Genomic DNA, 61,121 nt, shown 5'->3' with positions numbered 1-61,121 from the left:
TCTTGGACTTTTTTGTAGACAAAGTTCTACAGCTTTGACCTGGGGGAAAGTCCAAGAACTTTACATCTTAAGGTAACTATGCTGAGAGACCTTGGCAATCTAGCTGTCTGTTCCTCCAAGGTCAGAGGCCCAGCATAATAGTTGGAGGACATGTGCTTGGACCTTATACTCACCCATGCCAAAGAATCAGAGCTCCCTAAGTGATTCTCAAGACAACGGAAACAAACCTTACCTGTATTACTCCAGGACCAGGGACTTAGCTTTACTAAACCCAGCTTGTGTTACCCACCTACCATTCACTATCAAGAGGGCATGGGCATCAGAGAACTCTTGTATAAACTGGTCTATGCCAGCAACTTGGGCCTGGTCACAGAGGGACAACTGTGGCCTATTGTCCATGGTGCTTACCCAGGCTTATATCCTCTAGCCTCCCGTGGGAGTCACCTGACACTGTGTTGTGACAGAAATGCAGATACCACATTGGCCAACCATGGGTATAGAAGTTTAATCCATTTCTCTTACAAGGAGGTAACAGTAAATAGTAGAGGGGTGATCATGTATTATGGCTTCAAGGGACCTCATGCACAGGGCAGCAGATGACCAGCCCCAGAACCTGCCCACCCACCCCCAAAGCTACCACAGTGGTTCCGGTGAATTGAGTGCTGAAAACAGACACCTCCCAGTAAACACTGCCAGGGTTGAGGAAAGTGAGGCGTTTTCCTGCCCATCCCGAACCAGATACAGCAATGCAAGGTGGTGAATCTCTGGAAGGAGTTTTATGTAGTTCTCTGACAACCCTACTCTGCCCTCAGGGAGGAGCATGGCTCCTGTAGTGGGTGGGCTTAACCGCTCTTTCTCACTATGCTGCTGTAGCAGAGTGGGAACCAGGCCCTACTGCAGGACTAGCAGCTGAGTCAGCCAGGGCAGAAATATCCAGACTGACCAAGTACAAGGTTTACTTGCAAAAAAAGGAAGGCTTTAGCTAGTTTCAATTCCTCATGAAGTGTTATTTCCTGTTGAAAAAGCAAAGGACTAAGCCAACCGTCTATAAAATTGCCAGTCCTTAACCAAGGCCTCAAATATGGGATAAAGGTCTCTCTTTAGTCTCCTCTTCAGGGTTCTGGGTTCTACATGACACCCACAGGGTTCTACAGGTGGCTACAGAGGCATGGCCCCATATGGATCAACCACCCAGATACTCAATTCAGCCAAGGGTAAAGGAAAAACTGTGAGCATGAAACCTGAAGAAAAGGCTCTACCCAGCAGGCCAACAAGACCACACACTGGGGTTGGCTCTAACCTACAGCTAGTGACCCGGGTATTAGCAGAACACATAGGAATACTGGCTCCATCACAGATCCCTATTCAGACCCCCAAAACTAAAGGCTTAAGTTCACTCAGTTATGTGGAGGATTCTGGGGGCTCAGCTCCACCTCCTCCCTCCTCATCCTCTGGGGATGATGATGGGTTGAAGCTGTGGGGACCATCTCTGCCCATCTGTGCTATGAACTCTGAAAGAGTTCTTCTGTAAGAAACCAAGAGGATGCCACATACTTCTTCCTTATCCAGGTCCTCAAAACCATTCCCATGGTCCTTCCCGGAAACATAGCACTTGGGATAGCTGGGACCAGCTGCTTGCAGTGCCTTGTATGGGGCACAGTCAGCCACACAAGCCACTGGTCTCACTGTGTGGAAGAATTAGTCCTTGGGGAGATTAGGGGGTGGGATCTGCAGGTCAGAGGGCTCTACACCCCAGATCTCCCGGGCATACTCAGTGATGGTCCGGTCACTGGAGAATTTGCCAGAGCAGGCTATATTTCTGATCACCTTTTTAGTCCAATCCTTGGGATTCTGTGAGGGGAAGAAGAGACTGGTTAACACTTGGCAGAGCTAAGGGATCCTAAAAGCCCAAGCTTCCAGAGCATGATGATGATGACAGAAAAGCTTTGAACCTTGGGGAAGCCTACAGTAGAAGGGACTGCAACCCTGGGCTCACCAAAAAGCCCTCACTTGGCCAAAAGACTGATACCAGATTAAGGGACCAGTTGCTTAAGACTGTTCTGTCCTCAAAAAACTACTAAGGCATGGCTCATATCATTAAACCAAGAGCACAAACTGGTAAGCAACTGTCACAGGCAGTCTTAAAGTGACGAATAAGACTTCAGCTTTATTACAGCTTCCTCTAGAACTTCGAAACTGTACCTAGACCGGAGGCCCCAGACTTGAGTGGAAGGAACCTTCTAGTAAGGTCTCAACTCTTGTGGGCCAGACAAGATATTTTCAAGTTCCTTATTCTATTCTCAGTTATCCAGAGAGGTTTTCCTCATGACACCTAATGCCAGGAGAACTCACCTAAAGGCAGGCTGGCTAACAGAGCAGCCCACCGCTCTGGTTGAGAAGTGGTCTAACCCAAACAGATCCACTCAGACCTACCCAACCACATCTAGGCCCACAGGCCTTACCCGGTATAGATGGTCCACCTGGGCCTGGCATTGGATGTAGGCTTCATAGTCTGCAAATACCTTGAATCTGAAAGGAATCGGAGGCTGGGTCAGGGAAGGATGTGCGGTGGGCAAAGAACCCAGCCTAGAATATCAATCTTCTGGTATTTCCCAGAGGACAGTTTCCTGGCCAGACCAGGAGTGGCTGGCCCAGGCCAATCCCCCTCATATCCTTCCAGCTCTGTTGGGGGCCAGCGTGGAGACTATTCTGCCTATGTGTGCTAGGCTGTACTAGGTCCACAGGCGTCTCTGGGAGTCCTTATGTTCTGGGGATGCTTTTTAGAAAGTCTGGCTTTATCCTATTTCTTTTAAGGAAATTATATCATTTCCAAAACTTGTGTTAGAACTGCACATCCCCAGAGGCAATTGCAAGCCCACAGTGCATTTTATTTTACTATCTAGTCAGAGGCATGATTCACTATTTAAAAAGTCCCTCCATTATAGGCCCCAACAGGGTCCCACTCTGTGCTGTACATCTAGTCTGACTGAAGCCAGTGGGCAGCACAGTCTTCAAAGAACCTTAAAGACAAGTTAACCAGAGCAATCAAAAGTGGACAGGTTAACACCACCCGAGACAGTTAACCAGAGCAATCAAAAGTGGACAGGTTAACACCACCCGAGACACCAGTGTCTTTGTAGACCCACCATGTACCTAGGCTGGTTATAATCATACCATATTTAATGATATGCCTCAACAAATACTGACTACACTATAAGTTTGCAATGAGGCAAACGGATTGCATTTTAACCAGGGAGTGTCCCTTGTGGACTAACACTTGTCATGGGTACACACCCTTTCTGCCATCACAGAGTACACTCCTGAACACCCTCTGCTGGTCTGCAGCAGCCCAGGGACAGAGCTCCCCCTTGTTCACACTTACGAAGTCTGGGTATTGGGTGGTGCTACTAGCCACCTCCCATGGTTCAGAGTTCCTGAGGCATTACTAGAATCACTGCAAACGTGGCTTTGGTTTGGCTGTAAGTCTGGCTGTGGTAAGGTCTGGACAGATTGTAAAAACACAGATCTTATCCTAATAACATGGAGTCATGGAGTGTTCAGCCCACCAGGTGAATCCAGCTGTCTCAAGAGTGGGGATTGCCCAAATTGGAAAGCCAAGGACTAGAGATGGGGTCTTACCTGTCATGGTACATCAGCATGTTAACCACATCCTTGAAGCAGTCTGGATCTTTGGGAGAAAAGAAGCCACTGCTGATCTGATCCACAGCCTGCCTCAGCTCAGGCAGGCGCTCGTAGAATTCTCTGGCATTGTACCTAGGGGACATGAGCTCACTTACCACCGGGCACCCCAGACAGGCAGCCTCAAAGACAGGTGGTAGGAAGTTATGCTCGACATAGCCTCTACTCTGTGGCAACCCCTCCTGGTGGAGGAGCGCATCAGCTACTGACCACATGTGGCTTCTAGGCCCTGGAGAGGCAGCTGGTTACATAAAAACCAATCCCTGCTTCCTTTACTATTTGGAGAAATGTTACTGAGATATTACACAAAAGGCTCCCTTCATCTTTCTGCTAGAGAAAGCAAAGTCCACCATCAAAATCCTGGCCAGAGCTCTGGAAAAAGAAGAGAAGCCAAAGGAGTACACTCTGAGAGACATGATGCCTGAGAGGGTCACTAGTGGGACCCTAGAATGACGGAATAAAGCCCGACAGGTTGACATAAAGCTAGCTGTGACTTGCAGAGAAATCTGGAGAGGAATGAGGGACATTCAGGTCCCAGGACACAAAGCTGAGAGAGAAACTGAGACACCACCCTACACAGACACATGAGCTCTTGGGTGGCAAGGACAGTTTGATCTCACTTTTGCCTAAGGTCTCACTGAACACCCCTCCCCTGCCCCAACCGGGAGTTCTGGAAAGCAATTAGATTGCACTGCCAGGATTCCTCGTCAGTGTCCCGGTAAGGAAAAGCAGCTGTTTTCCGATGAGAAATGGGGGCACATGACCACCGCAGCCACCAAGGGCAGGAAAGGCCAGTACAGCATGGACTTTAAGAACAATGTCACTGGGAGACTGCATACCCTCAGTAAGCTGTAAACAGTGGGAAGCAGGGCGAGTGGGAGACAGAAGCTCTCTGTACTGTGGAGATTTTCTGCATTCCAGAATGGAAAGGTCTATGGATTGTGTCTGCTTTGGCCCTGAGTGGTAATGTCCCTGTAGGAAGAGGCCTATACCAGGGCCTCAGTTAACGGGAGGAGTGCTTGTCACAGGACGTGCAGGAGCAGCCAGACTCCTTGGGAACCTCATGTTTCTTACTAATGAATGGACTCAATGGGCACTCAGTCCCTGACCCATGCCAGCTTCAGCTTCCTACCAGCCACCTTTGCAGCCCCCAATGCTGTCACAAAACTCCAACAGCAAAGGAAGGGACACGTACCCTTTCTGGTCCAAGGCCTCAACATCTTCCACCCGCATACCAAAGATGAAGAGGTTCTCCTCCCCGGCCTCCTCGGCCATCTCCACGTTGGCACCATCCATGGTGCCGATGGTGAGAGCTCCGTTGAGCATGAACTTCATGTTGCCGGTGCCCGAGGCCTCGGTGCCCGCAGTGGAGATCTGCTGTGACAGGTCGGCGGCCGGGATCACTGCAGGGAGGTAGGGACAGAGACAGAAACACGGGGTGGTAGCTTAGCCTAAGACCTGCTTCCTAGGATAGGAACCACAGTCCTGAAGCCATGGAGCTCACTGCCAAACAAGCAAGGAGACTGACCACAGAGTAGCCCCTGAATCTTCAAGACTCCTCTGGACCATGTTAGCGAAGGCAAAGGGATTAAATGGATACTCATGGGGAATCCCCAGAGTAGCACAAGATTTTTGTTCTGGAACTTTACTGTCAATTTTTAAAACTTGTTTATTGGTGTTTTCCTGCATGTACCCGTGTGTGTCTAGTACCCAAAGAATTCTGCAGAGGGCTTTGGGTCCCTAAAACTAGAGGTACAGGTGTTGTGAGCCACCACGTGGATACTGGGAACCAAACTTAGTTCCTTTGGAAGAGCAGCCAGGGGTCTTAACCACTGAGCCATCTCAATAACTTGTTCCGGGAACCATGGCAGTCAAGTACAGTGAGAGGACTGGCTCCTGCTTTACTGTCATTGCGGATACGTCTTCTTCTTGACACTGGTATCTTACTCAGTTATAACACACTCCTGATCATCCTGAGAAGGACTTAGATCTGCAGAGCCAGGTGACATGGAAGGCTGAGTCCATGTTTCCGGTTTCCGGTGTGGGAATTAATGTGCACAGGGGCACATGCAGGCAGTCAAGGACCACGCGACCTCTTCCACACTCAGGCTCTTTGTTCCTATGAGGCAGGAGGCTGAAAGTGACATATCCTTGGGGGTGGATCACTCACTGTCCCAGTCCTATCTGGGCTGGACATGTCACCTCAGCCTCTACAGCTAAAGCTGCTGAGGCTACCTCCACAAACCTGACAGCAGTCCCTCAGTGCAGCCAGGACCAGAACCTCAAAGGCAGGAAAGGCCAAAGGTCAGGATACAGAGACCTAAAACGGCATCTACAGCCCCCAAGCCCCACAATCCAGCTCATGTCTCCTAGCAAGACCAAGGAGCCAGAGAGGAAGTGAGGCAAACCCTGTCAGGAGCCAGATAGTCTCAAAAATAATGGTGAGCAGAGCTCCAGGTAGAGAAAGGGCATAAGATGCTTTGGGGATCAGTCCCGCCAGGGTCCCAGCCAACACCTGGATGAGGCCCAGTCCCTCAAGCCCACCAAGAGACCTCAAGCATCAAGTGTCCCCAGCAGAGGGAGGAGTAACATGAGCGTGATAGCAGCAGCTAGACCAAGGGCCAGAGCACAGGGTAGTGTGAGCTCAGGGAAATGAGCAGACCAGGCTCCAGAGCTACTACTGCAGTCTGGAGAGGAGCGCTATGTAGCTGGACATGTGGGCGTGTGACCTCAGTGGAGGAAAGGGAAAGGGGACGTGTAGGCTTAAGAGTCTTTGTCATCCATCTGGTTAAGAAATATATTCCCTGGGCTGGAGAGATGGCTCAGTGGTTAGGAGCACTGACTGCTCTTCCAGAGGTCCTGAGTTCAATTCCCAGCAACCACATGGTGACTCACAACCATCTGTAATGAGATCCGATGCCCTCTTCTGGTGTGTCTGAGGACAGCTACAGTGTACTTATATATAATAAATGAATAAATAAATCTTTAAAAAAAAAAAGACCTATGGAGGTCAAAGAACACCCTCATATCCTAGGAGAGGTCCCCAGTAACAGTCTAAATAGAACAGCCCCAGACCAAGCTCTCCAAACAAGCTTTGAGGTGACCTCAGAAAAGAGTGACAGTAGTGCTGGCACATGACAGCTCAGCAGCACACCTTGAAGGAAGAGGGAGTGAGGGCAGAGACGGGACGAGGAGAGACAGGGTGAGCACAAGGTTCAAGGAAGGTTCTGGGAGGTCAGAGTAGTCCCATTCTGCTACAATGAGAGCCCCAATGGCAGCAGGCAAAGCTGAGGGTGGGAGGACGAACAGTGAAATCCAGGCAGGCACGAGGAGGTCCAGAGGGCAAGAATGGCAGTGGCTCTGCCCATGGAATGCAAAGGATCTCAGACACACTCGTGACACACAGTGCTCCCCCGGCCAGACCTTGGTGTCTTAGGCAGAAGTTGACTGAAGTGGAGAACAGGCCTGATCAGCACTGCCAACCTCCTACCCAGCCCCAAGAAGAACCCAGTCAAGGAGTCTGAGGCTACCTTTCTCAGCTAAAGACACACGGTAGTTCTCCAGGAAGATCACTCTGAGCCTGTCGCCCACAACTGGATCATGATTGACAACATCTCCAATGGATGTGACCAGCTTGATGATCATCTTAGCCATGTGGTAACCAGGAGCTGCCTGGAAAGAGAAAGTTAGGGGAACATAACATCAACACCCAGGTTCAGGTTCCAAGAAGGGGCCACGGAGCACTCAGTGGTACTGCTGGCTCCTGGGCATGTGAGACAGGGAGCTGTGAGTCATGGAGACCCGTGCTAGGCTGGCCAGTAGACTGCAGACCATGGAGGTCACACTGGCAGTGACCCCGTTAGTGTTGGGGAAATGGAAGAGCCTAGATTTGCTTAACTTCTGACTCCAAATGTCACCTCACTTGTGGGATTTACCAGCCTTGAATTTAGTGTTTTGATTCTAGTCAGTGTTTTAGAAACTACAAGATGTAGCCCGGTGTAGTGGTGCACACTGTTAATCTCAGCACTCAGGAGGCAAAGGCAGGTAGGTCTTGGTGAGTTTGAGGCCAGCCTGGTTTACAGAGTGAGCTCCAGGACAGCCAGGGCTACATAGGGAGAGCCTGTCTTGAAAGACGAAACAACGACAAAAAAGAAACTACAAGAAAAAAGAAGTGAAGACTTCTAGAGCTATTAATTTACAGAAACTACAGAAAACAAGGAGATATATTAAAATGTACATGTTGGGGGTTGGGGATTTAGCTCAGTGGTAGGCAAGCGCAAGGCCCTGGGTTCGGTCCCCAGCTCCGAAAAAAAGAAAAAAGAAAAAAAAATGTACATGTTGTATTATCTGGACTCCACTTTGAAGTGGTTGAGCAGGACAGTCAGCAGTCCTTCCTACTTTCCTTGAAGTTAATACTTTGTTTTAATACTTTAAAACCCTCCTAAAAGTCCATATTGCTTTGGATTGTATCTACTAAAATACTAACAAAATAGTATGACATCCAAATTTGCTTCCAAAACACCAGATGATGGGTGTAGGCAGAGAACAAACAAGGTGAGGCAAGCGGGTGCTGAGCCTGACCCTCCGGGCCCTATCATCTGAGGAGAGATGGTCTTGCCGTCATGGCAGCACCTGTGTCTGCTTCACTCCAGCTGTGGAAGGCCAGGAACAGCAAGCAAGGCCATCTGTGGGCAGGCATGGGGGTGCCCCAGGGCAGGCTCTCAAATAAACTACAGCCCAACAGCTCATAACCTCTGACACGACCCAGCCACCACCACTTGAGTACAAGGAAGCGCCAAGCATGTCTGCCACCTCTGGAATGTATCCCAGTGAACAAAAGCAACTCTAACCAGGTTACACCTAGTGTGGTCTCGTGTGCGGCAGACAAAATAGTCATAGCCATGCCTCTAGCCACAACTGTCCTGTGAAATCCTGGAGGCAGAGAAAGGATGTGGCAAGAGTGGGGTCGGGGGTGGGTGGTGTACGCCATAAAGCCACTGGAATCCAACCCTAGGTAAAAGGTTCCTTGCCCCAACCCAGCTCCTCGGGGCCAGGTATGGCTGCCATGTGTATACTGGCACCTAATTTCTAAGTAGGCAGGCTGTCTAGTGACAGGACAGGTGCGTCTTAGGCCCAATGCCAAGGAAGGAGAAGGAAGTTACCTCACCTTGCCTCCGATCATAACAGTCCTGGGCACAAAGGTCTTGGTTGGATCCTTCTTTATTCCTGGAGGGCAAACATAAGAGGAATCTTTACCAGATGGTCCCTGCTGGGCTCCCCAGGGTACTGGTGACCCAGTGTTAGGCACATTCATCAGGCTGTATGTTTTGGCCTAGGACACAGAATTGTGGCCATCATATGCTATGGGAATCTAGAGGAACAGGGCCTCCCCTAGGTTTGCACTTGCACATCGGACTGGTGGAGGAGGCTATCCAAGGCCACATGACAAATTATGCAGTGTCCTGACCTTGGGGAAAGCCACCCATACGGTTCCAAAAAATGCCAACCCAGGAGCTGTTTGCCTGTTCTCATGAGGAGTCAAAGGCCTGTATGTGACAAGCACTGTGAACTCAAAACATTTTTCTCTTTTTGCTGCCATCATCACCATCACCACCACCACCACCACCACCACCACCACCACCACCATCATCATCATCATCATCATTGTTAATTTTTGTGTGTGATATGTGTGAGTATGGGTGTGCAGGTGCCACCATGTACATATGGAGGAGGGTGGTCCTCTTCTTCAACTAGAGATAGAATCGGGCTGTCAGGCATCCACAGAAATGTTTTCCTTGCCGGGTCCCCTCGCCCATCCTTAAAAGACGTTTTAGACCCACTGTTTTGATGGTCCTTAGAAATGAGGAGGTGACCTCAGGAGTGTGGTCTGGCACCATCAGTCCTTGAAGCGTAGAAGTCTCCTGCTGCCTGTGTTGGGCATGTGTGTACTATCACTTGGAAATACCCACAAGGCTCTCGTTCAAGGCCTAGCCGTCAGCATCCACTCCCATGAGGAAGTGGAGAGCCTAGTGGTCTCATGGTAGGAAGTTAGATCCCAAGAGGTCTGTATGCCCTTGAAGGGACACTGAGAGAGGCCTTCCGTCTCCCTGTCTCCTAGCTGTCAGGAAAGGAACAGGCCTCTCTGGTCCATGTGTTCCCACTGTGAGACACTACATCACAACTGGGCCAAGTGACCAAGCCTGAGAGTTCTGACACCTTAAAGGCTGGTGCTCAAGTAGTCTGTCGCTTCCTCTGGTGACTTCCCAGGAGAGAAGCTGGCAGCTGACGTTTCCCTGCAGAGACCTGGTCAGAGAACTGAGCCATGGTGGCCAGCTCATACTCATCCTTTTCACACATTTCAATTAGGAGTGACATCTGTAACAGTCATCCTCACAGAGCAATTCAGGAGCCATTCAGCAGCCAGAGCTGAGGGGTGAGATCACCTTCAGTTCTGTGGGAACTTCTGGAAATCAGGCAGAGTAACAAAGAAAGGGGACAGTAAAAAGGAGGCCAGGCAGGGTGGCCATACCTGTAGGCCAGTGATTTGGAAGGCTAACAAAGGATTTTTTTTTCCCCTGTTTTTTTTTTTTAGCCCAGGAGTTCAGAACCAGCCTGGTAATGACATAGCAAGACTCTTTATTTTGGTAAGAAAACAAAACAAAACCCAAACAAAAAAAAAAAACAAATAAAAACCAGCACAAATGACACCAGGCAAACTTCAGTAACTCTTATCAAGGATATCAGGTGGTGGAGGACTCCAGGGTCTCAGGAATTTCACAGGCCCTGCTCAGGATGGGCAGACTTTGGCAGACTACCCACAAGGCTTAAGGGCCATGTGCTGAGGAAATGTGGCTCTGACCTGGGAGGAGAGCTCGAAAACTGCTCTGGCACAAGCATCCTCCTGGGCATCCAGCTCATCCTGAGCTCCAGAAAGAGTGGCATGCAGGGTCAAGCACCACGACACCACAAAGAATCCATATCATCAAGAAAACCAGAGAGAAGGCTGGAGGGATAGATAGCCCAGTGGGTTACAGGCTACTCTTACAGAAGACTTGGCTTTGGTTCTGAGCACCCACACAGCGAGTCTAATAAATACAATCTTTCTAAACAAAGCAAAATCATTATAGCAATAACAAGCTTAAAAACAAACAAACAAACAAACACTAATAAGAGCATAAGACCTCGTCTGGGAACTCACAGAACCCTACTCTACCCTGAAGCTCAAGAGACTGTTCTTGGCCTCTGCAAATAACCCAAAGGCCCTGTGTTCCAGGATTGTAGATTCTCCAACCTTAGGCTCCAATAATAACTCAGAAAATCCAGCTGTGGCTCAAAAGAACTTAACATAGTACATACATACATACATACATACATACATACATGCATACATGCATGCACGCACGGGCACGCACGGGCACGCACGGGCACTTGCGCGCGCACGCGCGCGCGCACACACACACACACACACACACACACACACACACACACACACACACACACGTATGTGAAAGGCAGGGGTTGAGGACTGAGTCCTGGGCCACTCGGGGCACTGGAGGAAGGTGGAAGTTGTGCACTGGGGGTGGGAACTCACGGTTGTACAGGGTGATGATGTGTAAGCAGTTGAGCAGCTGCCGCTTGTACTCATGGATCCTCTTGACGTGCACATCAAACATGGACGCAGGGTTGATCTTCACCTTGTATTCCTTCTCTAGCTGGGCAGAGAACTTCAGCTTGTTTTCCTGGGAAACAGGAGATGGTGGCTATACCGACACAGGGGCCCTGCAAGCTCGCCCAGGCCCGCCAGCATTCCCACTATCCACCTGACCCAAGACTCTTGTCTCTCCAGGGTCAGCATGGACAACACTGGGCGCTTGGAGAGCAGAGCTGGGAACACAGACGGCATTAGGAGAGAGCGGGGAGGAGGGAAATGTGGAGTACAATGAAAAGGGGGGTTCTGGCTGTACAAATAAATGAAAAACCAGGCCCAAGTGCAAACTTGGAGCTATGCAGAGCCAGGGGAGCAAAACCAAAGGGAGCCACAGATACGACCTGCAGGCACAAAAAGCAAGTGGGGTCGGTGGGAGTGAGGCAAAGCGGAGGAGAAGAAGTTGGAGAGATTATAGTTTGGGAAACTGCACTGCATTGGGTACCCAAGATATAGCTTCCTGCTGACCCAAATGCTGAGGCCAACATCCCTGTCATATGCTACCATGGAGGGACATTTCTAGGTTTTGTTTATTGGAGGGGCCAGTGACCTGGCCAGGGTCTGTAGAGGCCATGATACCTCAGCTCTCCCAGGTGAAAAGAGAAAGTCGCTCACCCCCTAAAGACTTCCCCACTGCTGACGGGGGAGCAGAGTGAGCCAAAGGCTCACTTGGCAAAGCTGCATTTACCCACTTGTTCCATGACCCCAACGATACATGGGTCCTCTCCAGAAAGCTGACAGAGGTCCTGACCCTTGTCTCCCGGGTGCCTACCCAAGATCCAGATGCTAAGACCAAGGGAAGCCTACCTGCTTGACCTTGGCTACATCCCTGATGAAGGCCTCATCATCAACCAGTGACAGCAGCTTCTTCAGTTGGCTCAGATCAGTCAGGAAACCTTCCCCGATTCTCTGGGTTAAGAGGACACATGTCTTCTGTTCACCATGCCTCAGCCATCACAAAGCTTGTCCCTCTATCTGTCACCCTTCACCCTACTTTCCTTGGGATCTTCCTGCCCATGGGCCCTCCTATTCCCTCCTCTCAAACCCAGTCACATAGCCATTAAGACACAACAAACTCACAAGCCTTGTCAGTATCTCCTGCTTGAAACATCCTATCACGGGTGATGCCTTGGACCAGCAGAACAGTTCTTCCTCCCAACCTCATTACCATAGCAACAATCATTTCCAAAGCATCCCATTAAGGGCCTTCCTGCTATCTGCTTCCCGCAAGGGGTCTCCTTGCCTCCTCCCATGAGATATCTGGTGCTGGATAGACACTGCACAGGCTTCCAGATTCCTTGGGGGCGTGGGTCCTGCACCAGATCTGTCCCCAGAGAAGCTGATTCAAGCTTCCCTGACTTTTCCCAGAGCCTCCTCCCCAATGAAGTTCCAGGTGGACTGCATTCCCCAGCCTCAGGCCACTGTGCCCTTCAAGGGAGGCCTTAAGCATATCCAAGGCCAACCCTGCAATCCTGGCTCCAGCACAGGGTCTGACATGAAAGCACGTGACCAGGGACATAAGATGCTTGAGCCACACCCTTGTTGAGTCCTCTCAAGCTAGTGGCTGCCACTCAGCTACACCCCAGGCTTTTCTGAAGCCCAGGCTAGCTTTCGAGCTGGCACATCAGCCAGTGCTAGTCCATAATCGGGTGCTGAGAGATCTCTACTGCTCATGTCCCAGGGCCACGGCTGGACATAAATATTCCCACTAGTTCAACAGCCACTCAGAGAAAAGCTTGAGCCTCCTGGGGTTTAACGGTGCCCACTGCTTCTGACCACAAAGCAAGGCTGGGCACTCACCTCCACAATGATTTCTGCCAGCCCCGGATTGCACAAGAGCAGCCACCGTCGGGGTGTGATACCATTGGTCTTGTTCTGGAACTTCTCTGGCTCCAGCTCATAAAAGTCCTTGAAGCTACAAACACAGAAAGCAGGGACTTGTCACAAAGCTGTTTTAAACCAAGCAATCCAGAAAGCATAAGATCCTTACTGAGAGGCCCTGGAGCTCAGCTGCTTGATTTCCTGAAGCATGAAGGGCACGCACGTACCTGACTAGCACTGAATGCTGGAGAAGTGGCAGCAGGCAGGACGTGCCTGCCGCGTGTGGCTGTGGGCTTGTGTGACTATAATGTTCTGGGTGTTGGGCCTTGACTGTTTTCGGACAGATCTAGAAGGAACAGTCAAGGCCATGGGAATGGAGACTGAGCAGGCTACAGAGCTAGACCCTGGGGCTCACATCCGCCTCAGAAGTCTGGTGTGGAGAGGAATACACAGGTGCTGAGCCAAGCCCCACACAGGAGGGCTTGCACACTGCACACTGACTGGTGTGGCTAAGGAATTCTCACCCAGCGTGCTGCTTTGACTGGCAATGGTGGTGGGTACCCTGCACGCTGGTAAAAGAGTGGGAGGGAAAGCCAGGTGGTGGCACACACCTTTAATTCTCATATTCAGGAGGCAGAGGCAGGCAGATCTCTAACTTTGAGGGTAGCAAGGGCTATACGGATAAACCATGTCTCAAAAAAGGAACGGGAGAAAGAAATTCCTTAGTGGTATCATACTCCTCACTGCTGAAGGGCCCATAACACACTCAGCCCATACGGGGCACCCACAGTATCCAATCTGCAGCAGATGCACCTTGACACTTGACAAAAAAGGCAGGAGCATAAGAGAGACTCTGGCAGCCAAGAGAGATGTCTACTGTCACCCATCAAGTCACCTGTGAACATACTGGTGTGTGATACGGTGGGGGCTTTGGGCACCTTTATCATGCCCACAAGTGACTTATGGTACGGGGGGGGGTATATGCCAAACCTTGGTCATGGTATATATATATGTATGTATGTGTATATATATATATATATATATATATATATATATATATGTGGTAGATAAATCAGTGAGGCTGGGAATCAAAGAGGAGGCCCCCCAGACCTAGTGAAGAGCCCCCACTCACACAGACTGCTTCACGATCTCGGAGTGAATCCTTGCCACCCCGTTCACGGCGTGGGACCCAATCACACACAGGTGTGCCATGTTGATTCTCTTGCAGTCCCCTTCCTCAATCACAGACATCCTCCTCAAGCGGTCCACATCCCCGGGAAACAGGGCAGCCACGTGCTGAAGCCAAGAACACAGGGATGAACATCCCACAGCAAATGAGGGGTTCCCTAGTGCCTGGGGACAGCCCACTATGCGTATAGAAGGGTCCACTGCTGCCAAGCTGTGACAATCGGCCCCCAACACCAGTGCCCCTGACACCAGCCCACTCGCCCCAGTGCCCTGACCCAAATCCTAGCTCAGATATATTCATGGGGGCTCTGAATCAAATATTTTACCTATATAAGGTCCTGGGACTGTTCTGTGTGAAAAAAGTCAGGACACCAGTGGGGTGGTGGGGTGCTATTCAGTTTATGAGAAGAGAGCTAGGCCACACAGGGCCCCTGTGGACCAGATCAGCATGAGGGGGATAGCTGTTCTCCCAAGAGGTTGAATGGCTCAATGACATGGATTCACCCCTAACACTACACACATGCAAAGGCATGGCAATTACCCAAACCAGAGCTTTCTCTGATCATGTGCCACCATCCTCTCTGCAGGTCACAGAGGACAGACAGGTTCTGCTTCTGAGCTGCCTGGAGCTGTCGGGACCCCTCCAGGAAAGACACTCAGATTCACAGCCTGCTCAGATTGGACTCTTAAAGAGATCTGCACGCGTGTTTCCCGTGCACAGAGCAGGGGTCTCACAGCAACCGGCAGTTTTGCCGGGTGACACTTCAGCCCTCGCAACAGCTCTTCTGCCAGCATGATGAGGCCAGTGTGGTGGAGCTGTTACTACCCAATCCCTACCCACAACCCATGCTCACATCCAGGTGCCTCTGGTTGATGGCATAGATGATTTCCAGGTGTCGCGGCAGCAGCTTCTCAAACATAGACACGGGCCAGCGCTCCAAGGCCTCGGGCAGCACAGTGTGGTTGGTGTAGGCACAGGTCTTCTTGGTGATCTCCCAGGCCTACACATTGAGAACAGCAGGCGGCACACAGACACGCTGGAGCCATGAGGCAAGGGCCGCACCCATCCCTGCCCTCTGCTCTCCAGGTATGGGATCAGGCTAGGTTAGTCACCATGCTGTAAACACACAAATGGCCCTATTCCCTGACCCTACCCTCTAGCAATGAGTGGCCTTTTAATCCCTCCTTTGTAATCGCTCTGCTGCTGGTGGGACTATCAGACGATGCAGCAGTTTCCCGAGAATTTCCATGAAACTCCCTGACACCCACAGTGCAGAGGACACGGGTTACCATATGACCTGCCACCCCAGGGTACAGCCTCAAGGGGTGTGTATGCCATCAGGCCAGACAGGGACTCTGGTTTCTGAAGTGGAACAAGAAAACTGGCTTATGGGTTTCTGGTGATTTGGTTAAAGCCGACCAAGAAGATGCTGTACCAAACATGAGGACCAAGGAAAATGGAGCCTCCCAGCTGTCTTCAAATACAAACACTGTAGACGTCCTGACGTTTTGCTCACTATGTAGCCCAGGCTGGGTTTGTACTTGTTATTTTCCTGCTTCAACCTCCTGAGTGCTTTGCGCCATCACAGCCAAACAATAGGTTTCTGAAAGCTTAACACTTCTAGGTTGTTCTATTTCGTTGATGTTTTGAAACAGAGCATTACTACATAGCTCTGGCTGGCCTGAAACGCACTATCAGATGAGACCAGCCTCACATTCATAGAGATCCACCTGCCTTTGCCTCCTAAGTGCAGGGAGTAAAGGCCTGTGCCACCATGGCTAGCCAAACTTCGAGGGAGGAAACATGTACACTATCCATAGTCTCTAACCTTGTCTCTTCTGTCCCGTCATCCTTGCCCTCACTGTGCCTCTATCCCATAGAGCATCCAGCTCCGAGAGCCAGACACCCTCCAGGGCAGCCTTGACGCTCTCAAAGTTAATTTCCCAGACCTCCTGAGCCCTATTTCTTGGGGCCAGCTCAGCCCACCATTACTATGAGTGGCACAGGGATGCCATCACCCGACTCTGGTTCAAGGAGGACACTGTCTTCCTTTTTCACACTCACCTTATCCCAGTCTACCTTCTCCACGTCCACCAGGATCCGCATGAGCTCGGGGATGGACAGCGCGGGATGGGTGTCATTCAGCTGGATGGCTACCTAGAGTTCATGAGGGGTGCCATTTAGTTCTCTCACTCCTGGTACCTTAAGTGGTGAATCAGGGTGTGAAGGAGCCGGCCTAGCAGTGTACTCTGGAGGAGCCCAGAGGCCGAAGGGGTCAGGAGGAGGATGCTGGCTCTGCAGCCAGCTGTCCCCTCGAGTAGCTGCACTGTGTGGCCAGATGTGTCCCAAGAGCAGCTATGCTCTGAGCGGCACAGAAGGGGGTTCAGGATGTGGAACCCTCACAGGCTACTTTCCCCTCATTTCAGATGGGGATTGGTTTGTTTAGAATTGCCACATGAGCCTTTCACAATGACCTCCCCCACTCCACTTTTGACACACCAGGGCTGCACTGGTTTGGAAGAGACCCTGAGACTCGGGACACAATGCCAACTTCCTCCTACCCCTCCCCATGACAATGAGCTCACTCCCTTCACAGACCTTGTCTGGGAATGTCTCGAAACAGGTTCTCACTGGATCCCGGCAGCCAAACTTGGACGACTTGAACCTTCTAATGATGTCCTGGAGGGTGGCGGCCACCACAAAGTACTCCTGCTTCAGCCGCAGCTCCTTTCCCTCGAAGAACTGCAAGGCAGCATTGTCGTGGCACACGCTACCAACACATAACTCAGACTCTGATGGGAGGGAGGGCCCTACATTTGCTTGTCCCTACCTCCCTGGGGTCATTCTTAACCCTCCAGAGGGCCAGTTCAGGTACCCTGCTTAAGGTGGTAGGCTGTGGAGGCCTGCACGGTCAAAATAAGCCAGCCTGACAGCATGGCCTGCATGTACGCCCTCACCACAGGGTCACCTAGTTATAAGGTGTCTGGTCTATCAGTGGGAGTGACAAACCCAGGGATGAGCAGCACCACAGTTACTCAGAACCAGCTCTCAAGACGGACACCAGGAGGCACCCCACACCTGAAGTTCTGGTGTATCTAGTCTCAAGGGACAGGAGCATTTGGTTTGAGTGTCCAGCACTAATCCTTCTGCTAATATATGCATAAAAACTTTGAGAAAAGAAAAAAAAATTCACTTTAAAGAGCGCCACCAATCAAGATAGGCAAATTCTGATGTTTTTTGGTTTTGTTTGTTTTGGTGTTGGGGCCTGAGCGCAGGGCCTTGGGATGTAAAATACATCCCTTCCAGGGCTCCTCTGACAGTAACAAGCCGACAGACACCAGACACAGACAGGAGCAGAGGATTCACCTGTCACCGCCTGACATGGAACAAGCATGGGGTAACAGTTTTCTAAACATTTCCGGGCACTGCACCTGATGTGTGCTACCACCGCATGTACACACAGGCCTCCAGCTTAACATGTCTACCCTTTAAAGAGAGTCACAAGAGCCACTCACATTGTCATTGGGATACAGGACCCTGGAGATGTTCTCGGCCAAGTTCCTGTCCAGGACAGCTTCGATGTAGTCCCCAACGTTGACTACAGGGAGACAGAGCCCCATCAGTGCAGCCTCCTCCAGGCCCGACGGTCTTGTGAAGAGAGGCTACTACAGCCCCTCAGCAGTTTCTTGGAGAAGCCTGAGATGCCCTGGGGCCACTGTCCTCATCCTCAACAGAGGATCCACCTCCCTTCTCACAGTAACTCACTTCCGCTGGACACTACTAAGTCCCAACTCTCTTCTTGGAGACATGTGGTCTAAATGACTATGACCCTCGACAGCTGGCGCCTGGCATCCTGTCCATTCTAACTCTTGTTGGCACAGGAGCTGTGAGGGCCACACACTTCAGCAGAGACAGGAGTGGTGACAGCAGGGCAGGAGTGGTGAGGGCCCAGTGTTGGATCCATCTAAACAGACAAGCACGGGGACACGGTGGGAACTTACAGTCCTTCAGCTTGAAGTCATTGGGTGCCTTGGCAGACCAGAGCCTCATGGTGTTGACGGTGTTGTTCTTATACCCAGGCACTGGGGTGTCATAGGGCATGGCGAGTACCACCTGGTCATAAGAAAGGACACTTTGGACCCAGTCAGCAAAGACCCCTTTCTGCCCAGCATCATTCCCCATCAGGACAGCTCCAGTTCCCCACAGCCCGACCTCCGTGTTTCCATGTTCCCCCACTTCTCCCTTCACCTGTCACAGCTGCCAGCATGCTACCTCTTCACTCCCAGGGTACTGACCAGCCACTCTGAGCAAGGCCATCTGAGAGCGATGGCAGCCACACTCTGGCATCTTCCCCAACCACACATACGTCTCCCAGACTCATGTACTTCAGTGTTGGCATCAGCTGAACGATCTTCCCATGCTGGCCTCTGAAGGTGCCATAGCATGGGCACCTCACCTCTGCCCCATATAGCCATGTTCTCACCTTACTCACTCTGCTTGTGCAAGTCCAGGCTCTGGCTAACTCCTATTGACACCCACTTTCACTTCCCAACATCTTTGGCAACAGTCCTCTTGTTGGTTGCCTTGACTATACCCTCCGGGTACCTAAATCAGCCCAGACAGAAACACAGCCACTCTGCCATGGTCCTTTGCAAGCAGCCTTGCAAACTCAGTTATCTCTAACATCCTTAAAAGGGCCGTGTATCTGGCTCACCAGGATTTACACTGGTATCACCTTCGTCTTCCTGTTTGCTGCCAAGCCTCTCTCCTGGCCTATACATGCTCACCTTCTGGAGGACAGGCCCAACCACCCAACTTCCCTGACTATGGATTTCAGAGCTAAGGCTCTCACCACGTACGCCGACACAACTGTCATAAGTACACACATCTAGAACATGGGATCACTTCTCTGCTTGTTCAAGTTAAAAACCACTTTGTTAAAATGTGTTTGGCCTGCATAGTATGGCCTTGGCCTACTCTAGCTCCAGCTGTCCTATTTAAAACTATATTTTAATATCGAACAACCTCCCCAGCCACCAGCCCTCCATGTGTGCTCATCCCTCTACATCACAGATAACTGAGGCTCACTGTCCTTACCTTGTTCCCTGCTCTCCCCTTCTCCAGGGACCAAGGTGTGTGCTCCCAGTCCTGGAGCTGATTTGTCCTCTTGCGCTATCCCAGACCAGCACCACAGAAGGAGCCAGATGGGAAGGAGGGACACTAACCAAAGCCACTAGCACCCTGACCTGGAGCTTGGCTAGTGCTGACACTACAAAGCCATGGGTCACCAGTGGTGCCAGGGGACGGCAGTAGTCAGTACTCCATAACTAACTTGGGAGCTGTTCTCATCCTCCAGGGGCCTTCCTCCCAGTCAGGACATGTCTCACTAGCACTGTGTCATCTGGTACCACAAGAACATTCTGGGCGTGAGCATCAACCCCAATATGCAGCACTGGCTAACCTATAAGACTTCTGTGTGAGGTGCACTTACTCCATTCCAAGGAGCACCCACCAAAGGTTAAGTATGGATGTATTCGGGAGATAAACCCTTCCTTGGGTTTTACCTTAAGTTCCTCAAGGCAGACGTATGCCACCTGCCCAAGAGGAAGTCAAGGTGACAGCAAGGCTCTCAGGGCAGCTCTTTTGCTCAACAGCAGTGTGCCCCTGGGCCAGACCTCCATACCTGTGTGTCCAGCCAGAGGACACCGTTAGGGGTGTGCTCCACCCTCCCGTAGAAGTGCACAGGCAGCATGTACTCCGGCCGCGCCTTCTCCCATGGGTTTCCGTAGCGCAGCCAGTCGTCAGCTTCTTCAACCTGGAGGATAGTCAGGATGGAATTTCTCCATATGGAAGAGAGAACACCAACAAGATAACGCTGCTCTTGACCCGGGCATGCAAAATGCAGAGATTATACAGTGCCTGGCGCCAGAAACTCAGTCAAAAGTTCCAACCAAGAGAGGCCCCGTGCACTACTAAAGTCACAAAGCCCTACACAACTCAGAAAAAGACACCTAAATAAAAGGACACTAAAAATCACCCAAATGGAGGACTGATAGACTTGCACTATGGGTTCATCTTAAAGAAGACCCCCCCCATATACACACACACTGGAAAATGCAGCCATGGAGCCCACTACTTGACAAAACAGTTGCTTCAAATAAGAAAAGGACAGCCACCATACAGTTAGGCACGGTGGCACATCCCTGAAATTACTACACCTGGAGACAGAAAGATGAGAAATTCAAAGTGAGCCCCAGCTCCTAGTGAGGGAGAGGCCAGCCTGAGCTATGTGAGGCCTTGTCTTTAATTAACAGTCAGCCCTAAAGTCACAGAGCAAAACTCTGTGTGTCCCAGGGGACTGAACATGGCCTGGGAGGTATCCCATGGGAAGTCAGAGAACACATCTCTCTAGAGGATGCTGTCTAGACAAACCATACTCATCAGCCATGTCCCCAGACCTAGATCAGTGAATATGCAAAACCTACCCCATCAGGAATCTAAAAGTTTGAGTGTATCAGGTGGGATTTCCTCTGAACTACACAGTCCCAGCATGTTGCTCTGAAGGGTTTGTTTGTTTTAATTTATTTTGTTTTGAGACAGTCTCACATAATTCAGGCTGACCTCAAACTAAATCTGTAGCTGAAGGTGACCTTGAACTCCTGATCTTTCTGTCTCTTCCTCTCCAAGTTTGGGATTACAAGAGTAAGCGACCACGCCCACCTGATAAAAATGCTAGGGACTGAGCCTTGGTTATGGTAGGCAAGTACTCAACCAGTGAGTTGCATCCTCCCTGAGGAGATTTAAAAAAAAAAATGGTTCTTGCAGAGAAATAAGAAATCTCTAGAGTTTTTCAGTACCACGGTGGTGTGTCCTACAGAGTAATCCCACAGTCAGCCACAGAAGCAGTGCCTTCCCAAATGCAGGCAGCAGCAGGCCCACCTTTAGGCCAGGATCCTTAGTCCTTCCCCCAGAGAGCTCTGCAGGCCGCAGCCCACACAGGCCACAGCCTCACCTGCCACTCCTCAGAGGGTGGGAAGCAAAGGTTTAATAATTGCTTTTGTTCTAGTCTAGTCAAGGCTATTATTTTGGAAAAGGTCTTCCTATATAGGCCTAGTTGGCTTAGAATTCAAAAACAGACTATGTTCTAAACCTGTGGCCATCCTCCTGTCTCTGGCCTCTTGGGGAGGGGCCTGAATTAAGAGGCATGAGTCACCATACCCACCTTTGTTTTCTTCTCTAGTTAACAAATTGCCCCAAAAGATGAACCCCAACAGCAATACCCTCATCCCATGTACAATCAACCCTAGACACCAGCACATGGCTTGTGGTGTACTGGCCACCACTGTTGGTGGCCCTGTCTGGGGTCTTCTGAAGTTCAAATGAACCTGTGTGTCTTTCTGCATGATTTCTCTGTTACCACACAGAAGCTCTTTGCCAAGGACTCACACAGGACCAGCCTCAGCAGAGCCGACTGCTTCCTGCTCTCCTGGGCTGAGAACTATCGAGCGCTCTCCTGGAGTACAGTGCACACCCAGTTGAACTCCAAGAGTGAACTCACTTCCATGTATGAACGAGGACTGGAAAACAACGGACACATCTAAGGTCACCCACCTGCCAGCCATTGACAATCTTTTGGTTGAAAATCCCAAATTCATAGCGGATTCCATAGCCATATGCAGCTAGACCCAGCGTGGCCATCGAATCAAGGAAGCAAGCTGAAAGATCCAAGGAAAAGTTACAAACCATTAACAGAACTCAGACTGCTGGACACCAAGGTTCCACTGGGATTTGGCCAGGGAGTTGACAGGGAGCCAGGGATAACCATAGCAACCTTGGGTTTCACAAAAGCACACTCTGGAGTCCCCTTACCCAAGGGTAAAAGTGAGGACTCCCAGAGATCATGGTCAAGTCCTCCCACTGCCAGCTTCCTCTTAAATGTGCAGAGGCTTAATCTCTGTGAACTCTAAACCTACAGCTTTGACAGCAGGAGCATCTGAGCCTCTATCCATGGGAATAAGACACAGAAAGCAGGCCACTGATGTGCACTTTGTGGCTGAGCAGACTAAACACCCATGGTCCACAGTCCCATAGGGTCTGCAACAGTAGTGGAGCTCCTGTTTTGTTCCAATCGAATCCTCTTGAAGGAGACTGGAGGGGTGGTTCAGTCGAGAGTCCAGGTTAACTTCCCATCACCCACAAGATGGCTTAAACTGTCCTTAATCCCACTTCCAGGGAATCCGATGGCCTCCCTCTTCTGACCTCTGCAGTGCACACACATACATGCAATGCCAACAGAACATGCACACACACAAAGCTATTTTTCTTGAAAAATCGGTTAAAAAAAAACTGAGAAATAAGTAAAACTTCAAGTGTTTTGAATAAAAATGCAGAAAGAAGCAGTGTTAGATTTCTGACTTGGGCCAGGAATGATGCCTTTAATCCCAGCATCCAGGGGACATAGAAAGGTGGATCTTGGTGGATTTGAGGCCAGCCTGGTCTACAATAGTGAGTTCCAGGACAGCCAGTGCTGCACAGTGAGCTCCTTTCTCAAAGCAGACAACCCGAGAAAGGAAGGAGAAAGAAGCAAGAGGGGGATACGGAGGGCACCACGGGGAACACTAGCAGGTACATGTCCAATTCACCAAATGCAAACACCAGCAGGAGAGAGGAACGAGGAAGGCCTGGACATCTGTGCTAGACTCGTTCTTCTGGGGAAGACACAGACCAATCAGGCCATGCTGGACTGACACCAGGTCAGAGAAGAGGATGGCAGGGAGGAGGAGGCATCTGGGTTCAGGCCATGCAGGGCAGGTGACAAGGAAAGGGGTCTGGCATCAAGAAGAGGAAAGCACTATATAGCAGGCAGCAAGGCAGAGTGGGCCACCCCGAGATCAGAGTTGGGCCACCCCGAGATCAGAGGTGGGCTTACCAGGCTGGTACAAAACTTAGGAAAGAACAAAGGGCCTTCCATTCAGGAAGGAACACAGGCTCTGAGCCAGTAGATTAAGGACAGGCAAGGTAGTGATGGCCACGTGTCATGTTGGGCAAAGAGTAGCTGAAGAGTGGTGTCCAAGACACCATGCCTGGCCAGACCCGAATTGGGTCGGGTGGGCAGGACAAGTCATTTCTTTATGTAGACTCAAGTAAAAATTTATCTGAAAGAAACATGATGCCTTAGAAATCTCAAAGAATTTAGTTAACACTTGAAAACACACACGTACATTTTAAAGCATATCTCAGTTAATAAAATATCAACTTCCAGAAAGGTTGGGCCTGGATAATCTCTCTCCCTCACCCCACCACAAGGTTAGATTGCTATTTCAGCATCTATGTTCTTGTAAAGATTTTCTTAATAATTCTATATAAGTAGCTGTCTTCAGACACACCAGAAGAGGACATCGGATCTCATTACAGACGGTTATGAGCCACCATGTAGTTGCTGGGACTTGAACTCAGGACCTCTGGATGAGCAGGCAGAGCTCTTAACCACTAAGCCATCTCTCCAGCCCATGCATCCGTGTTCTTTACCTGGCTTGTACTACCCCCCAAAGTCTGTAAGATAGTCAAAGAAGTCAATGACACTTGGGGATGTTCTCAAATGTGGTAGCCAGGGCTGGAGAGATGGCTCAGCGGTTAAGAGCACCTGACTGCTCTTCCAGAGGTCATGAGTTCAATTCCCAGCAACCACATGGTGGCTCACAACCATCTGTAAAGAGATCTGATGCCCTCTTCTGGTGTATCTGAAGACAGCTACAGTGTACTTATATATAATAAATAAATAAAACTTAAAAAAAAAAAAAGTGGTAGCCATACAGAGCAGCATAGCCCAAAGCTTGGTCCTATTCTAACAAAAGCCATCAGCTCACTGGGTTGGAGCCACAGCCTCAGTGAGCACGGGCAATGCTCTCAAAGCACTGGCCTTTGAATCCTAAAAGTGTTGGGGGAGGGGAGCTACGGGAACCTTCTTGGTACCACTGATCCAACACTGACAAACATGGCTGCAAAAGAATTTTCCACTTTTTCTCTAATGATGGCAAAGATTTGACATAAACACCTTTGCCCATGTCTCTGAGGGAGGCCAGTTTATGGGTGTCAGAAACACATGTGACATTGGCCTTGCCCTGTGATCCCCCACCAAGCCAACAGGAAATAAGAATCAATTACCTGCCAGCCGCCCCAGGCCACCATTCCCAAGGCCAGCATCCTCCTCTATTTCCTCTAGTTCTTCCAAGTCCAACCCCAACTGCAAACGAAAGCAGAGGTGACATTTCAGCGTTATTGACTGCGGCCAACAAGCTGAAAGCATTTAAATCCCGACTCTGATTTCTTTCAGACTGAAAATTCAAGGGTACAACTTAATATTAATCGGTACACAGAAGTGAAAGTTTTCAGGTATTTCAAAACCTATTAACGGTGACCATTGAAAATTAGATGTATCTAATGGGTGTAGTGATCCTTTCTGGAATCCCAGCACTCAGGAGGCTAAAGCAGGAGGACTCCCAGTCCAACGCCAGCCGGGGCTACATATATAGTAAGATCCTTAAAGAAAAAAGAAAAAAGAGCTTAATGGTTATAAATACTTCATAATGCCAGGCTACTAACCAACTTACAATGAGCAGATTTGACACGCTGCTTAATTATGATTTTGATGAAATCCAACATACCTATTTCTTTTGCTGATTATGCTTTTTTGATGTCAAAACACTACTTACTGCCCCATACAAGGTGTGGTGCGGTGGTTTGAACAGGAGTGGCCCCCAAAGACTTATCCCGAGTTTGAACACTTGGCCCACAGGGAATGGAGGGAGTGGCACTATCAGGAGGTACGGCCTTTTGGAGTAGGAGTGGCCTTGTTGTTGGATGAAGTACATCACTTTGGGGGAATGGGCTTTGAGGTTTCACAAGAACAAGCCAGTCCACTTCTTACTGCCTGCTGATCTGGATGTAGGACTCTCAGCTCCATGACAGCCTGCATGCTGCCATGCTCCCCACCATAACCAAAACAGACTAAACCTCTGAAACCGTAAGTCCCTATTAAATGTTTTCCTGTATAAGAGTTGCCGTGGTCCTGGTGTCTCTTCACAGCAATACAGACCCTAAGTCGCAAGGTCATGAAGATTTACCACCGTATATTCCCCTGAAACACTGACAGCTTTTATTCTTACAGCTGAGTCTGTTAATCATTTTGATTATCTGTCTACTTGGTGTGTGTGTGTGTGTGTGTGTGTGTGTGTGTGTGCGCGCGCACGTGCATGTGTGTGCGTGTGTGCATCTGTGTGTGCGTGCATCTGTATGTGTGTGTGTGCATCTCGTGTGTGTGTGTGTGTGCATGTCTACATGCATGTGTGTGTGTGTGTGCATGTCTACATGCATGTGTGTGTGTGTGTGTGTGTGCATCTCCTGTGTGTGTGTGTCTACGTGCGTGTGTGTCTGTGTATGTATACGCGTGTGTCTGAGTGTGTAGGGTTGGGGAGGGAACCTTCACTGCTCTGCTGTTATCCCCGTGTCCCAGCATCGCTTACTTACAATGCCATTCTTTCTCCATCACATCACTTTGGCATCCTTTCCTTTTATTTTACTGTCATTGTCTGGCACAAGATCTTCCTCTGCAGCTCAGACTGGTCTCAAACTTGCAATTCTCCTACATTAGCCTCTGATTGCTGGAATTATGGGTGTATACACTGACATTTTTTGCCCTTTTTTTGAAGATTCGTGTGTGTGTGTGTGTGTGTGTGTGTGTGTGTGTGTGTGAGAGAGAGAGAGAGAGAGAGAGAGAGAGAGAGAGAGAGAAAGAGAGAGAGAGAGAACCGCTGTGTGTGTACAGATGCTCCCGCAAGCACTCTGAACCACTGAGCCATCATCCTCCAACTTCTAAACTTTTTGAGTCGAAGGACACTATCAACGGAGTGAAAAGGAACTTAAAGAATGGAAGAAAGTGTTTGTATTCCACACGTCTGGTAGGAGAGTAGTATCCAGAATAAACAGAGAAACCTAGAAACCGAGTCTGAGAAACAAGTAACGTGACTCCCAAGTAGGCAAACCCCCACTGAGCACAATGTACTCACTGCTACTGACTTCTGGGAAAGGGCAGATCCCAGCCACCAGGAAGCTGGAAACGCCACTCAGTGCCACAACACTTGCTTGGCACACATAGGGGTTCAAGTTCAAGGCCCAGCATCGCAAGAGAAAAATAGACAGATGCTATGGCTATGACACTTCTAGCTGTAGGCTATGAACTGCAGGCTCTGCGGGAACTATCTGTACTCTTGTGTTCACGGCACCATTATTCCTGATGTCAGAAAGCAGGAGCAGTCATGTTCATGGAAGATGCGTCAATGAAACATGGCACACACATAAGTGTATGTTAGCACACATAAGAGTATGCTCAGCCTTGACCAGCAGTGGGGGCGAGGAGAGGATCCAGGACCCAAGGAGAGCCAGAAACACTGAGATGAGATGACCGGGACAGCAGTGCCTCAGTTTCCCTGTCTTCCCTGATTCGGGTGCTGAAGGGGAGTTTGTATCTATCACTTAATAGTTACAACCTAATGTCTTTACTTTTGCAAGGGAATTAAGTTTACTCTGTGTTAGCAGCATTACCTACATAAAAATACACATAAAGTTGTTACTTTATTAAAAAAAAAAGAGAGAGAGAAAGAGCAAGGAAAGACAAACACAGTGCAACCCAGGGGGCCCTTCAGGACACTGCTCAGGATAACCTCATGAAACACCCTGAACAGACAAATGCAGAAACATGAAGGACAATGGTGGCTCCCAGGGGCTGAGGTGGGTAAGTGAGGCGTAGTTTGGAAATGTACAGGTTCTGCAGATGGGGGATGGTGATGGCTGCAAGTGCTGTGAACGCCCTAAATGCCATTTGCCTGTACACGAAAAATGGCTAAGACGGGAAACTTTATGTCATACAGACCTTTCCAGCAATTATTTTAAATTGAAAAATAATTTACCCTCACCATGCAGGTTTATTTCTGGACTCTCGCCTCTACGTGGTGGCTGATGTATGTGACTTTCGGCCGGCAGGACCCAGGCTTGGTGGCCGTGGTTTTATAGTAAGTTCTGAAATTGGGAAGTGTGGCTCTCCTCCCTGCTTCTCTTGGAAGTCCACCCAGATATGCAGATTATTCTCTCAGACTCTGAAGAAACTGACTGGGATTTTGAAGAGGACCGACTGAATCTACAGATCACTGTGGAGAGCTTTGCATACTAACAATACTAGGTCCCCCAAGCTGTTAACGAAAAATGTCTTCATTTTTTTAAACCTTCCTTAGTTTCTCTCAACTTGCTTCCCGAGTAAACGCTGCATGGAGGGGGTGTGTTTTTTGTTGCATTTGCACCTATTTTCTTACTGGGGCTACATAACAGGCAGAGCTGCCATCCTCGCTTCACTTTGGATGAGTCGGCGGATATATTAAGATATGGGTGGTTTCTGCACATCAACCCTGTGTCCTGAAAACCCAAGGCCAGAACTCCCCGGCCGGTTCCGTATTTCTTTATGGATTTCTTACGACTTTCTAGCTCACGTCATCTGTATGTAGATGGCTTTACTTCTAATAAGGATGCCTTTCATTTCCAGTTCTTGCTTAACCATACTTGAGAGGGAACAGAACCTACTACTTTGGGACACTGAGACCCATCGCGAGAAGACATCCTTGTGCTGTTAACCCAAGCAAGTTAAATCCAAGATGGGAGACACAGGGAGGAAGATAACAGAAACTCTGTAAGAAAAATTCATTTCCAACAAATAAACCATAAACAGAGGGGGCAAAAAGAGGTACATATAAGCTAAGAAATTTAGGAGATGTCTCAGTGAACTTCAAACATGCTGTTTTAGAAGTTCTACGGTAATCTGTGGCTGGAGAGAGGTCAGCACTGAAGAGTACTGGATGTTCTTCCAGAGGACACAGGCTCAGCTTCCTGCATCACCAGTGGCTCATCTGTAACACTGGATCCATGGAATATGATGCCCTCTTCTGGTCTCAATGGGCACTGCATGCACATGGTGTGCAAAACACCCACATGCATAAAACAAAACAAAAAAACAAACAAAAAACCCGAAAAACTAAAATTAAAAAAGAAAATCTTTCAGGCAGTGATGATGTACAGCTTTAATCCCAGCACTTGGGAGGCAGAGGCAGATGGGTCTCTGAGTATGAAGCCAGCCTGGTCTACAGAGTGAGTTCCAGAACAGCTAGGGCTAAACAGAAAAATCCTGTCTCAAAAAAAGAGGAGGAAGGAGGGAGAAGAAGAGGAGGAGGAGGAGGAGGAGGAGGAGGAGGGGGAGGGGGAGGGGGAGGGGGAGGGGGAGGAGAAGAAGAGGAGAAGGAAGAAGAGGAAGAGAAAAGGAAGAGAAGAAGAGGAAGGAGGAAGAAGGAGGAAGGAGGAAGAAGGAGGAAGTAGGAGGAAGAGGAAGAAGAGGAAGATGAGGAAGAGGAAGAGGAAGAAGAGGAAGAGGAGGAAGAGGAAGAAGAGGAGGATGGGGAAGAAGAGGAGGATGGGGAAGAAGGGGAGAAGAGGGAGAAGAGGAAGAAGGAGATGAGGAAGAGGAAGAGGAAGAGGAAGAGGAGGGAGAAGAAGAAGAAGAAGAAGAAGAAGAAGAAGAAGAAGAAGAAGAAGAAGAAGAAGAAGAAGAAGAAGAAGAAGAAGAAGAAGAAGAAGAAGAAATTCTAAGGCATTTGATTGCCTGAAAAGCTGGTGTTACTAAGAATTATGGCCAGTATCTTAAGGGTCATCACAGGGCGGGTGTATCTGAGTCCTTGTTTTCTAGAGATCATATTGAGTTAAAGTTGATGAGTGTAAATTATTTTCCAGAGTGCTGCTGACAGGTTCACTCAGAAGAAAGCTGTTTCTTAGAAAGTCCTAGAGTGCACCATTCACATGCCATACCTTGAGAGGTGACTGCACCATGAAAGTTGTGATCTCGTGAATGGGCTGAGTCACTGATGAATGTGTAGGCTGAATGAAGACTATGAGGGGCACTTCGGGGGAGGCACCCTACGAGAGTGTGTTCTGTCCCCATTTCTCTGTCTTTGATGACTGACTCTGGGAAGGGTGCAGCCTCCTCTGCCACATGCTTGAGCCACCAAGACATGCTGCCTGTCTCAGGCCCACTGAAACTGGGAACCAAAATGAATCTTTCTTTCTTTAGATTTCTCTAAATTATTTTTTCAAAGCAATAGAATGGAGACTAACATCCTCAAAAGGAGAAGGTGGTCTCCAAGAAGACTTACACCCATGCTGGACTTATGTCCTTACCAGGCTCCCAAACTCCTCCTACCTGAGCTCTGAACAAAGCAGGTGGGATGCTATGGCATAGGGGAGGACCTCTCTAAAGACCTTCATGTACCCATGCTGCAAGGTCTCACTACCGAACTTCCCCATCTGAGACCAGTGTTCCAGAGGAGAGAGGAGAGGGGGAAGTGAGGCTGGGAGATAAGCATAGCTCTTCTGAAGCTACAAACAATTGTGTAGGAATTAGTACAAAGAAAATACCAGAACAGTTGGCTTCCTTGAATAAGAGGAGGGCACTTTCACACCTGCACAGCACAATGAGTTCAGGAGGATGTTTGGAGACAGGAGAGTGAAACCAAACAGATCATGACATATTCAAAACCTATCTCTGGACTGGGAGAGGGATGTGCATTTCTAGACACTTCCAAATCATAGCATCACCACTCAACCCAGTATTCCCATAATAATTCCCTTTACTATCTTCCCTTACAGTCTTACGTTCTCCCCTTCAGGAGAGGCATGCTCCCTCCTTGCAGGGTAGAACACCCAGGACACAGGTGTCCTAACATCAGTGGTCACTCTTCAGGGGACAGATTAAACATACCTGATAAGTGGCTTCATCACATGCAGTCTGAAGGCCCAGGTTCACCATGGTGTTCTGCAGTGTGCGGCCCATGTAGAATTCCAGGGAAAGGTAGTAGATACGCTGAAGACAGAAAACAGAAGCTTGGTTTACCATTCTGTCCACAAACACGAGACACACAGCAGGCAGGAGTCAGAAGCATCCAGGTAGGACTTTCATGTGAACCCAATACTGACACCTTACTTGCAGGGTAGCTCTGTTCTCCTGAGTCTCCGGTGCACAGAACTGATCTCCTCTAACAGGGGACTTACGTCACCCTAGAACCTGAGAGTGGGCTTCCCCGGCCAGCAGATTCCACAGTGAGCTAAGCTGGCCTCTTACGAACTGTGTGCCCCTGAGATAGGCTCTGTTCCCAACATGAGGTAAAGGAAGAAATGTTTCCAAGTATTAAATATAAACAGGCCATGGTGTGTGTTCCTGTTGTTCCAGCTCCTTGGGAGGCTGAGGCAGGGGGATGGATGACTAAAGTGTGAAGCCAACCTGGGTGACCTGGTGAGTAAGATTCAATGTCTCTTAGGGTGGTTTCAGGAGTGCAGTCGCTGGCAACCCTAGTAAAGACATCATTCCCTCAAGGCAAAGACTGGATTTTGCTGGCTGTGAGGTAGACTTCCTTGGTGTGAGGTGTGGTGTGTGTGCTGGACTTAGTGAGGTGTTTTTAACTTGGACTGTGGCCACACACAGTACTACCAGCCTCAACAGGTTCTAAGAGCCATTGTCAAGACTCAGAAATGAATACTACACCAACAGGTGCCGACATGCGAGACATCTTGGAAGGCACTTCAGAACTATGCATTCCAAGACGGGATGGCTCTTAGCCAAGTTCCCTTATCTACCTGATCAGAGTCCCCCAAAGAGGAAGATGATGCTTCTACCTTCTTACCCACATTCTGTGAGCCACAAGGCACTGACTCCCCAACAGCGTAGACTGACACTGACTGCCATGCTCCCGGGTAGACGTCTGTTGCACCCTTGTCCTCTCCCCTCAGGCCCACTCTACGAAATGTTGCTGAGTCTCTGGGCCAAGGCAACTTTACTGCAGGCCACGCCATACTGTCTATGGATTCCCTTAAAAATTGGCTTCTCCAAAGAGTTCTCCAATCAATGATTTCTTGTGTCTCTAAAAATTGCCTATACCTGCACTCCCCTCTGCCCTGTACACAGGGGATCTGAGCTGTAAAAATCTGCCCACTACTTCTCATCCTAGCATGTGCTAGCAAAAGTAATGCCTGACTGGACCTAAAAGTAGTGCCTGACCAGGCCTGCTTGGTAGGGAGGCTGAGGCAGGAGGATATCACTTTTAAAACCTGTCTGGGCAACTTACTGAGTGCCTGTGACAAAAGAACTGTGATAAAAAACTTGCAGACAGGGGTTGAAGGATGGCTCAGCAGTTGAGAACACTGGATGTTTTTCTAGAGGATCTGGATTCGGTTCCCAGCAACCATACAGGGGCTCATAGCTGGCTGTAACTCCAGTGCCAAGGAATCTGCTGCCCTCTTCTGGCTCCTGCAAGCACCAGGCACAAACACGATATCCTTATACATGACATTCATACTCACACTAAATTCAAAAAGCTCAGGGTACGGCTCAGAGATACAGCGCTCGACCTACAAGTATGAGGCAGTAGATTTAATCCCTGCTACAAACAAAGCCTAGGGAGGGCAGAGGACTACACAGACTGACAGCTGCCAAAGGCTATTGGGGGGGGGGGGTAACAACTAAAAGGTGTGGTGTGCTTATCAGGGCAATGGATGCAGTGTTCTTGACTGCGTTGCTGGATGCACGAGTGGATGAACACTCTCCCTGCACTCGCTCCCTCTCCAGTTCCCTTTTCCTATATTATCAGATCAAACCCAGAGCTCCCATATGCTAAGCAGGGCATGGGAGCACTTTAATCCTAGAACTCAGGAGGCAGAGGCAGGTGGATCACGGTGAGTTGGAGCCCAACCTGATCTACACTGCCAAGGTCAAGGACAGTCAGAGTTGCATGGTAAGTCCTTGCCTCAAGTAAGTAAGTAAAGGAATAAGAAAACAGCCAATGAATGAATGAATGAATGAATGAATGAAAGAAAGAAAAGGAAAGCAATACTCTGGGCAGCAAAGTTAGAAAATGGCTCAAGTGCCACTTACAAGCAAGGGGTAGTAAGGGACAGTCACCCACTGAGTCCTACCACCTGAGGCGATGGAAAGGCACTTCCCAGGTTCTCACAGAAGATGCTCACAAGCACACACACTTCAGTGTGATCCTTCTCACTCAAGGATACACTCAAAAACGCCTTCAAAGCATTCCCTTAGCCCACTCTTGGCAGTCCCAGGGGATGGTGCTCCCCTGAAAACCAGGCAGGAAGATGGGTCAGGAAATAAGTAAAACCACACAGCATCTTCCACAGGATTAAAGTTCATAAAGGAAAACCACCCCACCCCATTCCAAACATCAAGAACCACAAAGGATTTAACTGAGCACAGACAAGAAGGAAAACTGAGAGACAGAGGAAAATACAACCACATCTCTGGCCTGCACCGGACAGCAAACTCACGCATACACAGGCTGAGAATGAGGTACAGTCCTGTAATTCCAGACTCGGAAGGCAGACGCAGAAGGATCACAAGTTCAAGGTACAGCGTATTGAGAAGAAGGAGGGAGAACAAAAAGAAAATAATTCTTAGGATTTGGAATGCTTAGCTTATAAAACAATGTATCTATGCACTGAAACATGACCTGGTCAAAACAAAAACTCACCCCTCAAAGGTTATCTCGGAATCAACAATAGCAAAGCCCGGATCAAAAATGTGGCAGAGTAAGACTGGACAAATGGACATGAAAAGAATTAGAGGGAAAAAAATACTGATATTGATGAGGGAAAAAACACCCAAAACAGGCAGAGTTAGTGTCCCAGAACAGGAAATAAAATGTCAAAAGGAGACAATTCCAGAACACTAAAGCTAACCATTGAAAAACTATATTAAAAATCACCAGTTAGAGTCTGGACTCTGCTCCCCCATTCTTTGCTTAATTAAATGAATTAATACTGAATTTCTATCCAAATTTCATTATCTCTTAAGTGACAGAAACACATTGCAGGGTAACTAGCAGGTCCTTAGACAGCGCTAATCACAGCAGCTGCTAACAACTATCTGGTTCACAGCCCATTGCTTCTTCCTTTTAATCTCCTTACGCTTTATTTGCACTACACTTGAGCCAACATATTACTTTATAGAGTTTCCATAGTGAGAAAGAAGCCATAAGTCCTGTCCAGGCGAGGCTTATTAACAAATGTGAAAGCACACAGAGTCCAGCTAGATCCCAAGCCACCTAGGGAAACACTGAGTGCTAAGGTCCAGGCATAGCAATTCTTTTTCATTACGTACTGTGTACATAGTGTATTCCTGGCCTTACCCAAGCGTGAGCTTCTCCAAACTTCTCAACAGATGCCTTAAAATAAACTCTACATGGGTTGAGCACCTCTCATCTGACACTTACTTTCTTTCTTTCTTTCTTTCTTTCTTTCTTTCTTTCTTTCTTCCTTCCTTCCTTCCTTCCTTCCTTCCTTCCTTTCCTTCCTTCCTTCCTTCCTTCCTTCCTTCCTTCTCTTTTCTTTTTTTTTTCCAGAAGAGAGATGTTGGAATAGTCAGGTTTATGCAAATACTCCAAACTCCAAAATCTAAAAACACTATGGTTCTATGTGTTTGTGATAAGAGACTGTCAACCAATATGTACTATGTCTTTTCAAAATATTTGTGAATATGTATGTATATGTGTGCTTAACTTATAAATGAAAATATAATATTGTTATTTGATATTAACAAGGAACACACTCTAGTGGTTATGGTGCCTCTCTAAAATATCTTACTTTGTAACACATCAGCAGCCCCAGCCTACTCTTCTTTCCTTAGGTCAAGAATGTTCACTGTTTGTGTAAAGGAAGCTCTGTACAGCCTCTATTTGAAATGAAAATCGCCAGCATTGCCCTGTGCTTTGGGACCAGCCAATAAAGTAAGTCACTGGAATACACTATGATCCTGAAATAGTCCATATGACAGTTACAAGCACCACAAAGTGACTAAGGGGCAATTAGAACATCCTGGACAAGGGAATGACACCGGCAAGGAATGCATGCAAGAGTCCATTGCAGTGCTCTGAACAGTATACAAATGAAAGCTTATGGTGTTGTTAATATCGGAAATGGATTTCAGAGGGGTCTCATAGATCTACCTCCCAAATACTCCAGGCCATTGCGCTTTGTTACACACACACACACACACACACACACACACACACACACACACACACACACACACACACAAAACCTGATGACTAATACCTATTGTTGAAGATACCACACCCTTGAGTTATAGGACATGGAGAATCAAGCTGGTACCAATTGGTCGCTGCATGCCTCTGGCTTTCATGGTGCTCAACATTCAGTAAGTGGCCCCCTAATTTCTCATCTTTCAGGGCGCTCAGCTCTCATTATCTACGTCACATCCACTCCCTCCAAGGCTCAAAGACCATCAGGAGAGGGAGCAGAAGGAGCTTAAGTTCAAGTGGTCTGCACTGAAACATTATTTGCTGGACATGAAAGGGCTGCTGGATACACGAACTCACAGCAGCCGTGTCTGCACACACAAGCACTGCACCTGTCTGCACTCACAAGCACTGCACAATATCAAGCCAGTCACAATCCTGGCACAAACATGGGGGAAGATTCGTGAAGTCCCACCCCTAATTGAAAAGATATTGACAACCGATGGCTGCTGGGGGTGGGAGAGTATGTTTTTCTCAGAGATGCTCCCCCTGAAAAGCTGCCCATACTTCAGTAGAGGGTCCTACACCACTGTACATATAGACAATACTTAGTGGACTCAGTGTATCTTAAAAAAAAAGACATAAAAAAAAAAAAGCACATGAAGTTGAGAGAGAAAGAAGGCATAGGGGAACTGGGGGACCAAGTGGTTTGATCAAAATACATTATATGACTGTATGACTTTAACACGAAGAAAAGCCTTATGGGTTCGTTTCTAGAATTCTCTATTTAACATCTTAAGACTGCAGTTGACTATAGGTAACTCTGAAAGCACAGGTAACGTGTACAATTGGGTATACTGCATATACAGGCCTGTGTATGCCCATTTATCTACTGTTGAGTTCTCCCTAAGAGACTATAAAAAGTTGACCAGTTAGGAGTAAGATCCTTCCTTTTTAAATGTTCTACTTTGCTTTTCCTAAACTTGTGTTCAAGTGTGGGCATGTATGCTCCAATGTTCCATGATGGCTGTGTGGAGAATACATGACATTTTTTGGAATGAGCTCTCACCCCCACCTCACGGAGACAGTTTCTCCTTTTGTTTCTGCTGCTGCACTGCAGATTTCAGTCAAGCTTGCCTCTGAGCTTCCAGGTGATTCCCCTGTCTCCTCCTCCCCTCTCAATACAGGAGTACTAACTAACATTACAGATGACGCCACCAGATCCAGGTTTTACTGGAATTTCAGGGATCTGAACTCGTTTGAGTCATCTCCCCAGCAATCTTTTTAAGACATGGGTCTCACTGTGTGGCCGACACCTGGAACTCTCTCTGGGGATCAGGCCAGCCTTGACAGCCTTGAACTCAGAGATCCTCCTGCCTCTGCATCCCAAGTGCTGGGATTAAAGGTATGCACCACCATGTTTAGCCCCAAATCTATATTTTTAAAGTTTTTTAGTTTGTCCTTTCTGCCAAAATGTGTACCTTCCAACCAGCACTCTGAAAAGAAATGGGCTTGTGAATCTCAAGAGATTCACCCAGGCTCCCAAACCATACTGGGCCTACACTTGAAACCTCTGATTCCATTTTCCCACCAAGCTGATCACTACCAGGCAGCTTCCTCCACATAAGCGGAGAAGCCACTGGCCAGGGACAGCCAGAAGCACTGGTCAACCAATGGGAGCCTTGGCCTTGACAGTTGGGAGATGCTTTTTTTTAGGGTTTTTGCAACTGGCTTTTTAAGAATTTCATTCTCGTCATCTGTGTTAATACTGTTTTTCCCGGTTCCTTAAGACGGTAGAGTAAATCCTGCAACTAAAAGAAGCTTGTTGGAGGAGCCAGCCAAGAAAATGGACAGACTTGATGGTTCAAACTGAGACCCAATCCAGGCCTGAGCACAACACAGCCACCCTGCAGTTTCCAAGGTGCCAGACTGGGGCTCACACATCACACCACTTTAAAGGGTCATTGCAGAACTCAACAGTGGCGACCCTGGGAAGAAGCTGTGAGGACACCTATCCAAGCCCCAGCTTGAGAGCCACTCTTCAGTGCTCAGCCTTAGCCTTGCCTACCCTTCAGGACCATGGTGCTCTGGGCTTCCCCACTCAGGGACACGGGTGAGAGAATCACCTTCCCTTCACCAGCTAGAGAATGGCAGCAGGATCCCTAAACCCTCACATCACTGTTGGCCTTTCTCTGGAGTCTGTCCATCTACCTACAGAAAGTATTTAGCCTTTGTTTGGAGGTTGCTTTTGTTTAAGAATGGAACTCCAACGCTTCCCTCATGTAGGCAAGTACTCTACCCGTGAGCCACTCTATAGTCTTCAACCCCCTTTTCAATGTTAGTTAATTATACGCAAAGCCTACAGTACTAGGAACATCCCAGGAAAGCAGTAATGAAGCTCTCTGGCTATGCAGGTGGAAATTTGAACACAAATAGGATATAAGTAACCTTCCAAAGCAACCTTAGAAGGCAGAGGACTCCACAGAAATGGAACTGAATAGCAGCAGGTGGAGTCTTAATACTGATATTTTTTATATTGTCTTCTTTTCTGGGTTTTGAGACAAGACCTAGCTGGGTAGCCCTGGCTGGCCCTGAACTTGTGATTCCATTGCCTCTCCTGAGTGTTGAAATTACAGACATGCGTGTGCCATCATCACCACACCTGGTCCAATCACTGCTGAGCCTTTTAGACGTCACAATCCTCAGCAAACTCCTTTTCCCTCTTCTGAACAAAATCCTTAAATGAAGAGTCTCCATTTGCAGAAACAGCATTTGCAGAAATGGCTGGGCACCGTGGTGGAAAAGGAAAGAGAATTTTCCACACTCTGGGCACAAAACAAAGACTTGGGCAAATGCTTTCATCAAGATAATCAAGACTGTATGTAGTCAGCTGGTCTGAGATCTGTCTTCCTGTTCCCAGGATCATGTGGCCACACTCCTTGTCTATCTAGTTCTGTGCATTTTTCATACACACAGAATTTACCCATCAACTGACTGCCGCTGCCCGTCTAAAGACACTCATATGACACAAGCACACAATGACAGACTAGTGAGCACAGTAAACCACAGGCCGGGTTCTGGAAGGCTCCTTGTCCCTTTAGACACTGAGAGCCATACCAGAGCCTAGGTCTTTGCCCTCCTGCTTCCTTCCTATAGGATGAACAAAGCCCAGACATTTTCCCAGTGTGAACTGAGGTCTAGTGGGAGAGGAAACACTAGGCGGTGGCGGGGGGTGGGGGAGTAGGGGGGGTGTTCTCCTACCTAGCAGACAAGACCTGCCCTTACCTTCTAACCATAGCACAGTATCCATAATACAGCATCTCAGTTCTTCAGTTCTTGTGTGTGTTTGGGGCATGGGGTATCACTCCTAGATCGGCCTTACAGACCAAGCACGGCATCTGCTGTAGGATATGTGGCCTGCCCGCAACAACTCCTGTGACCTAATTTGATAAGTACTGTTGAAAGACCCCTGGAGCGGGGAGACCCTCACTCAAGTCTCGGGATGACTCGACCCCCCAAGAACTCATGTAAGACTGTCCTTGCTGTAATTTACACGAGGTTTATTGATAGGAACCAGTGCACTGGGGTCGAGACTCATATCCCACGCAGGGACAGTGGAGTTCTACGACCAGTAGCTGGGAGAAGGGGTATTTAAAGGAAGAAGCCACAACCCAAGGTGGCAGGGATGGTGTCATATGAAAAATCACAAGGAAAAGTTTCCTGTCTCTCAAGATTGCTTAACTTTATGGTCGTTAGTTCCTAGGAGAAGCTTCCTGCTTCTCAAGGTTGTTCTCTAAGATTTTAATCTAACTTTATGGTCAGCTAGTTCCTGGGAGAAGCTTTCTATTATCTTTACTAGGTTGGAAATCACATATCTAAGGGCCTTATCTTAAGTCCTTTTATCTAGTTCCTGGGAGAGCAGGCTCAAGAAATGTGACCTTTTACCTACTTACAGGTAGAGGGCAGGGTCTGGAATTTGAGGTATTTAGGGCTTCTTAGGGGTGAGATAGCATTTTTAAACTTCTGACTTCTTAGCTGAATTTTTTATTCTTTCATTCACCGCTTCCAGTGGCTAGTTCTAATCATAGAACTAAATTTTAGTATCTTTATAATATTGGTTTTCTTGTCCTCCTAAAGCATGATACTGTTGGCGTAGCATCAGAATCTGTACAGCACTTATTCTTTCTCTAATGAAGGTAACTAGTTAACACACATGGACCTATGATCAGAAGCAGAAGCAAAACTAAGAAGGGTCCCATAAGGGAAGATATCAGAGTAGTCATCCAAGGAGATCTACTAAACCAGCTCTTGAACCATCCCTCATGTGCTTCTGTCTCTGTCTTTTATCTCTCCTTAGTTCTTTAGCTTCCTCTTCTTTTTGTCTCTCTCCTTCCCTAGCTTTCTGCTCTTTTTGTCTTTTTTTTTTCTCAGTCTCTCTGTCTGCCTCTTACAGCTACTAGGTGCTGTCCACTTTTGTGCACAGACCCTGATCCACACTTCAACCTTACTTTCTTTGCAACTTACACTAACTCTCTCAGCGACTTAGCTTAACCCTTCAAGTTTCTGCAAGTTTTTCTTCATATCTTTTCCTTACTTTAGCCAAATTGGTGGGACGTTTTTTCAGCCCCTCAGAGACCCACCATTGGAGTCTGACAGTAGACCTGGCACTCCCTACCTTCAGGTGTACTGAAGTCAACAGGCAGAAGTGAAGGCCTTCCATCCATGTCTGGAACATTTTTTTCTGGCCTCTAGTAGGATTCTGTATTTCCTGTAACAGCTACTAACAAGCATCTCAAGTGGGATGGTGAGAAAACAAGAGAGTCCAGAAAATAGAGGTCCGCTGAAGAGGACAAATAGCATTCAGTCACACAGAAAGACAATCAAAAGATTAACAGACAAAAAAAAAACCAAAACCAAAAACAAAAACAAAAACAAAAGTACGCACAAAAAGAAAAAACAAGCAGCCACCGCGAGATCACCACAAAACTGAACTGACTCAGATGAGAGCTTCTGTGAGCTCACCAAAGACAGATGAAGGAGAGCGGATTCCACATCACTCTTCCTTCTCAACCACAGACAGAAGGGGAGTGGATTCCACTTCACTCCTCCTTCCCAAGGGGACACCAAAGACAGATGAAGAAGGAGAGCAGATCAAAAATAATGGTTAAGTCAAAGGTGCCCTCTGGAGGCCAGTCGACATCAAATGTCGGCCACTCCAAGGAGCAAAAAGTCTGCCACGGTCCCTTCTTAATCTCAACTGACAAGTTGTGTGCTCTAGCCTTCCAGAATACCAATGGTAACACAAAACAAAGACCTAAGACACACAGACAAAGACCATTCTAGAAATACAGACGGACAGAAGGGTGGGTCTTTTCTCCAATCCAGGAGAATCACCGAATCCTTACTGGCACCCAGATGGGAATCTCCCAGGCGTCCCTGGGGTCCCTGGGGTCCCTTCTCACCTCCTGGGACGTCTCCCAGGACAGCGCAGTCAGTGAGTCCCTGGCACGTCTACCACTCACACCCGTCTCTCCTGAGACTCGAGCCTCTGACTCTATCTGAGATGAGAGCAACTACAAAACCAGAACTCACAAGCAAATACAGACCCAGAGTTTAGCCAGCACAACACACAAAGACACAGACAAAGACACAGACGCTATCTCACCTCCAAGTGGGCCTTCAGAGACCAGGGTGGTCACCGATCCCGGACGAGCCCCCAAATGAAAGACTTTCACTGTGGGGAAGTCTGCTTGTGAGTCATACAAATCCTGTTTTGAGACGGGATCTCACTATGTACATTAGGCCATTAACTCACAGAACTCTGCCGGTCTCTGCCTCCCAAGTGCTGGGACTAAATGCACCACATAGTCAGCCTCTTGCAAACTTTAAATCTAGAATCATGACAATAAAGCTGTGGAACTCATAGAAAGGGCACAGGGTATAGCTCAGGGTAGAATGTTTGCTGGCCTTAATCAAGACCTGAATTCAAAACCTAGCACCAACAGAAGTGTGATCTGCACACATCTATGTGGCCAGAGGAAGGCAACAGGTATCTGACTCTACCTATTATCACTCTCCATTTTATCTCTTTGAGGCAGGGTCTTTCTGGGTTCCCCAATAGAATTATTTTTTTTTTCATTTTAAATTATATGTTTGGATGTGGGTCTGTGGGTAGCTATGTGCAGGGTTTTCAGTGCCTGTGGAGGCCAGAGATGTCAGATTGTCCTAGAGCTGGAGTTACGGACAGCTGGGAACCATCCAATGTGAGTACTGGGAAGTACTCAGGTCTTTGCAAAAGCAGCTTTTAGTCTTCATGGCCAGGGCGCCTGAACCCTTGTTTTATTTTCCTCATTCTTCCAAGTGGTAAGAGTAATAAATGTGAAGTGAACACTGCTGGAGACATGTAGCACAGACCTATAATCCCAGCAGAGAGGCAGAGATAGAAGGATTTGGAGGTAGGAGGCAGCTGGGGGCTAAGTGACCCTTTGCCTCAAACAATAACAAAATGCAAAACAGAATAAAGCAAAGGAGTGGAGTCTTTGTTATCCAGCCACAGCTGGTGTTGTTTAAGAGGTAACTGCAAGCAAGCCCCGAGAATGGAGACTGGCTGCCAGGGGAATCCCACAGGTGACTAACGGTTGGACAGTTCGGACTCAGTCAGGCCTTGACTTCGCTAGGCAGACAAGGATGAGCCTGAATTGGATTCTCCTGATCCACTAGGTTGCTGGAATCGCACTGTACGCTACAAGGCACCTATGTATGTTAATTCCTGGGTCAAACCCAGCCCTCTGTGCGGGCCAGACAAGCATTCCAACTGCAGAACTGAATCCTTTTCGCTTTTGTTTAATGTTAATAAACTTCCTGGCTTTACAGCATTCTGAAATTCTTTTCCATAGCAGTCCAGAACCCAGACATTTCTGAATGAGGTCTATGGTAGTTTGAATAAGAATGGTTCCCATGGACTCATACATTTGAATGCTAGGTTACCAGGGAGTGGCACTATCAGGAGGTGTGGCCTCAGCGCTGTCACTGCGGGTGGGCTTTGGGGTTTCGAATGCTGAAGCCAAGTCTGTTTCTCTCTCCTACTGCCTGTGGATCAGGATGTAGAACTCTCAAGCTAATTCATGACTGCCTGCATGCTGCCATGCTTCCTGCCATGATGACAATGGTCCAAACCTCTGAACTGTAAGCCAGCCCCAGTGAAATAGTTTCCTTTATAAGAGTTGCTGTGGTCATGGTACCTCCTCATGGCGACACAACATTGAGCAAGGCAGTAGCAATTAAATTTTTAATTAAATCAAAGCTAAATGGAGTGGTATATGCCTATAATCCCAGCCGGGAGGTTGAGGTGGGAAAAGCTATACACAGGGAGAAGTGTCTTTAAGACAAATAAAATGTAAAAACAAATTATGGATTTAAGTGTTAACCTCACCCCAAAACCACCTTCCTGTAAATCAGGACAATGTTAATGTCTAGGCACTGTGTCCTAGCCGAGTGTACACATAAAATTAACCATCATAGCCTGTCAGAGCAGGGCCAAAGGTGCATGCTCACTGACAGGAGTCTTTTTCTAGTCAACACTGAACAGCTTGCCAACCAACCGTCTGAAGCCAGAGGCTTGTATTACCTGCTGTTGGGGCATTACCTGCCTTGGGGGCATTCCTTGCTGTTGGGACATTACCTGCTCTTGGGGAAGCCTTCTGGAGGGAAAGAGTACCTTTATACATACAAGTGGGAACACATCAGGAGACTAGTAAGGTCAAGATTTCAGCATTAGCTCCCACTGTCTCTACAAAGCTCCAGATGAGGTGCTCACAGAATGGCCAGGCTGCCAGATTACCTTCCTCAGCAGCTGGTCCAGACACACTGCAAGACCATACAAACTCACTGTGACTATCTTCTTAGAAGAGCTGTTTTTGTCTTCAACCTACTGATACCATCAGGCCTCATACCTATGTTACCAAACTCCACGGGTTACTCAACCAATTATTCAAAGACCTACACAGAAGACCAAGCACCTGCACATGATAGCAACGTGATTTTGCTGACTCTTGTAAATGCATTTAATCTGCTATTTGCTCTGGTGGCCCAAACTGAGTTTAGCTCCTGACTTCATACTCAAATTTAATGCATCCTCTGCACTTGTTAGCCACAAAGAGAAGTAGGCACCTTTAGGGGCAGACTCCTCCATCAAGGCACATTCAAATATCTTTACTTCATTTTTAGCAAAACGTTCATAATACAGATGCAAGTGCCAAGATCTTTGCTTTAATCTTTCTTTTCTTTTTTGAGACAAGGTCTCACACTTTAATATTTTAAATGTATGCTCCCTGACCTTGGAACAAGTGTACTCGGGAGTCCACTACTTAACTAAGCATGCTTAGGAGTAAGCCACTCCTGTATATCCACAGGCCTTCGGAATAACATTTCAATGCCTGCTCTGTTCTCAGAGGGCATTGCTTTGGATATAACTTCCATACCATAAGTTTGCTGTAGATCATAAGTCTTGTTCTACCTATGCCTTGGCTATGCTTATTTTAGCTTGTGACTCACCAAGGTTCAGACCCAGTGTTTGACTACATCACAATGTCTTACTTTCACTGAGGCCTTCTACTAATTTGAACCTTTGATGTTACATGTTGTTCAAATCTTTCTGGATAGACTTTGATTTTTGGTCTTCTTTCTTTTCTTCCTCCTCTTCCTCTTCCTCCTCCTCCTCTTCCTCCTTCTCCTCTTCTTTTCTTCTTCTCTTCCTCCTCCTCTTCTTCCTCTTCTCCTTCTCCTCCTCCTTCTTCCTCTTCCTTCTCCTTTTCCTTCTCTTCCTTCTCTTCTTCCTCCCCTTCTTTCTCTTCCCTCTTTCCCTCCTCCAAGGTAGGGTTTTACAGCATAGCCCTGGCTAGCCTAGAACTTACAATGCAGACCAGGCCTTGAACCCAGAAACCAGCCCGCCTATGCCTCAAACCATGTGCCACCACACCTAGCGAGACAGGTCTTTGGGACAGGGTCTCCAGAACGGTTCATGCAGATCTCAAACTTGCTGCATAACAAAAGATAGCTTTGAACTCTTCTGGTTCCCAGCATTTCTGGATAAAGGGAATGTCAACATTAAATGGGGGCATTTTACAAGCAAACATAAAACCTGACCATGTTAGAACGACAAAAGCTTCAAAAATAGACTTCCTAGCTCAACTCTTTGTTTTAAAGATGAAAAAGCTTGAGGCTAAGAAAGGCTAAAAATTACACCTAGCTAGCTGGTATGGGGTAGCACTCAAGGCCATCCTGGGTAACACAGAGAGATCCCACCTAAAAGGGGTTGGGGTGAGAGGTGTGGGGATCAACCCAAACACATATCACAAAGTGGGAAAATGAAAAAAATCAGAATGGAAAAGAGTTTGGGCTGAAAGTATTCACACTCTCAGTGGTAAGTGTACCCAGAAAGCTTCAGACCTTAGGTTTGATCTCCAGTACCACCAGGTAAAACAAAAATTGAAAAAAGGGTTAGATACAGGTCCCTTGCTGTGCAGAGGTCCCTAAACTGGGTGCCCTCCAAGGGGCTGCCATTTCAGGATGAACTTCTAGACCTTGTCAAAAAAAATTACAAGAATCTATATTATGAGTGTAATTACTGTTTCTAACAAACCTCCATGCTAGGGCTGGAGACATGACTCTGGTTAAAGCGCCAGCTGCCAGAGGACCTGGGTTCAATCCCAAGCACCCACACCTCAGGTCACAACTATCTGTAACTCAGGTCCCAGGAGATACCATCACCCTCTTCTGGCTTCCGTGGACACTAGGCTTGAGACTGGTGTACAGAAATAATTAAGAAAAGCCAAAAGCACGATGCCACTAAGTAAAAGAACAATCACCAGCCACAGAAGGGTCTAAGAAAGTCTTAGGGCTGTACACTCCCAAGACTGAACAAACGGACAGCTTTAAAAACTAGGAGCTGTCAGGTGACTCAGCAGGGGAAGGTTACAGCCACCAACCTGATCCAAGTAGTGTTCCCAGGACCCACACGCCAGAAAGAACTGACTGCCGAGAGTTCTTCTCTGGTCTACAGCACATGGATTTTGGTAGGGGATGCACCGGCCTCATGCACATGTATGCACACTCACATGCCAACAAAAAGTTTTACATATAATAAGAAGCAAAGTAAAAAAGAAAAAAGCCCCAAATGTTTCTACCAGGGTAGAGAAAAGAGGCAGAAAACAAACTGAGCCACACTTCCAATGTGGCTTAACTACACTTAACACTGCTCTGCTAGTCCATGTGTTTTCTAATCTCCCCTCCAGCGAGCGTGAGCAGCTGCAGTGTGCATAAAAGAAAAATAATAATAAAACCACGGCTTTATCAAATAGGCCACCGTGCTTTCAGATCCCTCAGGCACTGCCAGAGCCTGGGATGCCTCTGAGGTGTTTTGTTGGAAGTACTCGCCTCACATGGTACAGAGAGGTAGGTGGACTGGCTAATGGTCAGCCATCAGTTACTGGGACAAACACTGAAAACCTGGGTATCAAACACTCACATCCGGGCTCTACCACTGTGCCACACCTCTCCTGCCTCTTGAGTGAGACAGGAGACTATGCTAAGGGTACCTCAAACTCTAAGGTAGCTGAGCCCACAGGAACATACCGCGATACCTGTTCAATAGACTGCTGTCAGAGAGGACTAGACTCAGGACAGGAGCCCTACTGTGTCCTCCAACTCCTGGGAAGTGACCTTGAAGTGACCTTGAACATGCAGGCAGAGCTGTATCCCTTGCCATCCACTGTTTGGACAACACCAGTGAGTCTGAGCAACACAGCTCTTCCACTAACAAGGCATTCTGGGGGAGTCTCTGCTCCTGGCCAGCTTCCCTGGCAGTTATCCCAAGCCCTTGTTGCAATAACCTGTTTTAGCCATTCGGGGCCACTTCTTTAGAAGCTGCCTTGCATACTAAATAGGAAGAAGCCCGACTAGCATTCTAACAGCCTGTCCTCATCATTTTATTCCAGGAAGGAAAAAGCCTCAGAATGAGCTTGGAAAGCAATTGATTTTAGTCTTAGCAATTATCAAATATACTTTAATGCCCTATAAAAATTACCCTAAAGCTCAGTCAGTAAGGCAGTTGTTGGGTGCCCAGGTTTCTACTGCAAATTAGATAGATCACTACTAACTGGCCCCAGACAGGCAAGTCTTTTCCTTACTAGTTTTCATTCTATCTTAAAACAGGGTAGGCAGAATTCTCTGTACCAAAGCAGAAAAGAAAGGAAGGAAGGAAGGAAGGAAGGAAGGAAGGAAGGAAGGAAGGAAGAAAGGAAGAAAGGCCAAGGAAAATCTTGCAACAGGAGGATATGCAAAAAAAATATGATACATCCATAAATTGACCCGGAGCTCTGTTTATGAGTGAAGCCACAAATGGTTTGGGAGGAAACAAAAGCCACAAAATTGTGCAACATACAAATATGCATACCTGTGTATTTAGGAACAGAAATTACTTGGAAACATAAATGGCGAAGAATAAGGACCACTGGGGGCTGGGTGGAGCTGGCACAGGCCTTTAATCCCAGCACTGCCTTTAATCCCAGCACTTCGGAGGCAGGCTGCAAGGTCTCCATGGGTTTCAGGCCAGCTTAATTGTGTAGAGTTAACAGGCCAGCAGACAGGGCTGAGAAGTGTTGGAAGGTGGAGTGGTGAGAACTGTCAAAAGACTGTGGTCAGGTATTTTGTTTCCTACTAAGAACAAAGGTTTGCAAAATAGCGAAAGCAACTTCCAAACAAGTTTTGCCAAGGCGGAAACCTCAAAGGCAGCCTTCCCTGTGAGGATTCCATCTTTGAGTTTCTGATCCCTCCTGTTTTAGGTAGGGATTACAAATGATTTTCTTCTCTTCAGTCTCAGAGTAGGGGGTGAGGGGAGACAGGGGAGCACGGGACAGGACAATTCCCAGCAGATTACTGATCCCACCCCTTTCCAACTCATAAAACTACCATATCAGGTTCCAGTCCCCGGGTCGTCACTCGGAGCTGCAGAAAAACAAAGGGGGAGGGGAGTGGGGAGTAGAGGAAGCACCAACACTGCAGCCACTCGGAAGTGCACAGCTGGACACCAGCCGGAAAATCAGCCTGGACTACGCAAGAGCAGACCCCTAGGGTATTTCACTGGGACACTCAACTCCGCCGAGGGCAGAGAGGTCTGGCTCCATATTGCCAGATTCCAGACAACAATATACCGAGGGACTGACTGAGGTGGACAAGGGCCACTCAAAGCCCTACTTAGGGATTGAGGACTGCGAGCCGGGGAGCAAGGGGATGGTTCTCAATTAAAACGAAACCCGCTGGCGCCGGTACGCACGCGTCCTTCGAAGGAGGATGCTTAACTCTACTGTCACTTCATTGGTCACTGATGACCACAGAGCAACAGGGACCAGGCCCGTGGGCGATACTGGGGGGCGGGGCACGCCCTGCTTAAGCTCGGTCTCCCTCCCAGGGAGGGCGGGCTGCTCACCTTGGGGTCCCGTTCGTAGTAATGCTGTTGCGTGCGGATCCAGCGGCCCACTAGGTGGTCGCGAACCGTGTGTGCCAGAGCGAAGAAGTAGTCGCGGGGAGTGGCCACATTGCGGTCCTTGACCAGCGTGAAGTGCAGGTGCCTGTTGAAGCTCTTCCGCACCTCGGCCACGTCGCCTAGCCCGGCGATGCCACGCACACTGATCTGCTTCTGCCTCTCACTGTCCGTCAATGGCTTCGCCATGGCGCCAGATGAGGTAGAGGACGAAGGATGGACCAGGAGCGAGCAGAGAAGCCTCTAGTGCTGAGATGCTGCAGCGTCTCTGGCGCCAAGGACTGCGGCAGAGGCCGGCTGATACGGATTGCGCCTGCGCACTGCGCACTGCGAGAGGGCGGGGCCCTTGTCGATGGGCGTTCCCTGAGCTGGAGGCGGGACCTCGGAGGAAGAGAACGTGAATGGAGAGATTTCAGCCGGGAAGAGAGCCTGGACAATCGAGGGGAAATGATTTATCCCTTTTACTGGTGTATCTGAGGCTGGAAAAACCGGACTGCAGCTTCCCCATACCTGAGATTTACAACCTTTATGTGTCAAAAGTAGAAACAGACCAGTGGCTGTGCCGGCCACACTGGAAGGCAAACTCTTGCCATCCAGGGACTTCCTGGAGTTTCTGGGGCTGCGGGCACTGACTGGCTCTGCACAGAATCACCAGATGTCTCCTTTAAGACTGTGCACTGAGTGCTGAGGTGCAGCTGAGTCCTGTTAGAGTTAAAAGACGTGAACACATGCTTGACAGGCAGCCCCCAATTCCTGCTAGGGCTCCTCACCAAGCCGACAGGTAGTGATGAAAACACATCCACGAAAATAAAAGGTTGTTTGTGCAAAAATTAAAATTTCAGAAGTCACACCAGAGTTTGTGCCTCCATGACACTTCACTTCAGCTCTAGAGAACAAACTGCACGGAACGCCTCAGAATACAAACTGCCGGTCTTGGCTGCAGTGACAAACACAGAAAACCAGCTGCAAATTAAAGATACAGCATTCTCTCCAAGGATGTGCAGAGGCTTCTGTCAATAACAACCCCTCTGCTGGTTAAAGAAAATTCCACCCAGCAAGAAGTCAGCCATGCGTGGAGAGGTGGGAGAAACATTTCGTTGATGGGCTGGAAAGCAAGCTGTTTTATATAATCATACATCATAAACACAATAATACATGGCAGGTAGCAATACAGGCCTTGCAAATAACAGTGATCTTGGTCTGTAAAAGAACTTTTCTCTTAGCAAAATGAAAGAGGATGTACAACATGACCTTAGTTCCTCTGTGACAACCTTCCCTTCAGGCAATTTTGGCAAATGTTTGTTTTCCGGATAAAGGGTGGGGGTTTTTAACAAGGCAGCACTCAACCTACCTAAGTAAACTTTAACCCAATTTAATCCAACATAACTGGCCAACAAGTTATCATAAAATAATATATTCATACATAACATGTATGATTGTATGAATACACACACATATATATGTATACACACACACATGTATATATGTATGTGGGAAGCAGCTTCCAATGCCACTGCTTGTGGGAAGCAGCTTCCAATGCCACTGCTTGGCAATACTTACCAGGGAGCTCTGTGATGAGACCCTCTAATCATCTGTACCCAGGGCTGTCCTGTAAACTCCCTCGGCCCCAGAAGAACTACCTTTCTTTATTCTGGTGAAGCTTTCCCCACATAGTGAGGTCGGTAACTTGCCTTCCTTTGCTCCTTTAGGTTGGCTGATGGGGATGCAGAAGTTCCTGCTTGTGGAGGTAAAGGTTGCCACAGGGGATGTCATAAAAGTCCAGCTGTAAGGCTGGAGGTGTAGCTCAGAAAGAGTGTGGTTTGCACAGTGGAAACCCTGCATTCCATCCCCAGCTCCAGAGAAGGCAAAGACAAAACTCCAAGTGTTGTTCCTGGTTTGATGGTTCCAGAGTTAACTTACCTCAACCTCTCCACAGCCACAGACTTCTTGGGAGACAGCATTCAGGAATGCTTCCCCCTACTCTTGCTCTGCTCTGAAATTCACTCTGCACTTCATCCTTGTGATTCTCAAACCAGCAAGATCAAATTTCAGCCACTGATCAGGGAGTGGGGTGGCTGTGGGGTTCCTGGACTCTGGCTGATGGAATCTCCTTGAGAGTGACTGGGCAGTTCCGAAGTCATCCCAGTGTGTGCGCCCTCATGACACTTGCACAGTCCTGGGGAACAGATTACAAGCTTTCAAAGAGCTAGCCATGCCTGAAGTCCCAACACTGGCTGAGGCCGGCTTCAAACTTTTCTGTTCTGACTGAGAGTATACACCTACTATGTGGTAAAGGTTCACCTACCTACTTTGTCACAGAACAGGGGAAACTGACCCTATTGCTCTAATGATCTGTATGCTCTACAGTTGTTTAACTCAGAGGTGTGGAAAGTTGAAGCTCCCTGCATTCCAGGCAATACTGCTGGCTTCTCTATGCTGGCCAATCAAGTGTTAGATAACCACAGAACAGACCTTTCAAGAAATGGAGGTAAATGGCAAATACATTTATTAGGCTGGACCTGGTTAAATGGAGACCCCAAGTTGGAGTGACCTGGTGACATGGAAGCCCTCCCTCACCGTTCTGGTTAATTTTTATCAACTTGACAAAAGCTAGTCATCTGGGAAGTGGAACCTCAGTTGTGAGAATGTCACCATCAGATTGGTCTGCAAGCAAGTATGGGAGTCACTCTCTTGATTAAGGCTCCATGTGGAAAAGCTCAGCCCACTGTGGGTGGAGCCTTGGGCAGATGGTCCTGGGTTGAAGAAAAGCTGAGTGAGTCATGGTCTCAACCCGAGTTTCAGAGGAGACAAAGATTTAAACCACAGCACAGGGTTCACAACCATAGAACCCACCCGGTCTCCCAGCCTAGCCCTGCTTCCCCTAACCTCAGTCTCCTCAGCTGCGTTTGCCCTGGTTTTTAATTCCATCCATGAATCTTCCCATCTCCCAGACTTCACATGTTAGCATTTCTACATTAGTCTCCTCTTGACGGACAGCAGATGTTGTTCAACACTGCCTTGTGTAGCCCAGATGTCAGCTGAAGCTGAAATTACTAAACTCATCCTACACAAAAACAACTGTCTACCCTAGAGACAGATGCTGGAGAGAAAGCAAGGTTTAGGTGGTGGTCTAAGAATGGGGAGAAGAAACTTTGCTCACAAGCATCTCCTAAGACTGTGAGGTCACAGACACAAGATATGGCCAGACAGAGGAGAGAAGCAGACGAAGAAAGAGAATGAATTCTTATGTCCTCCCTGGGACTAGATGCAGAGAGACCTAGGAGTTTAAGTGTTGCTATTTTTTTTTTTGTCTTCTTTTCATAGTTTGGGGTTTCTGGTCACAGCAGCTTGGTAGGTATCTTTAGCCTTGAAGGGAGGAGAGAGGCTTGGCAGCTCTAGGTCAAGTTCTCTTCGGATTATAGTCCCAGCAGAATGCTTTCCCAAATGCTTTACATGTCGGCATGCAGAGCCAATAAAATCTGACCCAAAGGAGAGAGAGAGAGAGAGAGAGAGAGAGAGAGAGAGAGAGAGAGAATGAACAGAGATGTCAAGAAGCTTGGCATGGTAGCACATGACTGCCTGTAATTATAACAATGGAGAGGTTGAGGCAGGAGGATTGCCTTAGGCTACATAGTGAGTTTCAGGCCAGCCTGAGCTACAGGGTGACTCTCTTTCTCACAAGAAAAATAAAATCAAAAAACAAACAAAGACAGGCACCCTGTGGTGGTTTGGATAGGTTTGGCCCCCATAGATTCATGTGTTTCGATGGTTGTTCATAGGAAGTGGCACTAATAGGCGTGGTCTTATTCAAATAGATGTGACCTTGTTGGAGGAACTCACTGTGTAGGCTGGCTTTGAGGCCTCCTATACCTCAATCTGCCCAGGCTGGAATCAGTGCCTCCTCCCAGGCTGCCTTCAGCTGAAGATGTAGGACTCTCAGCTCTTCCAGTACCATGTCTGCCTAGGCACTGCCATGCTTGGATTGTCTAGGAGTGTTTCTTAGCAGCCCTTACTGCTTATATAAGCTTGGGGAGGAAGCCTAGGGAATCTGGTCAGATTTAGGGACTTCCTGAAGTTACTGGGTTGTTTGCTTCCTGAATTTGGTTTTTGGTTCATTTATATAGATCATTCTGGCCTTTCTCACAGATATTAGCTTGAGTACTGGAATTAAATGCTGAGCTGCCTACATCCTGAGTTTTAATCACCTTCTTTCCAAGTTTCAGCTTTTTATTTGCAATGTTTTTTTGTTCTTTGAAATGTTCATACAATGTATTTTGATCGTATTCTACTCCCTTTTTCAAACTCTTCCCAGCTGTACCATCTCTCCCTACCCACCCAACTTTATGTTCCATTTTTTCAATTCATTAAGTCCAATTTGTGCTCCCGGTACCACCAACCTACTAGTGAACACATCTAAAAGATTTTTATTTTATCTTTTTAAAAATTTATTTATTTTATGTATATGAGTACACTGTAGCTGTCTTCAGACACACCAGAAGAGAGCATCAGATCCTATTAAAGATGGTTGGGTGAGTCACCATGTGGTTGCTGGGAATTGAACTCATGACCTCTGGAAGAACTCTTCAGTGCTCTTAACTGCTGAGCCATCTCTCCAGCCCAAGATTTTTTTTTTTTTTTGAAGATTTATTTATGTATTATGTATGCAGCGTTCTGCCTGCAGGCCAGAAGAGGGCATCAGATCTCATTATAGATGGGTATGAGCCACCATATGGTTGCTGTGAATTGAATTCAGGACCTCTGGAAAAACAGCCCATGCTCTTAAGCTCTGAGCCATCTCTCTAGCCCCAGGGACCGCACTTAAAAAAAACAACAACAAACAAACAAACAAACAAAAAACTTTGATTTTCCCAGAAACTATCCTCAGGTAGGGGTGGGACTTCATGCTTACCTCTCCCGTCTCCATGCCAGTATTTTGTCCGGCTTGAGCTAGTGTAGACCTTGTGTATGCTGTCACAACTGCTGTGAGATTCCGTGTGCAATGTCATTTCCTTACAGTCATACACCATCTCTGGATCCTACAATCTTTCCGTCTCGTCTTCTATGACAACTTCTAAGCCTTGTAGGGAGGGGTGTGGAATAGACCTCCCATTTAAGAATGAGCTCCATAAGATGGAATATTGTATCCAGAATAAATTACTATACAAGTGGCCTTCGAGTCTCTAAAAGGGTAATCTAGAAAATCATTACCACTATAACCCAAATGCCAGAGGTATAATCTACAGGAAGCCTTGCGGGGACTGGTAATGTAATGGCCAGCTATACTTCCTCAACACCAGTGACCTTTTACCTTTGTTTCTGTCACACTAGGAGTGAACTCAGCAGCCCACGAAGGCCAGGCAATTGCCCTTGGCTTGAGACAGGATGCCGCTGCATAGTCTAGGCTGGCCTCAAACTAATCTTTCTGCTTCTACCCCCTGAGTACTTGGGAATCAGTGAGTGCCACTGTACCTCACGCCAGAATCTGGAATAATTTATAAGAGCCAGTGGAAAAGTATCTTTAAGTCTCCCCATATCACCAGAACTTCTCTGAAATGACCCAGAACCCCTTGGGTCACACACACTAACATCACCGGGATGTCTGTAGCTTCAGTATTGACCACTGACTCAGGATGCAGCCTAGCTTTTTCTGTTTCTACATCAATAATACTCTACATAAAAGCACTTGAGAAACTGGCAGTACATACAAAAGCTAAATGACCCTTTCTTGACCTTGTGATTCTACTCCAAAGAAAACACCCAATGGAATTGTTTATGTTCACCTGAAGTCATGTGCAAACAGCTCCATTAAGTATCCAACTGGAAACTATGTAAGTGCCTGTGAATCCTTGAATGGGTATACATATTGTGACACGATCACATATCCACAACCATTATTCCCGCCGATGAACAGTGTTTTGTGGTAGAGGCCAGCTCGGAATATCGCGTCCAGAGTGCTGCTATTACATGAAGCTGTCAGATGTCAGTGACATGAATCCTGGGGTAGGTACAACTGAGGGGAAGATATCTTGGACCATTCCTTTGTAGTAACAAGGCAGGTACCAGCAGGAAGGTCCCTTCCCTCATGGGAAGCATTATGGGGCAGGAGTAGCCACGGCCTCAGCTGTCATCCACATTTACCTCCTTGTTTACCCTGCACCAGCTGGGCTCCACGTTCTTCCTCGGGTCACTGATGTTCTGCTTGCTGATCCTCTCACCTTGTCCCCAAAGTGACTGAGAAACCCACTGTAGATTGCAGTCTCCCAGGAGAAGCTGCTGGCCCACTGGTCTATGCTAGAGTTACCCTTCGCCACTGCTTTGGTTTCCTCCCAGGCACCCCTGTCTTTGGATGTCCCTGACCAGAGCGACCCTGTTTAGACTGTAGGCCCCATGCTTCCTGAGGGGAACTCCAAGCCTAGACTCTTCCTGCAAACTACCATCTCCCTGCAAGGGCTACCGTACCTTTAATTTTTAAATACTTATTTTTAATGATGGTTCTTAAATGCTTTAACCTTCCTTGTAGCCCACCACCCAGAAGCAGTGGAAAAGAAAGGATATGGAGGAAGTGGACCTGTTTAGAAAGTTTTTGTTTTTTTTTTGAGCAACTTTAGTCTGTGTTGTCTGGAAATTGGCAGTTCAGTTCATAGGTTAGCAGGCGGCAGCAGCTCGATCCGTTCGCAAACACTTCATGGATACGCCAGCAGTCCAGTTCGGTAGACTCATGTCAGCAACAGTGATGACATGACCTAACAGAGACAGCCAGGCCTCAGCCTCGGCTCGAGTCAACAGGAGGGACGAACAGGGACATCAGGAGTTCTCGGCTATGCCTCTCTCAGGGAAGCAGAGCTCAGTGAAGACTCGAGACCCACAAGTGTTGCACAGCTAGCTGTACCAGCAAGCCAAGCTCTGTCTCTGTCACCCCACGGAGTCCTAGTTATACCCTCCAAACACCATGTGTCCTCCACATGCCTTGCCTCTGTACCGGTTTTGCCTCAGCACCTGTGTTGCCTTACCATGTGCATCCAATTAGTCCGAGTCCACGGACTCCAGAAGAAACTGCAGTATCCCGCCAGAAGGTTTTTTTGATGCATTTCTCTCTATGGAGTCCCAACAATGTAGCTCAAATAACAATGTAAGGCAGACCAATACATGTGTGTCGTTAGCGAAGACTTCTTCATCATGTGTCCTTCCATTTGGTTGCTTTAGCAGAACATCCTTTCATTTGTGTCTGCCTCGGTGAAACGTTCCTTCACGAGTCTGCCTTAGCCTTTCATACCTGTGTCCACTTTAATGAAATGTTCCTTAAGGTGTTTGCCCAGCAAAACACCATCTAACTGACTTTCCAAAGAACCCTTATGTTTCCACTCCAGGCTACTCTCTGCACCTCCACACACACACCACACAACCCGTCCCCCTGCCCCAAGTCCTTTGGGTAGACATTGAACTGCAGCAGAGAATGGGGAGGTGGTAACTGAAGGCAGACATTAAGCCAAAGCCGGTGGGTGTCCTGATATGCCAGTCTTTAATCCGAGAACTCTGGAGGGAGAGGCAGGTGAATCTGAGTTTGAGGACAGCCTGGTCCACATAGCAAATTCCAGGCCAGCCAAGGGTAAGCAGGACCTTATATTCAAAAACATAGAACAAAGCTAGATAAGAAAGGTACATACTTGACACCAACAGGTATCATAAAGGGGCTAGGGGCGTAGCTTGGTAGCACAAGTTGAATCTGCAGAACCCAAGATAGATGTGTTGTGATGGAAACCAGATGGCTGCCAGGACCCAGAGTGAGACTCTTCAGGGTGACAGATGTGTTCAGTGTTTTAGGAGCATGAACTACAGAAGGGCATGAGTGGATTTCAGAAGATCACGCGAATAGTCGTCTTAAGATCCAAACATTTTACTGTATGAAAAACGATATCTAACCAAGGAAACTCTAAATCAGCTGGGCTGGTAAAGGCTAGAAAACAAAGCTGCAGGGTGAGAAGCTGTGCCCACAGTGAGCCCTCAGTACAGCCCCGAGTCCCTGCTGAGCATCAGCTCCTGCAGAGCAAGGCCAGCAGAGACTCAGCCAAACATGGAGCTCTGTCTAAGGAGAGTCAGGGAAGAGTTCTTGCCAAAGGTCTGTTTGCTTTGTCTTGCTGCTGAGCCCTGGCTGTTTGATTTGGGTGGAGCTCTGCCTGGGAGCGCCCACTGACAAGGCAAAAGAGCAGAGGACCCTACAAGGAAATGCCAGGCAGGGTGAAGAGGGAAGGCCCACATGACACATGGGAGATTGCAATTTCCTTCACTCTTCTGTGCAGACTTTTCTCAGCTGACTGACCGGCCCTCAGGATCGCCAGCTAGCAAGTAGGCCTGGCTCTGCTCTCAAGATTTAACGAGGCAGCTGCAGATCTGAAAACAGGCCTGAGGGTTGAAATAACAAGAGAGTTTGCTGCATTCTTTATGAACAAAAACAACACACACACACACACACACACACACACACACACACACACACACACACACACACACACACACGCACACACGCGCGCACACACAAAACCCCATAGAGGTAAAGCTTGACTAAAGAGACCTGCCTGAGGAGAAACTTGTTTTTATATGATTTCCCTTGCAGTGTGATACCAGGAGCACAGGACCTGGGAATTTATTCCCGAATTTATGCTACCACTTTGCAAACTGCTTTACTGACATAGTTTGCGTACCATAAGCTACCCGTTTAAAGTGCACAATTCAGGGGTTTTTATTGTGTTTATAGAGTAGTGCCACCATTTTTATTTGTCTTAGGGTACCCATTGTGGAGGAGAGATACCATAACCAAGGCAACTCTTAAAGGGATAATATGTAATGGGGGCTGGCTTACAGGTTTGGAGGCTCAGGCCATTCTCATCACAGCAGGAGGCATGGCAGTGTCCTGGCAGACACAGTGCTGGGAAAGGAGCTGAGAGTTCTACATCTTGTTCCGAAGGCAGTCAGGAAAAGACTCAGCATTCCCAGGCAGCTAGGAGGGTCCCAAAGCCCACCCATACAGTGACCCACTTCCTCCAACAAGGCCCGACCTCCTAATAGCGCCACTCCCTGGGCCAAGGGATATTCAAACCACCACATTATTTAAGTTTAAATAACCTCTTTAAGGTCTTCCACGAATCCTGCAGTGTATACCTGTCTGCAGTCACTTCAGTTCCTCCATATCCGCTCTGGTAAGCTACCATCTCCATTCTGTCTTTACTTTGGATATTTTAGGTAAGCCAAGTCATAGAATGTGAAATCTCTTGTGTCTAGTCCCTTTCTCTTTCCAACCCTGAGAAGTGAACCTATAGCCTTTGTATACACGCTAGACAGCTTTCCCCCACACATTGAACCACAGCACCAGCACTTCATTCCTTTTAAAGGCTGAGTAACATTCCAGTGTGTTCCTTTTATTTATGTCTTGTCTGCATGTATGTCTGTGTACCACATGCATGGCTGGTGTTGACAGTGGCCAGACAAGGGTATCACATGTCCTGGAACTGGAGTTATATAGATCACTGTAAACTGACAAGTGGGTGTGGGACTAAAACCTGGGTCTTGGAAGAGCAGTCAGCGTTCTTGACCAGTGAGCCATCTTTCCAGCCTGAAAGTACCCATTAAAAATAAATAAAGGTCATTTGAAGGTCTGGGATTATGGCTTAGTGGTAAGAGTGTCTAGTATGTGGCTCTCAATCTTGGGGGTTGGGGGGGACCTTATTCTTTGAAATCACCTACTCCTCAGAAAGCTCAAACCCTATTTTTACTCCCACATCTCTCTCATGCCTTAAAACAATTTCTGGCAGACCTCTAAGCTTTGGCGGTTTGATTTGCAAAGCCATTTTACCCTAAGCTGTTCTCCCTGGGTGGGTTCCAACCCTGAAGCTGTGTTTTCAGAGCGCCCCAGCCTAGTAGATATCCCACTGCCTGGCTCTGTACCATGGGAGCTCAGCAGGGGCTGGGGGTGGCTCAGTGGAAGAACATGCAGGCTCACGCTCTGCCCTCTTCCTTGGAGTTTTTGGAGACAGGCTGCCTTATAGGGGGATGTCTGCTTGAGAACTATGCAAATTGTGCAGCCCACACTAGGATTTACAGGGCAGCACTGAGCCTCTTCCATAGAAAACTTTTAATCTCTGCAATCAACACAGGAGAGGACCGAAGATTGTTGGATAAATAAAGGCATGGCTGTTAGGACTAGAAGTGTTGTTTCTCGTTGTGTCTACTTTCCCAAGCATCGCAGAGCACATTTTTAGAACTAAGGCTGATTCTTTAGGGTAGAGCCCAGCCTGTACTGTGTGGGCTGGTGTGACCAGGAACACTTCTCTGGCAATGCTTCCTCCACAAGGAATGAGGTAACTGGCTTGGGATGAGCAGTCTCTAGTTCTGTGTCTGAGTGGCTGCCTCTCGTTACCTGACTCACTGGGCCCTAGAGAATCCTTTGATCCATTGCAAGAGGGAGCTCGTTGTGTGGTTCCTGACCCTAGTGAGCACACAAGGTGTAGTGATTGATACCTGGCCCAGTGACCACTCAATAAACCAAAGCCACTGCTAGTCTTACCCGACTGAAGAAGAGATCTAAGTGTGCTCCCTGATATTATGGTTTGAGTTAGTCCATCATGCACTCTATTGGAAACATAATTTCTGATGTAACCCTGTAAGGAGGTAGAGCCCCAATAAAAGATGACTGACCCCCTGATGAGCAAATGGAGGTGATTATCAGGAGAGTGGACCGGTCTTCTTCAGTGTTATGAATGCATTCAAAAGCCAAGCATGGTGGGTGGTACATGCTTGTAATTCCAGGGTGGGATGGTGGAGACAAGTAGATTCTGGGGGAATCCTAGCTCTTGATTCAGTAAGATAAAGCTTACTTTAAAAAAAAAAATGATACTTGAAGTCGACTTCTCACTTCATGTGCACGACAGACGAGCATACACAGAGAGAGAGAGGGAGGGAGAGGGGGGAGGAGACGGGGGGGTCTCCTTGCTCTTTTCTTTTTTTTTTTTTTTTTTTTTGGTTCTTTTTTTTTCCGGAGCTGGGGACCGAACCCAGGGCCTTGCACTTCCTAGGCAAGCGCTCTACCACTGAGCTAAATCCCCAACCCCTCCTTGCTCTTTTCTATCGCCTTCTTTTCCTATTCTGCTTTTTATCCTACGATATAGCATGAAGGTTCCCACCAGAGGCCTGAACCATGGTCTTGGACTTTCTGACTTCCAGAACTGGGAGCCAAAGGCATTTCTATTCAGTATAAATCACCTAGGTTGTGGTATTCTGTTACAGCAGCCAAAACACAACAAATACACTTGTCCATGACTTTCAAAGCAAAACAAAGACACTGGCAGTCCTGCTGCTGCGTGCTCTGCAGAATCCTTGGATGCTCACAGGAGGGGTTGGTTCTCATGAGGAAGAATGTCTTTTACTATTGTTGTTGTTACCATTACTGTTGTTTTTAAAGATTTGTTTAATTTTATGTGCATGGCTGTTTTGGTTACGTACATGTGTACAATGTACTTGCACCACACGCATACCCAGTGCCCACAGAGGTCAGAAGAGGGTGTTAGATCCCCTGGAACTGGAGCTACAGAAGATTGTGAGCCACTATCAGGGTTCTGGATACTGAATTCAGGTCCTGCAAAAACACTTGGCAAACTCTCCAGCCCCAGGCAAAACAGCTTTTGTTCTTATTTCGAAGGCTGAAAGCCAGCTTTCCAGTGACCCCTCCCCACCAGCACTAAGTCAGGACCTGGCTCTGGAAAGGCACTAGTCCAGGTCATGCTGGACACCCAACCCAAAGCTTTTCTGGTGGCCACCGACAACTGGTTTAACCATCCCTCATATTTCAACGGCTCCAAAACAAGTCCCATCTGCATGACTGGAGCCTTCACCCCAAGCCTTTTCCCAAGTTCCTGCCTGGGCTGATGGCTGTTGATACTATGACTGCTTTACAAAGTGTAGTTTGGAGTCATTTCATCTGTCTTTATAGTCTGAACTCACCCTTCCCAAGACTCTGGAATGGTTGAAGACTCTAATATGGTCTGAAAAGTGAGTCGCTCTCAAGCATGATTTCTTGCACTTGAAAGTTTCCAAAAACTTCAAGCTCTTAAGTTAATGGAAAATGCTAAAATCACAAAATGTCCACTTGGTTAACTGTTTGCAGTGCTGGGAGTTGAACTCAGGGCCTTGTGCGTGCCAGGCAAGTACACTGCCAGTCACCATGTCCGAACCCCAGAACTCTGAAAACTGTGTACGTTAGGAAGCTTCTGTAATTATGACACAAAACCTGGAAGCCACAAGGCAAATTTGGATGTAAATATTGATTTGATCTGTTTAAATAATAAGTTTCAATATACGTTAAAAAAACCTACCAGAAAGTAAAAAAGGAGTAGTGGAGAAAAAAAATTGAATATATCTTATCACAATGGGCTAATCTCCTTAATGAAGTTCCTAAAAAAATCAGGTTTATTTTTTAAAAAAAGATGAATGTTCTTGAAAAATGGGAGATATGAACAGACGTTCTACAGGAAACACGGCTGGCACTTAGATACAAATGTAAATCGGAGGACATTTTACAATCTGCCAGGTGTTTGTGTGTGTGTGTGTAAAGAAACTGGCGATGTCCAGTCCAATTTAAAGTGCTAATGTTCTTAACTGGACAGAAAGGCAACCTGAGGTCCTGTCACCACCCACCACAGCTGGCGGCCAGGGTATCTGCCATTCAGGTAGGAGCAGTGTAGGATAGGGCACATGGCAGGAGGTGCGAGGGGTGTGCTGGGTAGACACAGTGAGGCATACAGGAGTACAGGTCAGAGCAATGCAGCTATTTAAAGAAAACAAGTCTTCTTTATCATGAAAGACGCCAAGGGTGAAGTGACTTGCATATTTTGCCGAACCTAAAAATATCCTGAGCTAATTGGTGTTCTTTTGGGAAGTATCCAGTGGTTTACTTTCTCATGAGCTCACTAACCTTTACCTGCAATGAGTCTGCTTTTGTTTTTCCATCCTGTGGCTTTGATGCTTCGCCTCTGGAGGTCTTTAAATATTCAGGCCATTAGCTATAGAGGAAGAGGCTGTGTGAACTCTGCCAAGGAGTGGGAGGTGCGGTGTGAAAAAGGATAGGTTCTTCCATGCCCTTCCATGCAAAATCCTCCTGGCTCTGGTCCCAGGTGACTTTTTATTTGCTTTATCATTTTTGAATCCAAGTTATACAATGGCTACAAGCCCCTCCACGTTTTCATCTTGGGGAGAGTACCAGGCTCATTTTGCTAAGGTTCAAGGGTTTCCCTATTGCCTTGGAATTGGGGTGCCACTGACCCCCCCTTCACCCCTTCCCAGGACTGTTAGGTCTTACCCATCACCTGTAAAGCTACTAACTTTGTGCTCAGAAGTCATCCAAGATGCCAGCTATATAGCCCTGCAACTCAGGCTCCACTGTGCAGGGACCAAGCTTCTTCAGGGGCTCCTGATCACCATGAGGTTGTGAGCACTCCAGGCAAGGTCCTCTTAGAGTTACTTGAGTAGCAGGGAAAAGGTGTCAGAGAAGTGAGGGGAGGGAACTGGCGCTTTTGCCCGCAGAAACTCTGCTCCTCTGCACTGGGCAGTCGAGGTGGAATTCTTGGTGTAGAAGGTGGGAGCAGGGAGTGTTTTTCAAGACCAAACCAGTGAACACACCACAGTCTTGGTGGCTGTGAGCATCTGGGGCATCAGTGGGCCCACTGTCTTTTTCCTGGTATGTGGCACCTTTGGAACCATGCAGAATCAAACTAGACCACTGTTGAGCACAGAGTGACCTGGAGGTGATGTACCCAGAGTTGTCCCTAGCCAAACTGTTAGCCATGTCTCAGGAGAGGGAGGAGCTCAATAGAGCTGGGACAGGGAGCCCCGAACCCTGAAACAGCCCGGGCCTCTGGCTGCTGCCGCTGCCACTGCTGCTGGGTTTCTACCACCTGTTGTCCCACTCGGGCAGGTTTTAAACGCTGGGTGCTCACTAAGGAGGCAAGAGAGAGAAACCCTTGTAAACCTTTATTTGGAGTTGAACGGTGG

The 61,121-nt window shown here is 47.9% G+C and overlaps 2 protein-coding genes across 6 annotated transcripts in view; both read right to left on the bottom strand.

Moving 5' to 3' along the window:
* Positions 1-480: 480 nt before the first annotated feature.
* Positions 481-47,382, bottom strand: Pygb (glycogen phosphorylase B). The gene is given in 20 exon segments (NM_013188.1): positions 481-1,851; positions 2,463-2,529; positions 3,640-3,774; positions 4,895-5,102; positions 7,230-7,371; positions 8,867-8,925; positions 11,291-11,438; positions 12,212-12,313; positions 13,205-13,319; positions 14,358-14,521; positions 15,268-15,414; positions 16,479-16,571; positions 17,013-17,156; positions 17,930-18,012; positions 18,416-18,527; positions 20,098-20,229; positions 22,026-22,129; positions 24,579-24,657; positions 30,265-30,366; positions 47,031-47,382. Coding segments are annotated over 20 exon segments (2,532 nt in total). The 5' UTR covers positions 47,274-47,382; the 3' UTR covers positions 481-1,698.
* A 13,701-nt stretch (positions 47,383-61,083) lies between these two features.
* Entpd6 (ectonucleoside triphosphate diphosphohydrolase 6) overlaps positions 61,084-61,121 on the bottom strand; it is a 22,581-nt gene continuing 22,543 nt past the window's right edge. For all 5 annotated transcript variants that reach the window (XR_015683451.1, NM_001429515.1, NM_053498.1 and 2 more), the window contains 1 exon segment: positions 61,084-61,121. This exon segment is cut by the window's right edge and continues 1,007 nt beyond it. The gene's annotated coding sequence lies outside the window, so the exon portion shown is untranslated.

This window comes from Rattus norvegicus, chromosome 3 (assembly GCF_021556685.1).
Source record: "Rattus norvegicus strain SHRSP/BbbUtx chromosome 3, alternate assembly SHRSP_T2T, whole genome shotgun sequence".
Lineage (NCBI taxonomy): Eukaryota > Metazoa > Chordata > Mammalia > Rodentia > Muridae > Rattus > Rattus norvegicus.
This window is presented reverse-complemented; position numbering and strand designations above follow the sequence as displayed.